This window comes from Cololabis saira, chromosome 21 (assembly GCF_033807715.1).
Source record: "Cololabis saira isolate AMF1-May2022 chromosome 21, fColSai1.1, whole genome shotgun sequence".
Classification (NCBI taxonomy): Eukaryota; Metazoa; Chordata; class Actinopteri; order Beloniformes; family Belonidae; genus Cololabis; species Cololabis saira.
In genome coordinates, this window is record NC_084607.1 from 35,395,853 (window position 1) to 35,467,941 (window position 72,089).

The 72,089-nt window shown below is 41.9% G+C and overlaps 2 protein-coding genes across 3 annotated transcripts; both read left to right on the forward strand.

The window, feature by feature from the left end:
* The first annotated feature begins 3,787 nt into the window (after nt 1-3,787).
* Nucleotides 3,788-10,998, forward strand: si:dkey-204f11.64 (uncharacterized protein LOC100537752 homolog). The gene is made up of 3 exons (XM_061712916.1): nt 3,788-3,905; nt 10,354-10,528; nt 10,620-10,998. The coding sequence occupies exons 1-2, from the start codon at nt 3,819-3,821 to the stop codon at nt 10,477-10,479; spliced, it is 213 nt and encodes a 70-aa protein (XP_061568900.1). The 5' UTR covers nt 3,788-3,818; the 3' UTR covers nt 10,480-10,528; nt 10,620-10,998.
* Nucleotides 10,999-17,722: 6,724 nt separating this feature from the next.
* Nucleotides 17,723-55,574, forward strand: carm1 (coactivator-associated arginine methyltransferase 1). 2 transcript variants are annotated; one of them, XM_061712879.1, is made up of 16 exons: nt 17,723-17,899; nt 22,399-22,524; nt 24,310-24,416; nt 27,224-27,328; nt 30,612-30,722; nt 30,845-31,022; nt 32,092-32,182; nt 33,287-33,368; nt 33,497-33,582; nt 35,966-36,055; nt 38,171-38,308; nt 39,905-39,994; nt 40,106-40,218; nt 50,272-50,349; nt 53,168-53,236; nt 55,340-55,574. In XM_061712879.1, exons 1-16 carry the CDS (start codon nt 17,758-17,760, stop codon nt 55,477-55,479), a joined length of 1,746 nt encoding a protein of 581 aa, XP_061568863.1. In that variant the 5' UTR covers nt 17,723-17,757; the 3' UTR covers nt 55,480-55,574. The 2 variants fall into 2 exon arrangements, with proteins under 2 accessions (XP_061568863.1, XP_061568864.1); XM_061712880.1 differs by lacking the exon at nt 53,168-53,236.
* The last annotated feature ends 16,515 nt before the right edge of the window (nt 55,575-72,089 follow it).

The window sequence follows — 72,089 nt, forward strand, 5'->3', positions numbered from 1 at the left end:
ATGTTACAATTCAACCATTTTTAATGTTTAACCATTAAAAATTGTTTTAACTTTAACCGTTGTTAATGTTTTTAATGTTTACGCATCATGGGTCTGCCCTCTTTTCCTGCAAACAATATGCATCGCACTACGTTTTTTTTGCATCTGGGAGTTTCTGTACAGTATTGGAGACGCTGAACATATCAGGATAGCAACTGCCTGTCGGTCGCTGTGTAAAGTTTGCCTTGCGCTAAAGCGCTTCATGCACAACTTTATTCGTTTTCCTGGCACAAACCTGCAATGGTCATTAAGACAGAGTTGCACCAACTGACAGGTCAGCATCGCTTAGGTTTCTCAAATATGCACAGAAATCTTTGTTGGTGAGATTACATTTAATGAGCATTAGTTATATTGCAGGCTTTCCAAACGTTATTAGATGCATCGATGGGACGCATGTGCCAATTACAGCACCATCCCAAAATGAGGCTGACTTTGTTAACAGGAAAGGTTTCCACAGCATCGATGTAGGTATATTGGAACAGTAAGCTGCTTTTATTTTTGAGGGCTCTCTTAATGATGTTTGAAAACGTATTTTTTCAATTGCCAGATGATGCGATGCTGCAAATCTAATATCCAACGTGGAGGTGAGATGGCCAGGCTCTGTGCATGATGCCAGGATGTAGGGAATCAAATTTGAGCTCCACATTTCTACAGAGTGCGTTATATTACTAATATTATATTGATCAGTTTTGCGAATATTCATGTGTCTAACTTTGTGTTATATGTGCAATTGCAGGAGAATTTGATGTCTATCTCCTGGGGGTTAGAGGATATCCGTGCCTCCCCACGCTCATTACCCCGTACCCCGATCCGGATGCTGGAGCGCAAACACGCTTCAACGTGGCTCACAGCAGAACCCGGGTCAAAATGATAGTCACTGAGTGCGTGATCAAATCTGTCTCAATCATTTCAATTAAAGAAATACACTTGACAGAGTTTTCACTTTTTTTTATTTTTTCAATTCATTTTCCCATTGTTTGCTTCATTCATTTAATACAGGGGTGTCCAAAGTCGGTCCTCGAGGGGCCGCAGTCTGCACGTTTACACGTAGCCGGGTATTTACAAAAACGGATATTTCCCCCTCTACGTTTTCAAAAAAATCTTCGTTTACACGAAGCGGCATGAAAACGCTGTTAAGGTGCTATGAGCAGCCAAACCTGCAGGGGGCAGTACGGAGCGCGTCGCCGCGTAGCCTACGCCGTAGGCTCTGCGTTGGTGTAACACGGAACCATAAATCAGCCTTGACTGCCAGTTACTTCCAAGACTGAACGAGAGTCTTTCGTTTGGAGTGACAGAGAAGTGGAGTTAGACCCCGTCCACACGTAGCCGGGTATCTGCTAAACCGAAGATATTAAGATATTAACGCGGCAGCTCCGTGGCCGGGACACGGGGGAACTCGGGCTCGTTAACTGCGGCTTACAGAGAAGGAGACGCGCCTGCCGGGGAAGCTGCGCGCCGCGGAGGCGCAGCTTCCCCGGCAGCCGCAGATGATCTACAGGTTTGGAATGCTTATGAATGTGGTCGAAAAAGCAGATCTTCGGTTATGTGTGGAAGGGTTTTTTTTTTAAACGATGTAATGTGGATACAAATTATTTTATAAACGGAGGGGGGAAATATTCGGTTTTAAAAATACCCAGCTACGTGTGGACGGGGTCTTACTTTTTAAGTGTGACTTTAGAATATAAAATACAAGAAAATATTGACGGTGGCCAAACAAATTGTAAACACAGGTTCGCAACAAATGATGCTGGTGACGTTTCTGTGACGTTCTGAGCCTAAATCTCCGTTTTCCTCCGTTTTCCTCTGTTTAGACGCAAACGTGAAAACAGAGTTTTTGAAAATCTCCACTTTGGCCGGCGTTTTCAGAAATGATGGTTTTTGGTGACTTTGACCTCCGTTTTCGTGTAAACGAACGGCCAAAACGCATGAAAACCCCTCAGTTTTTGCTCCGTGTAAACGGGGCCTTAAGTTGTTTCCTGCATCAACACACCTGATTCTAATTAACGGTCGTCACCACCTTGTCATCAAAGTCTGGATAGTTGATGTTGATGACCAAGCTCCTTGTATCACGGTTTGATAAAAAAGGGACACATCTAAAACATGCAGGACTGCGGCCCTCGAGGACCGACTTTGGACACCCCTAATATAAAATTCACATAATGGCCTAAACTTATGCATTGGCGCGATCAGTAATTCTCTGCCAAGCCATATCACGTGCTTTGGCAGATGTATTAGTGTTACTTTTTTTGTAATCACTGCCCTCTCCTCCAGGAGGACTTGCTGCTCCATTTTTCAACCCTCGATAGATGATGTCTTTATAGATTCACCGGGAACGCGCACAACTCTGGGTTACCCAACTCTGGGTTACTTGAGTTAATTCATAACCGGTGTGTTGGAACTAACTGAGCGGGTTTAGTCGTCATGGGTTCAAGTAACCTCAAGATGAGACTTTAACTCAGTGTTTGTTAAACCTCCTTCTTGGAATACCCCTCCCGATTGTTCACACCTGTGTCTCATTACTCCCTTGGGTATATCTGGTCTTGTCTTTCCCTTGCTCCTTGTGGTTCCGTCCTGTTTCCTTCCTCCATGTGTCCTGCCAAGTTTTCAGGTTTTGCTCTGGTGTTTTTAGTTAATCCTGCTCTGCAGCGTTTTTGGTTCTTGCCTTTTTATTTAAAAAATAAATCCTTCTTTTTGAACTCCTGCCTCTCGCTCTCCTGCATCTGGGTCCCCATCCAACCACTCCGTGACAGAACGGAACCCCCAGTATGGACCTAGCGGGACAAAGTTTTGCCTTCTGGGACATCGTGTACCGGGAGGGAGAACTCTCGATTCCTGGTTGGCGGCACCCGGATGAGCTGGAATCCCCGGAGGAGCTGGAATCCCCCTTCCGGGGAACACGCCTGGCTCGGGGTGGCCCCTGTAGCATTCAGGCTCTGAGAGCCAGCTAGCCGCTGTTCCGGCAGTGGTCTTGGGCACGTCGTCGGTGGTGGTCCAGGACACATCAGCCCCTGCTCCGGTGATGGCCCCCGCAGCCAGCGCCCCGGACCTTGGTTCCCCGGCAGCCAGCTCCACGGACCCGGGTTCCCCTGGAGACAGCACCGCGGACCCGGGTTCCCCCGCAGCCAGCGCCACGGACCCGGGTTCCCCCGGAGACAGCTCCTCCTATCCTGTGTTCCCCGCCAAGTCAAAGTTCCCCGCCAAGTCAAGGTTCCCCGCCAAGTCGTCCAAGTTCCCAGCCAAGTCGTCCAAGTTCCCCGCCAAGTCAAAGTCCAAGTCGTCCAAGTTCCCCGCCAAGTCAAGGTTCGAGCCCCACGCCAAGTCGTCCAAGCCCTACGCCAAGGCCCAAGCCTAGGCCTCGAGGGCGACCCCCCGAGCTGTCTCGCCGGTCTGCCCGGTCCCGAGGACGGCCCCGTGTGTTGGCCTGGGTAAATATCTGAAATGTAATATTAGAAGTATATCAACAGCATCTGGGAAGAAACTGCATAAAGAAAGGAGTGTGCAAGAAGAAATGTTGATCAACTCAGGACACACACAACAGTGTCCAACAGTGTCCAACAATCTCCAAAAGTGTCCAAAGAGTAAAGGGCCCACCCACCCGGAAGTCCCCCCCCCCCCCCCCGCGGTCGTTGTCAGCCTTTATTTTGTAGGAGGCCGCCGGAAGCGGCCTTAGCCTGGTCCTTCGGGACCAGCCTTTATTTTGTAGGAGCACCGGAAGCGGCTCCAGCTGGTCCTCCGGGACCAGCTGACATCCATCCATCCCCCGCCAGTCCTCGTCCATCATGTCCAGCAGCGGCTCCTCCAGCCTGGTCCTCGCCCAGAAGGCGGTCAAGCAGCTCCGCCTGGAGGCCAGCGTCCGCCGGATCAAGGTGAGACGTTTAAACTAAACTAAACTACACTAAAAAAGAGCCGTCTTCAACTTCAGCGCACTTTCAAGGCTGATTTATGGTTCCGCGTTGGACCAACGCAGAGCCTACGGCGTAGGGTACGCGGCGCCGCGCGCCGTACGGTGTACGTCGCCGTGTTGTCCACGCCGTGATTTAACGCGGAACCATAAATCATGGTACGTCCTCTGGAGCGGTCCTGCAGGAGCGCACCGTGGGCTCCGGCGTGACGCGTGATGCCATTCATTAAACTTTCTGACACTGAGCTCAGACTCACCATTATCTGATCTTTTTAAACTCTTTTCAACTTTTGAAACCTCTCAGATTTTTTTTTTTTTTTTTTTACAACGTTTGCCCTCTAAAAGGCAAAAAGACGCAGGGCGCTTCCGTCAAACAGACACGTTCATATTAAGCCTGATTTATGGTTCCGCGTCACACCATCGCAGAGCCTACGCAGAGCCTACGGCGTAGGTTACGCGGCGCGCGCCCCGTACGCTGTAGGCTACGCCGCACCCTTTAACGCAGAACCATAATTCCGACTTTATTGGGGAAGCCCGTCTCTGGTGTATGCTGGTGTTTATTAACAGCCACTGCTGGGCTGTTTCCAGGGAAAACTGCAGCACACACTGGAGTCTTTGTTGATGCAGTTGTTGTGTGACTGCTCTCATTGTCGGACAGATACTTATTTAGGAGCGGAAGTCAGTCTGCTTTCCAGCATGTGTCCCTGCAGGGAGACTCCCTACCAGAGAGAACCATCACAAGTTCAGTCTGGAAACAAACTGCTGCAACCACGACCAAGCAGGAAATCACTTCCCCCTGCTGAGAAAAAAAGAGGAGCGTTTTCAAGCTGTAAAACACCTGTGTGGTGATTAGGGCTGCCACCTTTCAGAAATAGAAATAAGGGACGCCCTGATTTCAGCAGCGCAGGAGTAAAAAAAAAAGCCCAAAAACTTCTAAACTGCATAAAAATGTGTTTATTTTATATGAAAAAACAAAATACTTTGATTTAAAGTTTAAAGTGCTTTAATAGCATTGAACTTGCATGACTGTATAGACAGAAAACCATACAACTGAAATAGCCTCCTATGCTATGTACGTCCACATCAGCCCAAATGTATAATATAGCCTACAGGTGAAGAATATGGTGTAAACGTTAATTTATTTCAATAATTCAACTCGAATATGGTGTAAAAGTTAATTTATTTCAATAATTCAACTAGAATATGGTGTAAAAGTTAATTTATTTCAATAATTCAACTTAAAAGGTGAAACTAATATATTACCTAGTCTTATCACTGTACATGCAAAGCAAGATATGTTAAACCTTTATTTGTGATAATTTTGATGATGGAATTGTTTATTGATTTCATAAAATATTCTCTAATTTATTTTTTATTTGGGGTTTTCATAAACTTTGAGCGATAATCACCAAAATCATCACAAATAAAGGCTTGAAATATCTCACTTTGAATGTAGTGGGAAATAATATATTTGTTTCCCCTTTAGTTAAATTTACTACGAACGACGTTTTGCAATATATTCAAATTTTCCGACCTTCACCTGTATATTATGACATCAATAAATAAGAGCATAATATATGTCTGTATTGGTTCAATACGGAACGCGACTTTTAATTCCCAACACCTACCTGGAGGTGAAGCCCGAGTCCTCCCCGCTGTCTGGCACACACACACACACACACACACACACATATATATATCTATATATATATATATATATAATAATAACATATAAAGATTTGGGCACAGTCGCAAAGATTTTGCTGGCCTTAATGTTTCCTGTGTTTTATTTTGTTCATTATTGATACATTTAGTGTTGATGTGTGTGTGACAGATGTGTGTATTTTAGAGTAGATGTGTGTGTGACAGACGTGTGTATGGGGCGTTAATGAAAATACAGGACAAATCGCATCCCGTATTAGTTCAATACGGGATGCAACATTTTTTTCTCAAATAAAGGACAATTCCGTATTTTACGGGACGGGTGGCGACCCTAGTGGTGATGGAGGAGCTCCCACCCTTTGAGATGATGATGGCTCATTAATCTGTCACACTCTATTAAGAAACCCCAAAGAAAAAAGACAAGCTTTGAATCTTCTTACTAAACTCTCAGATTTAAGAGGGAAACTTGAAATGCTGGTCCGTTCTGATAATAGCTTCAGGAGCACTCAAAGCTGATAGTGAGGGTTAATCAGGGGTTGACCCTTCCTGTTTTATTTTGAAGCCCGTGTCCCTTCCTGTTTTATTTTGAAGCCCGGGTCTTTGTGTTTCAGTTCTAGTTTGACCTTCCTGTTTCCCATCTGCCCTGATTGTCTGCACCTGTGTCTCGTCAAAGATACTCTCTATACAGAAGATAACCATGGATCTATAATATTAACTGGATGGGACATCAAAAATGGCCGCCCATTCATTTCAATGCATTCTGCTCAGCCAGCGCATACGCTGAAAAAATCTCTGACTTCCGGGTTTACTTCCGCATACACGGGCCCATAGAGCATGCGCAGTTGAGTCACCTCCCATGATGCTCTGGGGCCTCCCATCATGCCCCGGGGCAATGACGCGAATATTAATATAATATGTATTAATATAATATATGAATTCATGTATATTATTACATGTATAGTATTACATATATTATTAATGTATTAATATAATATAATTACATAATATATATTAATATAATACATCCGTGGAATGCACGGACACGGCTGTGACGTCAGCCGTGACGTCACGCCCAGAAAGAGACTTTTCTTTGACTTTTCTGGCCGTTATAAAACATTTTTGACGGATATAAAGTCCATGACTTAAAAATATAGAATACAAAGATTAGTAATTGACGGTGATTACAGCTGGAGGTTCCTGTGAACAGTTTTAGAGGCTTCTCTTTTACTATTGCGGTCTATGGGAAAAAAGCTTTCTGGGCCACATGGGATTTTTTGTTGCAGTACCGTGGCTGGACACTGGGAAAGATCGGCGTGGCTTCTGAGTGCGAGACTCGGGGGCTGAAGATAGCGCATTACCGTTTCTGCCAATGGTATGAAATGGTATCCACTTCCTGTCTCCTAAGTGGGCGTGGTCGCCCCTCTCCCCACATCGTTTTGGAAGTGTTGAGAACATACAACACTAGATACAGTACAACTTTAATATTTGGAAGTTTTGAGAACCTACAACACGAGATACAGTACAACTTTAATATTTGCGCCTTATTTTGCCGCTTATTTTTTTTCATCTGCTACCTTAATGTCTGATATCAACCCAGTACAAGATCATCAGTTCAGTCTAATATCCTTTTTTTTCCCTTCCAAAAAGACTTCAATAATAACAATAACAGTATTATTAAGCAAAGAAGCAAGTTTTATTTTAGTTTTAGAGTTTATCCGATGGGAAAACGACGTTGGCAGTTCTGCAGTGACCGACGACTCTATCTCTGAATCAGCACCAGAGAGGAGAGCTATGAGAGTGTGTTGCTCAGACAGAGACAGGTCTCAAACAAAGTTCATTTTCTCCGTATCTGTCGGTCTGAAAATTTCCATTTTGGTGTCAGAATGTCCATCAAGGTTTGTGGCTTTTGAAAAATGGGTCCCATATTTACTTAGGTTACTATGGGGCGAAGGAATTGGTAATAATCTGTGCTCACGTTCACTTTTCCCATAGGACTCAATAGACAGGAAACCGAACCGTAGTGGGGTGTCTCGTTTCAAATAAAACGTCTCTGCTCTCGTTAACCCTTGTGTATATCTGGTCTTGTCTTTCCTTTGCTCCCTGCTGGTCCGTACTGTTTCCTCCCTCCGTGTTTTCCCTTGTGTTTAGTAGTTTTGGATTCTGGTTTCGAGTTTTGCCATCCTGCAAAGCAGCGCTTTTTGTTTGTTTCAATGAATCCTGCTTTTTTGGAACTCCTGCCTCCTGCTCTCTCCTACATCTGGGTCTGACAACAATCGTTTCACAACAGTACAGACCAGCCTGGAGCAGGGGAAAGACAACACCACATATACACAAGGGATAACGAGACGATCAGGGCAGATGGGAAACAGGAAGGTCAAACCAGAACTGAAACACAAAGACATGCGGTGCGTCCGAAATGCCATACTAAACAGTATATACTCAAAAAGTCTACTTAAGTTTGGCACACTTTTGAGTAAATATTAGTAGTATGCATTAATTTTGACGTACTACTCAGAGCCACACGGCACTTCCTGCTGTTGGGAGGGGGAGTTGTTACCATGGTTACAACTCCCTTTATCCTGGCCCAAACAAGATGACATTATATAATATTATTATATACCAATATTTTAATATTATATAATAATATTATTATACTTAATATTATACTTATGACATATACGTATCTGCGCAGCACTTAGTGACCAAACACCTGCATTGCATTGTGGGAAGTTTCTGCTTAGCTAGTGTCCATCAATCCATACTAATTTCTCAGGAATGAGTATGGATAGTACATACTATTGTGTACGTACTAATGTTTTGGACGCACTTAAAAATCTCCCATACTGTTTTTGCATACTTCCTAGGGTGGAAAGTATGCAATTTCGGACTTAGCCATGGACCTAAAAATAAAACAGGAAATGTCAAACCCTGACAGGTTTATATCATTATTTACCATCCATGAAAGTTTTATAAACAGAATCCCCATCCTCCTTTGTTGTTTAAAAGCCAGAACAGGAAGTTAGGCCGTGACCTGCCGGACTCAGCCGCCTGTCTAGTTGTAGCATCGTGTTGAAAATTTGACAAAAATCCCTCTGAGAAAATACCAACATGCTCACTATCCAGACGGCGTCCAGAGGCGGAGCGAGTGAGCAGCCTTACTAAGCATTTACGGATCCATCAGGTGGAAAGCACACGTTCACCAGGTCAAAGGTCGTCCGTAGCAGACTTCTCTGAAGGAAGCCAGGAACCAGGTACACTGTAGAGCTCGTGTCCTGGTCTGGATGACCTGCTCCTGTCAGTTGTTGTTAATATTAAAAAAGAAAAAGTAATTAAAATAAGAATAACACTGATATTGGATAATAAAAAAATAAAAACATCTGCATGAAGTCATTCTTGAGTACTTGACTTCACTGGATCTGTTAAAACCCTTGTACTGTCTTCGGGTCAAAATGACCTAATTCTCCTGTCCTTCTTTCCTCCTGCTCCTTCCTTCCTTCCTTCCTTCCTTCCTTCCTTCTTTCCTTCCTTCCTTCCTTCCTTCCTTCCTTCCTTCCTTCTTTCCTTCCTTCCTTCCTTCCTTCCTTCCTTCCTTCCTTCCTTCCTTCCTTCCTTCCTTCCTTCCTTCCTTCCTTCCTTCCTCCTGCTCTCTCCTTCCTTCTTCCCTTCCTCTTTTCTCCCTTCTTTTCTCCCTTCCTTTCTTCTTTCTTCCTTCCTTCATTTCTTCCTTCTTTTTTCCCTTCCTTCCTTATTTCCTCCTGCTCTCTCCTTCCTCCTTCCCTTCCTCTTTTCCTCCTTCCTTGACCTGAAGACAGCACAAGGGTTAAAGTATTTTAACAGTGACTTAATGCAGCTGTGTGCAACCACTGGCCAGAACCTGTTACAGTGTTATTTTTTCAAGTGTGCTCTCTAAGATAAGATAAGATAAGATATCCTTTATTTTCTCCCTCAGTGGGGAAACTTATTTTTGTTGTCAGCACTTAGCACACACATGCAGGGGAGGTTGTAAAAAGACTGAAAAGTCAGAATAAAAAATATATAAAAAATACAAAAAAGACATATAAAATATGTATAATATTCTATATGTATATAGAATATATATATATATATATCTTATATATATATCTATAAGCTGATTTCAAAGCCCAGGGGTGGAATACCTTTTAAATATGACTTGATCTCATTCTTGAGCTTCATAAAATCTGACGTTTTAGCGCTATCACTCAACCACAGATCTGTCGGTGGCACTCACAGCTTTTAGCGCAGCAACAATGTGCTGCCACTCACTCGCTTTCTTTCTGTTAGTGATGCCACTACTGTGACCACCAAATAATGAGGTTTTCCTGCCTCCACCTATTCCACAACATCTCCATCTCAGTCTCTGTGAAATTTAGTGGCACGGTGGCTCGACACGTCTCATTCATCCTGACACAGCTGGAACAGACTGCAGGTGGCGCTGCACATGCTCAGCAGGCTCATTTATATGCAAATACAGTCATGAACTACTTTGCATTGCCCATTTATGGTAGAAAGTGGGCGTGTAGAGGGCGGGGTATGAGGCAAATTCACCTGCACAACGTTCCAACTGGACTGTATAAAGAGAACATTGCGTGCAGATGTGCGTGCACACGGTTTTATAAATCAGGATTTTTTTGTGCGCACGCCATTTTTGGCTTTTGTGCGCACGTACACTTTTAATATGAATCCTACGCACTCTTTTATAAATGAGGCCCCTGCTCTTTGGATGTTTGCAGGTGTCGCAGGCTGCTGCCGAACTGAAGAGCTTCTGTCTGCAGAACGCTCACAGAGACCCCCTCCTGACGGGGGTCCCCTCCAGCGATAACCCCTTCAGGCCTCCCAAGTCCTGTGTGCTGCTCTGAGGCGTCAGCGGTGCTGCCTGCCCTCGTCAAATGATCTTTTTCCTTCCAGGTGAGGCTTTTTATTCTGTTTTCTAACATTGAAACTGCTGAGCAGCTCCTCTGCTGTCCCTCACCGTACAACTGCTCTTCTATCATTGCAGGCCTGTGAAGGGCCCAACACTAAAGTGCCTGTGGATTCTCCCAACACACACCCATCTCCCGCTCATCGGCCCGACTTGCACTCTCACCGAGTCCCGCAGCTTCCCCATGAACGTCCTCCCCCCGGGTGCAGAGTCTGGCCAGCGTTTCAAGCTCCCGTCAGCAGCACCAGCCGTCTCATCAGCCGTCTCATCAGCCGTCTCATCAGCCGTCTCATCAGCCGTCTCACCAGCGCAGGGAGCTGAGCCCTCAGACACTCTGGACCTCACCTACATCTGAACTGCATCTGAGCTGCAGAGCAGCCACTCGCTTTCATCGTTCAAATCCCAACTTAAAACACACCGGTCCAAACTGGCTTTTTTTTTTATTGTGCACTTCGAGATTAATGTTGAATTATAATTTTGATAAAAAAGTCGAAAATTCTTGAATAAAGTCGAAAATTTGTGAATAAAGTCGATATTTCAAGAATAAAGTTAACATTCATTTCGACTTTTTTCTCAACATTCCGACTTTTTTTTCGACATTTTGACTTTTTTCTCGAAATTGTACTTCAACATTAATCTCGACATTTCGACTTGACATTTCGACTTTTTTCTCGAAGTGCATAATGAAAAAAAATCTTCCTCTAAAATATTATTTTTTATTTTTCTCCTGCCTGGCCCTAACACTCTTCCGTACTTTTCCCTTTGACCCTGCTATCTATCTGCTTAAATCATGTTTTTATTTTTATTTAACTCCTTTTCTTACTTTTGTACTTTCTTAATTTTTTCAGTAAGGTAACCGTGGGTGTAGAGAGGCCCGATAAATGAAATGTATTATTATTCTTCCATGCTGAAGCACTGCCGTTGAGTCACCGGCACAACTTGCAGCTACGATGAGAATAAAAGTCATGAAAGTCACATTCAGAGATGATCTCATCAGGTTTATTTTCATCCTTAAATGTTACCCAGAATGGAGCTTAAAACGACTGTGAGTGGATTCGTGATCTACAGCAGTAGTACTTCTTTGTCAGAACGGCATTTCTTTGCCATTTAAATACAGGACTGTCTCAGAAAAGTAGAATATTGTGATAAAGTTCTTTATTTTCTGTAATGCAATTAAAAAAAACAAAAATGTCATACATTCTGGATTCATTACAAATCAACTGAAATATTGCTTAAGATTAAGATTCCCAGAATATTCTAATTTTTTGAGATAGGATATCGGAGTTTTCTTAAGCTGTAAGCCATGATCAGCAATATTAAAATAATAAAAGGCTTGCAATATTTCAGTTGATTTGTAATGAATCCAGAATGTATGACATTTTTGTTTTTGTAATTGCATTACAGAAAATCACAAAATTCAAATTTTCTGAGACAGTCCTGTAACTGTAATGCCTGATTTATTTACCATTAAGATTGACCATGATTGTATTGTTGCCGGAGTTGTTCCAGTTCTGATACCAGCATTAAAAATACTCACTGATCCTGACAAAACTAAGGGATGAGTACTTGTGTTTGATAGCACATCATTTATACAAACAGACTCCACGTGTGTCGTGACTTCTTTAAAGGTCAGTACAGGAAGCTGCACAAAACTGCTCTGAAACTTCCTGTTTTGCTCCATCAGGTGGAAACACCTGACTGCTCATTATGCAAAGTCCTGGTTTCCAGAGGTGGCATTAATGCTGCTGAATACAAACAAAGATCAAAATAAAAAAATAGTGACTGTATGAAGTATTTGAGGAGCCACCAGCTGAAAGAGCAATGGGACTGAAGCCTGATTTAAGGTTCTGTGTTAAACCAACGCCTACGCCGTTGCCGTGACGGCATCGTGAACCCTTCGGACTCCATTTCACCGCGGTGCAATACCCCCCCAGAGCGCAAGGGGGTGGCGTTCTTTTCCTGAATGGTTTATCTTCGTTTTATTTTTTTTATTTATTTATTTTTTATTTGTGGACTCCCTCAATGAGTCGCTCCTCGACTTGGTCCATGTTGATAATGTTCTGTCCGTGTTTAAAAATGGCGGGGGATGGCGCAGTCTGGAACCAGAAATGCGTTGCTACCAAGCAAACCAATCACAGCCCTCTCGTCTGCGTTGGGTATGCGTCACCTCGACGTGTAGTTACAGTTTTTGGGAGGTGCAGGTCAGGCTATGGCGTACCCAGTACTGGAGTTGAAGGGGGATGGCATCCCCCCCCTGAAATAAAAACGGTCCAAATCATCCCCCCTGTAAAACTGCCATCCCTCCTTTCCATCCCTTATGTCATTTCATCAATGAATGTGGTTTTACTGCTATTTCAACATTTAGAGTCATCACCAGAAAAATAACACCAGAAAAATAACTTATTTGACAATTTTCACCTGTTTCAAGTAAATTTTCACTTGAATAAGTAGAAAAATCTGCCAGTGGGACAAGATTTATCTTCTCATTACAAGCAAAAAAATCTTGTTCCACTGGCAGATTTTTCTACTTATTTCAAGTGAAAATCTACTTGAAACAGGTGAAAATTGTTTTTTCCAGTGATGAGTCTTGTTTTAAGTGTAATGGGATTTATTTTTCTAAAATGAGACATTTTAACAGAAATAAGACAAATATTCTTGTTGAGTTTTTGCAGTGATCCATTTTACTTATCCTGTGAAGGACAGAGTCATATTGATAAGTTCAGAAAAGTGTTTTTTATTGTTGTGTTTTGATGTATTTGATGTAAGTCCAGTGGATATTTAAAGCTTACAGAAGGCTGCATTTAACTGCTGCTATGTCATTCCTGCAGTATTTCTGCAGCTGTTTTGGTCACTGCTATTATTTGTAATATATTATTTGTAATCAGCACAAATTATCTGTCCCCATATGATAAAATCCACCATCCCCCCTGATTTCTTTTTACAACTCGAGTACTGCCTACAGCGTTGATTTAACGCAGAACCATAATTCGGTCGAACAGGGACATGGGAGAACATCAAGCATCAACTGGTTTCAATAAACCTCTAACAACCGCGTCATATCTAGTTTTCCCCAACATCTGAAAATAGTGGTAATATCAGCAAATATAACAAAAATAAAATGTTTTGATTTTCCCATGATGCCATGCAATGAGACGTCTGTATTTGAAGGGGGGCCTAAAATGTGTCCACAGGTGATGTCAGGTTACCTATCAAAAGCTGCTAATACAGAAACATGCTGGTATAAATTCTCCAACATCGTAAAAGTCATACTCAACTGAGTCGATGTAAACTTCAGAGAGAAATTTAACATTTCACTAAAAATTTGAAATTAAAATAAACCTGGAATCCTATCAGACATAAAGCAGGAAACATTTATTCAGCTTTAAAAACAACAAGAGCGTTTGATCTTGTTTTCGATTGATTGTTAGTTATTTAAAATAACACCAAAGAATTTCTACTTAGGAAACTATCAGTTTCAACTTGATTTAGACAAAGAATATTAAACAGCAAATACAAGCGACTGAAATGAGTTTCCTCTGCCTGACCGTAGTCTGGAGACCTCTGAAAAGTAATAATGAAGGAGGGAATGACTGAAATGATAATAAAAAGTAAATCGTCAAAGCAGGACGAGTGGAATCCACATCAACTCTTCCTGAATAAGTTACACCTTGGGAGGAACCGCCTGTGGAAAGCAACACCAGAGAAGAATCCGGGGGAGGCCAATCAGAGCCTGGTACAACACGGAACAAAGGACCCTATAGTCGTAAAATGATCACTTTGAGAAGAACCAGACCGTCTCCGTCTCCAGCAACTCCAACACCCCAACGACTGGAATGTATGAATCAACTTTAGTTAAGAAACCTTCAATTTGATTTTCCTTTGGTTAAACTAAAGTTATATCACCATGGTTGAACTATTCTGTTGTTGTTCATGCGTTTTTAAATGATATCAGGTCCTTCATTAAGTCACAGGACCAATGTAACCAGATGCCTTATGTGTATTCATTAAGATATAGTATGCATCAAAACCGTAATAATACTATTTATATCCGTATATATCCATCCATCCATCCATCCAGTTTCTATACCCTCTTTATCCTTTGCGGGGTCCCGGGGGTCTGCTGGAGCCTATCCCAGGATTACACCCTGTACAGGTCACCAGTCCATCGCAGGGCCTATACGTATATAAATGGTCCAAATATAGAACTTAATCTATCATGTTGATAAGATGAAATCTATAATCCAATATCCAATTTAAAAATTAAATTACTTGCGTATAAAGCCCAAAACGGTTTAGCTCCGCATTATTTGCAAGACCGGATAGTGCCTTATGTTCCTGGCAGAGCTCTCCGTTCTCGGAGTGCAGGTTTACTCGTAGTTCCTAGAGTATCCAAATGTAGATTTGGAGGGCGAGCGTTCTGCTATCAGGCACCATTACTTTGGAACCAACTTCCAATCTGGGTTCAGGAGGCTGACACCGACTCCACCTTTAAAACTAAACTTAAAACCTTTCTGTTTGGTAAAGCCAGTGCTTAATTTGTCCATGAAGAGGTCCCGGAACATTGAGAGGGAGAGAAAAGGTCCTGTGGTGTTAAATGCATGTCAGCATGTCATTACTTGGATGTGGGGAAAAAGCAGAGGACACAAGAAATGATCCAGGCTGAGTTGGATTTGGGAAACCGCTTGGTGATGGAGACGGTGACGGGACACACAGCGCAGGAGATAGGGAGCGCAGAGAAAAAGTCCCTCTTCTCTTTTTTCCTGATTAAATGCATCCGAAATAGACAAACAGGCGATCTATGAGTAACTTCAATGAGAAATAAAACACCGAGAGAATATGGAGAAAAGGAGGTGCCGGATCCATTCAAATAGGTACCGGATGTTGTTCCGGCAGGATCCGGCACAAATTAAGCCCTGAGTAAAGCCTATAGTTAGTGTTTAGTAAACCTCTAGCTGGTGTTGGTAAATCTCTAGTTAGTGTAAACTCTAGTGTGTTAGAGTCAGTAGTCATAGTTGCAGCTATAGAACAAGACTATAATAGTTAGTTTCAAACATATCTTGGTGGTAGATATGCTGCTATAGGCCTATGCTGCAGGGGGGCACCGACATGATCCGCTGGGCGGTGCCTCTCACCCTTCTTATCCTCTCCTCTCCCCTTCCTCTCTTCTCCATTTCCATTTTTATTTATTATAAGTATCTCATAGCTATCGTTTTTGTCCATCGCTCCTGTAGTTTTTTGTGCTGGCCCCCTTTTTTCTCTTTTGTGCATGTTTGCAGCCCGGAGCTTCGGGAGCTGCGTGCTGGCCTGTGGTCCCGGCCCCCCTCCCACCGCCGGTCATCCCGTTGCTGCTTCCACCTGCCTCAAAGCAGGTATTTCGCCCGGACTACATTTAATACGGCACAACGCGCTGACGCCACGCACGTAAAGGTAGAAGAAAGAGGCGGTGGATATGTTTGGTATTTGTAAAATGCCGTGCTACAAAGTTTAGATTCTGGCCCTGCGATAGACTAGCGACCTGTCCAGGGTGTAACCCCTGCCTCTCGCCTGAAAATTGAGCTGGGATAGGCTCCAGCAGACCCCCCTGACCCTGCAAAGGATAAAGCAGGTATAAAAAATTGATGGATGGAAGTTTAAATTCTTCTTTTTGAATCAAGTTCAAGTTTTTCCATTTTTGGCCTGGTTGGCACTGTTGGTTTCGGGTCCACTCTTGTTTTACCAATGAGAATCTCCCAGCACCGTCGCCCATCAGCCACACCAGGCTAGACGATGGCCAAACCAGCCGAGACGAACCAAAGCAGGGGACCTGCTGGCAGACCGACCCCAACATCCCCGCGGAGCGTCCACGCTACACAATCATACAAACTAACTTGTGCACTGTGGGTGATTTTCTATTGCACGATTAAAAAACGAGAGCTAAGGTGTCTAGTAATGATCAGTGGTTCTCTGGGAGCAGCTCTGATTGTAAAGTCTGACCAGAGCAGAGATAAAAGCCCTTCGATATGGTTCCTTCAGACACCTGGATAGAGCCTGTCTGTCACTGACGGAGCTGCTCAAGGATGACGCTCCGTCATGCAGAGGGTGGGAGTCCTTCTCCAGCAAGTTTGATGGTCGGGCTACATCCTCCTTTCTCCCACCCCCTGTATTCAGGCCACCGGGGACGTCCCCACAACTGAGCTGCCCTTCCTGATCAACTTCTCTTGGGGGGGGGCGGGGGGGGGTTACCTACGGAAGAGTATTAGGGCCAGGCAGGAGAAAAAATATTTGAGGGTAAGATTTTTTTTTTTATTGTGCACTTTGAGAAAAAAGTTGAAATGTCGAGAATAATGTTGAAGTACAATTTTGAGAAAAAAGTCAAAATGTCGAGATTATATTGAAATACAATTTCAAGAATAAAGTCAAAATTTCGCCTTTTTTCTCAACATTTCATCTTTATTCACGAAATTTTGACTTTTTTCTCAACATTTCGACTTTTTTCTCGAAATTTTACTTCAACATTAATCTCGACATTTCGCCTTTTTTCTCGACATTTCGACTTTTTTCTCCAAATTGTACTTCATTATTCTCGACATTTCAACTTTTTTCTCAAAATTTTACTTCACTATTCTCGACATTTCGACTTTTTTCTCGACATTTCGACTTTTTTCTCGATATTGTACTTCAACATTAATCTCGATTCTGGACATTTCGACTTTTTTCTCTAAATTGTAGGCCTATTTCAACATTATTTTCAACATTTGGACTTTTTTCTCGATATTGTACTTCATTATTCTTGACATTTGGACTTTTTCTCGAAATTTTACTTCAACATTAATCTCGACATTTCGCCTTTTTTCTCCAAATTGTACTTCATTATTCTCGACATTTCAACTTTTTTCTCGAAATTGTACTTCATTATTTTCGACATTTCGACTTTTTTCTCGACATTTCGAGTTTTTTCTCGAAGTGCATAATGAAAAAAAAAATCTTCCCACTCTAAAATATTATTTTTATCTTTCTCCTGCCTGGCCCTGATATTCTTCCGTAGTTACCACATCAGGGGAGTTTCTATGAAGTCATACATTTTTTTAACTGCAGTTTCTCTTGTGTTGCCGGTGTTTGTGCGGTCCCCGCGCCGACCGGAGCGGGGCGCTGCCGCTCCTCCCGCCCCGCTCTCCGCTCCCCCTGAGCGGCTTGGACGTGAGGCGCCATCGAGCCTCTCTCCACCCACAGATCCAACATGGCGGTCTCTGTGTTCCCCGGCGTGCGGCTGCTCTCCATCGGAGACGCCAACGGAGACATACAGCGACACTCAGAGCAGCAGACGCTGCGGCTAGAGGTCAAAACCTCGCAGGACGCCGCACTTATCAATCTCTCCAATGGTGAGTGGACCGTCCGCGGCCGGCGCGGCTTGGCCGGCCCGGCCTGCATGGAGCCCCGCTCCGCGGAGCTGCACGCAGGCCGGGCCGGCCAAGCCGCGCCGCTGCAGCCAACGCGGGTTAAACAATGCCACCGGCCCGGTGCGGACCCGTGCACGCACCGGGCCTCGGTAACCTGTGTTTGATCACGCAAACATGCCCCCCGGCCCCCGCGGATAAACACATTCTGCCTCGTCAGACGAGTCTCCGGGCAGAGCTGGAGAGTTTAGCTTGAATCAGCCGCTCACACTTGTTTGGGACTCGACCGGGGCACGTCCCTCTCAAGGCTGATTTATGCTTCCGCGTCGCACCGACGCAGAGCCTACAGTGTAGGGATCGCGGCGACGCGCACTCCTACGCCGTAGGCTACGCCGTCGTTTTGACGCGGGACCATAAATCAGGCTTGACCCGCGGAGGCGCGCTGCGGTCCGGTGTCCTGCCATTTTTTGCTACTTTGCCAAAAAATGCTACCTAATGGTTTTCTACTTTTTGTAGAGCTACAATTTTAATGTGTTTTACCCCTTAATCCACTTCCTTTTCCCCCTCAAGTGGTCCTTGTCGCTTGCCAGGCCGTCATTGTAAATAAGAATGTGTTCTTAATGACCTGCCTGCTTAAATAAAGGCCAATGACTGAATGAATATCAAATAAAGCCATAGAATTGGTGTTGTTTTTTCTCTTTATCGTATGTGTACAAAGTGTAATGCACCCAAGTCATGGGTAAGTGTATTTTGAAGGATCAAATACTCAACATCCCATATTATCCATTTTACAACGTGCAAGAAATGATGCAAACTTTAAAAAATCGACTTTGCGCATGCGCAGAACTACAAAGTAGCATTTCTCGGCAGGTAGCAGAAATTGGCAGAACACCGGCCCGAAGGAACCAGCCCGCTCCCGCTGTGTGGACGCCCGAGCTGCCGGTCAAAATACACCCGGATAAAACTTTCTAATGTTGCCGTTTTTGAGTTAAAAGGCTTATTTTAAGATGAGTGCGATGACGTAGGGAAGCGGGCCCTCATTAATTATGCATTCATCTTTGTTCTCATTGGAACAATGAGCGCACCCCCCTCCTGCGCGGAGGAGCACGAAAAGCCTCGCCACGGCTAGACGTCCCGCCGAGCAGAACCCTCCGCGCAGCTGGAGTCCTCAACTGTGATGCTGAACTTAAAGAAAATCACTTAATTAATCCCCAAAGCGCTTCCAGCAAGGCCCCAAACACCACGGACAGCAGCCACCTGGTGCATCTTTAAAGAGACCAAGTCCAGTTATCAACATCAACCATCTTTATTTTTCAGTATCTCCTAAAACCCAGACAGAAAATCTAGTAACCTGATCCGTCATAAGACAAAACAGAGTCCAGATGAGGCCAAACATCTGTATGGGACAGTCTTCTTAAAGAGTGTTAAATCTGTGCTTGGTTCTGAGGGCGCTCACATAAATAAAAGACTTAATAGTTATTTTCTTCTGAGATTCAGGGTTCCTACGGGTGCTTGAAATCCTTGAAAGTGCTTGAATTTCAGTGTTGTGTTTTCAAGGCCTGAAAAGTGCTTGAAATTATAACTGTGTCTTTCACAACATTGGGATCAGACTGTATAGTTTAGTTATTACAAGGAGAAATAAAGGCTGTAAGATAATAATAATAATAATAATAATAATAATACCTTTTATTTATAAAGCGCTTTACATGCAATTTAAAAACAGGAAACAAACAATTAGTACAATATTAAGATAAGACACAATTGAGAGATAATAAAAACAGACAAATAATAGTCAGTTAAACGCAAGTCTAAAAAGATGAAACATAACGATGTTTACAGCACGTTACAAGGTACATAATTGTGATAAAAAGCAGACAAGATAATTAAAAGTATATATATTCCTGTAGATATTTTACTCCAGCGATAAGGTGCTTGAAGATTTTGAAAATGACTCTTGAAAGTGCTTGAAAAGTGCTTGAATTTGACCTTGAAAAATGTGTAGGAACCCTGGAGATTGTGGGGTTTTATGGTGTCTACATGTTATTTAGAGGTTGACCAATATGTTGTTTTTATGGCTGATGCTGGTCGAGATAAATAAGAAATGGACAACTGATTCACCAGTCCACCTCTAATTTTATCATATCAGTTTGTACGTTAAAGAGACTAAATACTGGAGGGATTTGACTTTTTCACAGTTCTGTCTTTTTGCCAGAGGCATCAGTTTCTTGCCTGGTTATTTCCCTCTAATTATGACACACAAGTCAGTCTTTTCAGGGTGGGAAAAGTACAAGTTTGACATTTGGAGAAGTAAAAAAATATATATATTATGAAATTCTGAGCTTAAAAGAAGTGAACTTACCAAACCTAACTAGCTGCTCATCTCTTTGGGAAATTAGAGTAAATGATTATATCTTATTGGTCTGAACGGAGACTTTATTAAAGCGTGACGCTTATAGAAAGGCCTTGACCGAATGACCGCTGCGTAAAATGTAAATAAGAGCAGAGTTTAATGACCGGGAAGTCTCATAAAATCCATATTTTATTCCCAGCAGAACACGATGTAGAGGTTTTGAAATGAGACCTTTTTTTCCCCTTTTCTTTGACCGTAATTGTCAGCGTTTCTTTTCTGCAGCGAGTGCATCCTGACGATGCAGTCCCCAGTAAACACGTCCTCATTGTGGACGTTGTCTCTGTGAGTCCAGGTACCCAAAGATAGAAGCATTTACAGCCTGCGTAGGCTAAAAATAAGCCGTAGGGGGAAACTGAATAAATTATTTGGGACAACAACCTCAACACTCAGACCTGCAAGTTAACTTTGTCTTTTGTCCGTAGCACCGGTTCTCCTGGGGTTGTGGGGCTTTGTAGCACATTTAAAAAAGGCCGAGAGAATAAGAGTTTAAAGTGTGTGTGTTGGATTACAGGACTGTCTCAGAAAATTAGAATATTGTGATTTTCTGTAATGTAATTACAAAAACAAAAATGTCATACATTCTGGATTCATTACAAATCAACTGAAATACTGCAAGCCTTTTATTATTTTAATATTGCTGATCATGGCTTACAGCTTAAGAAAACTCAAATATCCTATCTCAAAAAAATTGAATATTCTGCGAATCTTAATCTTAAACTGTAAGCCATGATCAGCAATATTAAAATAATAAAAGGCTTGCAATATTTCAGTTGATTTGTAATGAATCCAGAATGTATGACATTTTAGTTTTTTTTCAATTGCATTACAGAAAATAAAGAACTTTATCACAATATTCTAATTTTCTGAGACAGTCCTGTATGTTCACAGCTCCATTCTCCATAAGTGTATTATAGTAAATAAAACAAATGCTTTGAAGCGTCTCCAGTTGCAGGAGGATCTGAACAGGATAAAGATCCAGATACTGTCTTGTTTTCCTTTATTCCCTAGAGAGTTTTTTTTTTTTTTTTTTTTTTTTTTTTTTTCCTCTCCTCCTCCTCCTCTCCAGTCTGTTTTTATCAAGTTCCTGAAAATACAACTTCATTTTTGACAGATAAAGGGGCTGGAGCCAGCAGCCTGCTTCCTCCGCTGTCTTTCATTGATTTTGTTATTGGAAGTGTTTGGTTGTAGTTGTTAGAAAGAGAAGCAGAACGAGCCAGGATGTAAAGGACGACCTGGACACCTCCACGCTGAGTCACATAGCTTCATCTGCTACGGGCCAAAGCTGCCAGCGGCTTGTTTTCAGCGTTTTACAAAACCAGATCGTCCTCCTGCATCCTATAAATGTTCATCTCAGAAAGATTTGGCCGTTGTTTTATGGCAGGTGATCATTCTTATCCTTTAATGTCTTTCGGACACAGTATTACTGTCAGTAGAAAATACTGCCACTTTCACTCATCTGTGTAATTTCTGACTAGTTTTTTTGCAGCTGTCTTTCCTTCTGGTCTGTACTTGTGAATAACTGACTCAAATACTGAAGGAATCAGCCCGGTTTAAGAGAAACGTACAGGACTGTCTCAGAAAATTAGAATATTGTGATAAAGTTCTTTATGTTCTGTAATGCAATTTAAAAAAAAAAAAAAAAAAAAAAAAGTCATACATTCTGGATTCATTACAAATCAACTGAAATATTGCAAGCCTTTTATTATTTTAATATTGCTGATTATGGCTTACAGTTTAAGATTAAGATTCCAAGAATATTCTAATTTTTTGAGATAGGATATTTGAGTTTTCTTAAACTGTAAACCATGATCAGCAATATTAAAATAATAAAGGCTTGCAATATTTCAGTTGATTTGTAATGAATCCAGAATGTATGACGTTTTTGTTTTTGTAATTGCATTACAGAAAATCACAATATTCTAATTTTCTGAGACAGTCCTGTATAACCTTTTTAATTTTGATTTACAAATGCTGTTCCATACAAAAGTGGGCAAATCAGGGCGTTTTTTTTAATCTTGGTTTTGAGAACCACTTGTGTGTCCTAACTGTTTCTGTTCCCTCTCTTTCCGTCCAGGAGAGGAAACGAGTGTGTTCAAGTGTTCGGTTTCCCGGGAGACGGAGTGCAGCCGCGTGGGGAAGCAGTCGTTCATCATCACGTTGGGCTGCAACAGCGTCCTCCTGCAGTTCTCGTCACCCGCAGGTACTCTCTCAAACCCGGCTCTGTTACAGACACACACCTCCTGGACCGGGGAGGAATAATCCTGCAGGAAAAGTGGTGGTGGGGAAAGTGACAGCAGTGGTTGAACTCCTCAGAACCAACTGGTTTGCTGCATTAATTTGCCATAAAATGTGACCCGATGTTCATCAAAGTTGCATGTTTGTGTTTTTATTAAACGCCACAGCAGTGGGGTCAACAGTGAGTGTCTCCCTGTAGTTACCAGCGGGTTGCAGCTCCTTCAGCAGCTCCATCTCCCAGTATCTCTGGATCAGAGCTGCTCAGTGGTCAGGAGGAAACCTAGAACGGCTGAACCCCAGACACGTCTGCAGATGTCTGGCGTGAGACTCTCTGGAGCTCATTTCACCACATCTATGGGTTTCAGGTCTGGGCCTGAACTGACCCGTCCAGGAGGTGGATTTCATCTCTCTGAAGTCATTTTGTGGTCGGCTTGGGCGGTATTACGGTAATACCGTATACTGTCGGTGTCTAAAAATAGCAGCGGTATCATTTTCAATACCGTCATGAAAAAATGCAATGGACTTATATAAGAGATAACAATTAAATATCAAATAAAAGTCATTTAATGGCTAAAATTGATTCTATGTCCAGTAGCACTTATGTGTTACCCCCACCAAGAAACATGTCTCTGGGAATAAACCTCCTGCAGAAACGAGCCGCTGCAGCGGCAGGATCAGTCGGAGGAGCGAGCCGGCGCTGAAATAACGGCGCCGGCTCGCTCAAATTGATTTGTGCGCGACTGTTGTATTTCCACTTTTTTATAAGCTGCATTTGTTGTTAATAAAAGTTGTTAACATTAAGCATGTTATGTTATTGTTCAGTAATAGTGTTTGGTATTCAGTTTCTGAACGGTGAAGGCTCAAGCCAACAGTTTGGTAAAACCACTTGAGGCTTACGTCATCATTTTTAATTAGTCACGGTAAAGCCGTATACCAGGGTAAAATGTGGAGGAAGTTTGACGGTATAGAAATTTGCCTAGTGGAAAGACACCCTGACGTGGTCCTGGCGGAGGTTTTGGTTGAACCGTGGGCAGCTAATCATGCTGCTCCCACCGCCGTGCGTCAGCACAGGGATGACGTTTTGGTGTGGACGAGCTGCGGCTCGTTTCTCCTTTTCTACTGCCGAGTGTTGTTCATGAACGATTAAGCTTTTGTTTGTCGTCAGACCTCCAAACCGTCTTCCCAGTGGTGATGTGGATTACAGAGATGCTCTTTTTGGAAATTTGCAAAGAGCACAGTCCCTGTTTTTAGCTGTTCTCCGTGGGTTTTTCTGAGGGGACTTGGTGTCTCTCTGCAGCCTTTTTTAGATCAGCTTCTCTCGATCGATCGATCGTCTCCACAAACCTCCTTCCAGGGAGACATGCTTCACATCAGATGTTTCTGGTGAACAGCAAACGTCATGTGCTTAAGTAGCTCTGAACCGCAGCTCTAAACCGCCTTCATTAACTGGACTTCAGCTCTGCAGACGATTGACTCCAATTAGCTGCTGTTGTAGAAATAATGAGGTTATGGGTTCGATTTCTTTTCCCTTTTTCCACAAATGAAATGTAATCATTGTTTTCTCAGCAGAAGTGCGTTATATTTGTCTATAATTGCTACTTAGATGAAAATTAGGTCACATTTCATGACAAATTAAAGGAGAAAATCAGTTAATTTCAATAAAGTGGAGCCATGTAGGAATCTAAAAGTCCCCATTGAATGTTCAGCAGAAACAACTAAAAGCTGGATGTTGTTTGTCCTTTCTTTTCAGACTTCCAGTCATTTTATAATCTTCTGAAAAACTGTCGTGGACACCTTGGCGAGCACTCGGCGTTCAGCGAAAGAACAGAGGAGTCCTCTGCTGTACAGTATTTCCAGGTGAGAAACACGAGCCGCTCATCAGTATAATATCATCAGTGTCTGTCCGGAGCCGTCAGCAGGAGCAGAGGACGAGCTTCAGGTTCATCCGTCTACAGGGCCTCGGTCACTGCCCTTACGGGTCAGAACAGAACCTCTTCAGGACTCTAATACAGATGCACCGGTCAGGATTTGGAGGGCCGATCACCGATCTCCAAAATCAGTACCTGCCGATCACCGATCACAGCGTGAAATCCATAAATTCGTCAATAGTGTTGTCTCATGTACAGCAGTGGTCCCCAACCTTTTCTGCACCGCGGACCCGTTTAATGTCTGACAATATTTTCACGGCCCGATCTAAAGGTGTAGCTGATAAACACTAAATAAAATGACAAGATCTGCACTAAAAACTGGTATTTTCGCTATAGTAATAATAATAATAATGAATGATAAATAATAAAACATCATTTTCGATAAAATAAAATAATGGAAATTGTAAATTACCTTTTAATATGAGTATTTCTATAAATGTGTTTTTATGTTTGTTTTCTCATTAACGTTATTTAAAGCCGGATTTTATTTTATTTGTTATATATTAAGGAGACCGATATTTAGTGCTTTTATTTTGAAGGCGTCTCACCGAGACCTTGTAAACATCCAGCGCTTCGGACTTTAACAGTAAAAGTTTAACGGCAGTAGAAAGTGTGTCTGCAGGACTAAACTAGGGTCGGGAATGTTAAAGTGGAGCCTAACTGACACAAAAAGCACCTGCTGATGAGGATTTGTGCAAATTTTATGCCGTATTTATGTCCGGGTTGAGTTTGGTCGCTCATGTATTGTGTTAACAGCAGCTTTAGGAGGAGAAGGATGTTATTCTCATTCTGAGTAATGCCACTTTATCAAGCCTTTTCTATTATTCCACACTACAAAATAAGTACTAAAAAAGTGAACCTATTGGTCAGAACAGAGAGATGGAAATATGCGCTGGTATCGGATCGGTACTAGGGCTGTGGTATCGGTGTTGGATCACAGCATCCCTATGTTTAATACTGAATCCAGTTCTGCTCAGAGCTGAGAAAACCTGAGGATTTGTAGTCATCATGAACACGTCCATCTGTGCTCAGCAGAAGGCGTGGAGAGCCGCTCTGTCTGCATAATGAAGGGGGAATTTGCACCAGACCATCAGATAATTCTGTTTTAGAGCTGTGTTTGCATAAAACAGGCGTTTTCGTCGCTCTCTATCACATGTTGCATAGAGAGCATCCTGTTTTCCTTCTGTGACTGAATGAAAAGCCGAGCGTCCTTTCAGTGCTCTGCATTCACTTCATTCAGACGGACCTCTGAAAGTCAGTGTGTTTACATGGGAAGTTTAATTTCTCTTTAATTCAGAATTAAAATTAAATCTGATTTAAAATGAGTAAAAATTACCACGTAAACACCTAATTCCGAATGGAAATGGCCATTCCGAATTAAACTTAATTCCGAAGTAAGTGGCTGGTTTATTCAGATTTTAAATCCAAATAAAATAATTCTGGATCATGTAAACACTCATTCCTCTTTAAATTAATTCCGGTCTTTCTTTCTGCTCGTTCCCTCGCCCGTCTGTCTCCATGACGCTTATATTCCACGCTGGGCTGGTTTTCCTAACAAAGTTTAAAGATGCAGCAGCAGTAAACGCTGGTCAAGAGCAGAGACCATTTATTTAATAAATAGAAATCATTAAAAGAACAGATGGAAACAGGAAACATCAAAATTGTGAGCTTTTCAAAGTTGTAGCGGCTAAGTTAGTTTTTCTTCCGGTAGTTTAACTTCCGGCCCCCCCCCCTATCCAATCAGAACCTTCCCAACCCCCAGACCTGGAGAGGAATTGGAGAAAGCTGATCAAACGTTACTACGTTTACATGCAGTCAAAATTTGGGTTATTGCTAATATTCCGGTTACTGAAACATTCAGAATATTCCGTTTACATGGTAATTAATCATTCAGGATATCTGGATCAAACCAGCGACGCACGGAGAACATCATGACACAATTCCCGTCATTTCCGCTTCTTCTTCCTGTATCCAAATTCAAAACAAATGCTGCTTCAACTTTTCTCTCACCTTCTTGTAAATCTTCTATCCCGGTACTTTCTACCGTCTACAAATGCAGAAATGTTCATATCCTTCATTACATTTATGAAGTGATTAGTCTCCTCCTGGTCTTGGTTTCTCCGTGTTTATAAGAACTTCCTGGACTCAAAAGACCAGGATTCCTTATGAAGGGAGCATGTGCAGAAAACAAATTCCTGTTCCGTTTGATGGGGATATTCTGTTTGGTGTTTACATGACCCAATATTCGGGTTTTAAAAGGAGTAACCCAGGGCTCATATTGGGGTTTTTAAAAACCTGAATATGAGCAAATTCTGGTTATTCAAAGGGGTTATTGGTGTTTACATGGCCGTGCAAATTCTGGTTATTGAAAATATTCGGGTTTTTAAAGGGTTATTGATTCATGGAAACGCAGTCCGTGTTTTCCATGTAAACCTCAATTCAGAATGACTATTTCCATGTAAACTCGAAGGAAAATAGTTTAATTCTGAATTATTTAATTCTGAATAATTAACTCTGAATTAAAAAACATCATGTAACCGTGGCCAATGTAGGTAGAACTCCAAAAGGGTGAAGAGAGTTTGATCAGAGCTGCTGTGTTTCTGCCACGTGTGTGTTAATGTGGTGCAGCAGATGGGCTGCGTTGGACACGTCGTGCGTGTGACACTGTTTGACCAGGTCACAGATTTTACCGCGGCCAGACTGTCTTTACCGCCTGCTCGTCTTGTGTGTCAACAGTTTTACGGCTACCTCTCCCAGCAACAGAACATGATGCAGGACTATGTTCGGACAGGGACCTACCAGCGGGCCATTCTCCAGAACCACGCCGACTTCAAGGACAAGGTAACCTCGCAGCACAAACGCTTCATGGGAAAAGGCAGAACCGGCCCGAGGCATAAGAGAACTGAGCGGCTGCTTAGGGGCCCGTGACCACTAGGGGGCCCCCAAGAGTTAAAAAAAAATCAAATTGAAAAATACAATTATTTTTACATAAATACACATATTGACGAAGTACTGTTTATCTACGTTGAGTGATTTTAATTGCAGGACTGTCTCAGAAAATTTGAATATTGTGATAAAGTTCTTTATTTTCTGTAATGCAATTTAAAAAAAAAAAAAAAAAGTGTAGGCCTACTAAAAGAAACTAAATAATCAAATAGATCATTTATAAACCATTTACTGTAAACACGTTATCTACTTTATTTTTGGTTTTAAATAAACTGCAACAGCAACAACAATTTGAAGTGGAATGTCTCAGAAAATTAGAATATTGTGATAAAGTCCTTTATTTTCTGTAATACAAAAAAGTCATACATTCTGGATTCATTACAAATCAACTTAAATATTGCAAGCCTTTTATTATTTTAATATTGCTGATCATGGTTTACAGTTTAAGATTAAGATTCACAGAATATTCTAATTTTTTGAGATAGGATATTTGAGTTTTCTTAAGCTGTAAACCATGATCAGCAATATTAAAATAATAAAAGGCTTGCAATATTTCAGTTGATTTGTAATGAATCCAGAATGTATGACATTTTTGTATTACAGAAAATAAAGGACTTTATCACAATATTCTAATTTTCTGAGACATTCCACTTCAAATTGTTGTTGCTGTTGCAGTTTATTTAAAACCAAAAATAAAGTAGATAACGTGTTTACAGTAAATGGTTTATAAATGATCTATTTGATTATTTAGTTTCTTTTAGTAGGCCTACACTGTAGATCAGGGGTTCTTAACCTTTCTGACCTTGGGGCCCAATTTTTTCAGTACAGAGTGGCCCGGGGCCCATTAAATATAAACACTGTATAGCAGGGGTATTCAACTAAAACTTTAAGAGGTCCATTTAGAGAAAATTTACTCAAGCGAAGGTCCAGAACATCATTTTATATATATATATATGTATATATATATATATATATGTGTGTGTGTATATATTCAAGTAGCCTCATAGTTGTATCAACATCTGCATCTGACTGTTATATTAAAAAAAGTACATATTTGCCCATTAACATGTTTAACTTGAATTAAACATATTTTTTTCTCTTAAAAATAAAGTAGATTTTATTTTATTTTTCAAATGCTATCTTATTTTATTTCTCTACCAGCAGTTTGAATTTCCCCTTTTCTTTGTTAATTGTCTCAACACATTTTTATACTAAATTAATATAAACACATCTTAACAATTTAACAGTTTTGCAGTTTTTCTTTCTTCCCCTCTTATAATCTTATGCCCCCACTTTCTGTCGTTCAGTGAGAGAACTGAGCTCTGATTTCTCCTGTCAGGACTTTAAATCTGGGCTGGATGGTGTCAGGTTCTCATGCATGTGAAGGTGTTCATTGTTGAGCCTGAAACGATATTTAGTTTTAATTATGTTCATTGTGGAGGAAGCTGCTTCACAGCTGTATCTGGACCCAAACATGTGCAGGATGTTTTAAGATGGTCAGCTTATTTTCTGTGACTTCAGTTCAGACTTGAGTGGATATGTTTGATGAAAAACTTTGTGTTTTGTTTCAGTGGCGTTTCACTTTCGCACTTTGAACGCCACGGTCTCTGAACGTATGAGACACTGGTTTTGTCCCAGTGTGAAGACTGAACAGGATGAATGTGTCCATTCCGGGTTGCATATTTAAAAATACAGCGAGGACAAAACTTAGTTTGATTTTACTTTAAGTTATTTACATTAATAAGTTGTCAGGACTCAGTGTGTCGGGTTCATCCGAGCCTGATCAGCTGCGACGGGCACAGCCCGCACCGCAGCTCTCTGGTCGCGCTGCAGCAGTTACTTTCCGATGCTTTTTCGAAAGCCCGAACAGTCCAGTCCAGCAGACACGACAGCCCACGCATCTACATCTACAATCCTTCAGCAGTAACGACGGAGCCCACCGCCCGAGCGGCAGCCTCAGCCGACCTCCCCGGCCGCGGGGACGCGCCGGGATAAATGATCACGCCGCGCTCGCTCGCTCTGGGCGCAGACCCAAGTAATCGATCCCTGATCCTAGCGGATCTAAACCTACTCTGTGCAAAATGAAGGATTTTCTCTGTAAAGACACACCATTTCTCTTACTATTACACGTACAGCTAGCTGAGTGTCTTCTCCTCATTTGGTTGGGAGTTGTTATGCAGTCCCGCGGCCCTCGCGGCCCACACGTACAAAACAGAATTTTTTTTGGCGGCCCACTAGATGGCGCTCGCGGCCCAAGTGTTGGCCGCGGCCCTATGGTTAAGAATCACTGCTGTAGATGACACTCAGTATCACACTTAGTAGTATATCACTTTAAATATTAAGTGTAAATCAACCCCAGGCTGCTCTTGTAGCTGAATTTGCTCCATTTCAGATTAAAAACCATAGATGGTAAAAACATGCCAGGCTGACATTACAGGACTGTCTTAGAAAATTAGAATATTGTGATTTTCTGTAATGCAATAACAAAAATGTCATACATTCTGGATTCATTACAAATCAACTGAAATATTGCAAGCCTTTTATTATTTTAATTTTGCTGATCATGGCTTACAGTTTAAGAAAACTCAAATATCCTATCTCAAAAAATGTGAATATTCTGGGAATCTTAATCTTAAACTGTAAACCATAATCAATATTAAAATAATAAAAGGCTTGCAATATTTCAGTTGATTTGTAATGAATCCAGATTGTATGACTTTTTTTTTTTTAATTGCATTACAGAAAATAAAGAACTTTATCACAATATTCAAATTTTCTGAGACAGTCTTGTATTTAACTGTATTGTATTGCATTTTTGAATAATGTACCTGGCCTAATTGGTTTGTTGATGTGCTTGAGCTTTTTCTTTTGAATTTAATTTATGAAACACATTTCACCAATAAAAATGTGGATTTCAAATCTTCTCTTCTTAGTGTTTTCAATTGATTAGTCATGCACTGCAATTTTGCAATGTCCTAGAATTAAAATTCTTTATTTGGGGACCGTTAGCAGATATGAGATTAAAATGCGATTAATTAGATTAATTAATTATAAATCCTCTAATTAATTAGCAATTATTTTTTTAATGGCCTGACAGCACTAAAAGAAATCTTTGAGTTTTTCCTCCTCCTCTTCTGAGGAGATGTGATCCGTCTCTGAAGTGTGGCTGCCCCTGCAGGTGGTGCTGGACGTGGGCTGTGGCTCGGGGATCCTCTCTTTCTTTGCTGCTCAGGCCGGAGCCAGGAAGGTCTACGCCGTGGAAGCCAGCACGATGGCCCAGCACGCCGAGGTACGAACCCCACACCAGATCAGATCTGCCGCGCGGCTCCTTCTCTTCCCGCCGTAACGGGAACCGCCCGGCCGTGTAGCAGTGTTTCCATGCCAACGTGGAGCTGTCCTCTCCCTGGACAGGTGCTGGTGAACAGCAACCGTCTGGGGGAGCGCGTGGTGGTGATCCCGGGGAAGGTGGAGGAGGTGACGCTGCCCGAGCAGGTCGACATCATCATCTCAGAGCCCATGGGCTACATGCTGTTCAACGAGCGCATGCTGGAGAGCTACCTGCACGCCAAGAAGTTCCTCAAGCCCAACGGTGAGGAGCTGCCAGGAGACGGCTGACACGGTCTCCACACACGGAACGTCTCAACTAGTGATGCACCGGAATTAACATTTGTGGCCGAAGCCGAAAATAATAATAAACACTTGGCCGAATGAAAAATAATAATAATAAAAAATCGCATAACCTTCCCATACAAGTAGTCTACCTAATTAGTTATATTATTGTATCATATCTCAATTTCGCTTATGCACTCTTCAGTGTTTTTATTTGTTTTATAGCTTTTATGTTAAATTATTATTATTATCATCATTTTTATTATTAGGCCTGTGTTGAAAAAAAAATCGAATTCTCATATTAATTCCTAAAAATCGATTTGTATGTCTAAAGATCGATTTTATTTTATTTATTTATTTATTTATTTATTTATTTATTTATTTTTATTTATTTATTTATTTTTTTAATTATTTTTTTCTTTCCATAATTTGCCCGGTGAACTTTAATCCCAGTAGTCACGTCAATTAATTCACACATGTGCGTGGTGTGAAAGAGTAGCGGTAGCGCTGGTTTTTAAAACTCCTGAACTAAATGAACTTTTCTTTCGATGTGAAATTTGTAAAATAACTAGTGGACTAATAATTTCACTGTCATATAATTCAGGCAAGAGCTCAAAAAACATTTTTAATAACACTAACCCAAATCAATATCGGATCGAATCAAATCCTGATAATCGATTCTGAATCATAAGAATCGGAATCAAATCGATTCTTGACATTTGAATCAATACCCAGCCCTAATTATTATTATTATGACATGCTGACATGTTTGCTGCATTAACACCGCACGGCCCTCACTCCACGCTGTTGGCTGTTTGATTGCGTCATCTAACACGCCGTTATTAATTGTTCGTTTTTTCCCCCCCACTTATTCCACCGAACACCGAATGTGTTTTTTTTTTTTTTTTACTATTTTCGGCCGAACAATTTCCGTTAGCGAACATTGGGTGCATCACTAGTCTGAACATGCTCTCACTGCGTCTTGTGAAACTGGCCTCAGTGAATTGACATGTTTGTTTGCTGGCTTGTGTCCTGTGTGCTTGTTCCAGGTAAAATGTTTCCCACTATTGGAGACGTCCACCTCGCCCCCTTCACAGATGAGCAGCTCTACATGGAGCAGTTCACCAAAGCCAACTTCTGGTAAGGACGAACAGAGAGCTTGAGGCCTGAGGTCTCTAGCTTTACTAAAAACTCTTCAGACGTAAATATTACATCTAGAAATAAAAAAAACAAAACAAATAGCGATGAGAACAGTGTAGGACGCTCTGTGACATCACCACTTCTTAATGCGATTCTATTGACCGATGTCATTAAAAGAAACTCCTTTAAGTTGTAAGTTCTGATCCACAGCATGAGACGGACACGTGATGATGCAACCAACTAATAAAAGATAATTTCATTAGTGGGCAGTTGGCAACTCATTTCCTCCTGATGCTTGTGGAGGACGTTGGTGATTGGCTGCAGGCCTAGACATCACCTGCAGGTTTCTGGGGAGCAGTTTCTGTTGACGCAGCAGCTCTTCCAGCTCTGCCTGTCACGGTCCGGTAGTGGAAGTGATTTTCCTGGTTCCTGGTTTTTACCTTCCGCTTCAAGCGCCTACGCTTTCTTTTTTGTTTGTTTATCTCGGTCTCGGAAAAGTCAGCTGGAGCCGTGAGCAGCTATGAAGAGACAGAACTCCTGGTAGATCTGCTCGTTCCTTATCACCGTCTAGATCCCTTTTTAATTCTCTCCTCAGCACCAGGTTTATGAACATCTGACCCTCAGAGTTGGATCATGAAACAGACTTTTGCTGCCGTTACCTGTCGAATAAAATGAGCGAAAAGAAGCCACGAGTCTATGATTTCCTCCTCCTGACTCAGACGTCTGACTCCAACCCCCCGACCAATCAGTGGTCTGTATTGTGATGATGTCAGATACAGCCGACTCAGCAGCTTAGAACCTCGGCAGAATAGTTACAGAAAAGTATCTACTCGGTACGTTAGACCCCTAGTGGAGAAGCGCAAAGTCGAGTCGAGCTGAGTAGGTTCGACTCGTTGTGCGTTTAACAGGCCACGTTGTGTTTAAAGTAGGAGTGCTGGCATCCTTGGATTAGCCGGATGTCGCCCCTTGATGTGGGTGTCTTCACATCTGCTCTTTCAGGCATCAGAAGAACCTGAACGACCACGTTCAACCACACAACTGATGTGTAGCTATTGAAGTGAGAGTCCAGTGTAAAATCCTCCTCTTCTCCCTTTCTGCTCTCAGGTATCAGCCCTCCTTCCACGGCGTTGACCTCTCGGCCCTGCGGGGTGCAGCGGTGGACGAGTATTTCCGCCAGCCAATCGTGGTACGAAACCCAGCACACACTCGCACTTGATCAGATGTTTGGTGCAGCGCAGCTTTTGTCTTCAAACCGAAGCCGAGTGTTGTGTTAAAGTGACGTGAACCTGGATGTGCTGCTGTTTTCACCCGCAGGACACGTTTGACATCCGTATTCTGATGGCCAAGTCCGTCAAACACACCGTCAACTTCTTAGAGACTAAAGAGGAGGATCTCTACAGGTATGTCAGAACTTTTAGTCCCTTGTTTTTGTGGTAAAACTTGATAAAAATCATGTATTGTACTCAGTACTGGAGTTGAGGGGGGATGAAATAAAAACGGTCCAAATCATCCCCCCTGTAAAACTGCCATCCCTCCTTTCCATCCCTTATGTCATTTCATCAATGAATGTGGTTTTACTGCTATTTCAACATTTAGAGTCATCACCAGAAAAATAACACCAGAAAAATAACTTATTTGACAATTTTCACCTGTTTCAAGTACATTTTCACTTGAAATAAGTAGGAAAATCTGCCAGTGGGACAAGATTTATCTTCTTATTACAAGCAAAAAATCTTGTTCCACTGGCAGATTTTTTTTACTTATTTTAAGTGAAAATCTACTTGAAACAGGTGAAAATTGTTGTTTTTTCCAGTGATGAGTCTTGTTTTAAGTGTAGTGATATTTTTTTTACTAAAATGAGACATTTTAACTAAAAATAAGACAAATATTCTTGTTAAGATTGTGAGTTTTTGCAGTGATCCATGTTACTTATCCTGTGAAGGACAGAGTCATATTGATAAGTTCAGAAAAGTGTTTTTTATTGTTGTGTTTTGATGTATTTGATGTAAGCCCAGTGGATATTTAAAGCTTACAGAAGGCTGCATTTAACTGCTGCTATGTCATTCCTGCAGTATTTCTGCAGCTGTTTTGGTCACTGCTATTATTTGTAATATATTATATTATTTGTAATCAGCACAAATTATCTGTCCCCATATGATCAAATCCACCATCCCCCCTGATTTATTTTTATTTTTTTTACAACTCGAGTACTGATTGTACTGAGTCTGATTATCAAGCACATACAACCACAGAAGAACAAGATGTTTTTTTTTCTTCCAACTTTGCATTATTTATAAAAATGAAGCCAAATAAATGTGTGAATACTAAGTAGAGCCTATGCAGGTGCTGCTAGGCATCAGTCCCTGATGAGCTGATGTTGGACCTATACTAGAGCCTCTTTTATGGTATTTTGCTCATTTGGAGCGTTCAAGTGTGTGCCAACACAATGCCAATGAGGAAAGACGTAAGCAATAACGTTAGAGAAGCAGCTATTGCTGCACATCAATCTGGAAAGGATTACAACACCATTGCTCCAAGAGTTCAACTTTCTCCCGGGACAGACGGACTATTCACGGATGGAACACATGAAGACGGCTGTGGGTCTTCTTGGGAGTGGATGTCCCGGTGGATTTACCCCAAGACCGGATAGTGGTGCTCCATCTAGGAGCCTACGGTCCTCACTGAGCATGGAAGATGTCAAAGTTCATGACATCACCATCAGAAGAAGAATGAACCAGGACTTTTAACAGTTAAGATGAAAGCAGGACTGATGTTGGGAAACTAGCAGACTCCTGGTGGATGAGACCAAGGTGGAGATGTTTGTTACCCAGATGAGAAGTAGGAGGTTGGAGTGAAGCTGCTGTGACGTATTTGATTGTGTGATCTAAACAGAGAAGACAACAACACTAAATATGTAGAACCTGGAGGAGATGATAGATGTGCTGCTGGGTCTGTGGCTTGTGTTTGATATTAAGTTAAAAAAAGAGTGAGAAGCTTCAAGCGGCGACGGTTTATTTATTTATTTTTGTCTCGGTGCTGCTGAAAAGTCAGCTGGAGCCGTCAGCAGCTATGAAGAGACAGAGCTCCTGGTAGATCTGGTCGTTCCTTATCTCCGTCTAGATCTTTTTAATTCTCTCCTCAGCACCAGGTTTATGAACATCTGACCCTCAGAGTTGGATCAAACAGACTTCTGCTGCCGTTGCTGGTTGAATAAAATGAACAAGAACCGTCAGAGTCTCTTTCTCTGATTTCCTCCTCCTGACTCAGACGTCTGACTCCAACCCCCCGACCAATCGGTGGCCTGTAGTGTGATGATGTCAGATACAGCCGACTCAGCAGCTCAGAACCTCGGCAGAATAGATACAGAAAAAGTATCTACTCGGTACGTTAGACCCCTGGTGGAAAAGAACCAAACCGAGTGGAGGAGAGTCGGGCCGAGTAGGAACTAGTGGAAAAGCGCCATTAGTCATACAGCAAATAACTGAACTTAGTCCGGTTAAGGTGGATCTACAGGCTGTTGAATCCAGGGGGGGCTTGACCACAGGTTTTTTTTCTTTTCCTGCTTGGCTTCATTTAAATAAAAGGGCCAGAAGACACGCCGATACGTTGTTCCCCTGGGGTTGTATTTACTTCACTACTGTTCTCCAAGACAAGAGGAGTTTTATTGTGCTCATACTAAAAAAAAACCCAATCAACACACGGGGTGGGAGGAGGGGAGACTAACTTTTGCATAATTGTGAATATTTCCTTCTAAACGAGTGTCTCTTTTCTTTTGGTCTCCAGGATAGAGATTCCCTTCAAGTTCCACATGATGCACTCTGGCCTGGTGCACGGCCTGGCCTTCTGGTTCGACGTGGCGTTCATGGGATCAGTGTGAGTGATCTGAGAGTCGTGGTGGACTGGAACCCCCACCTGAGAGCTGTCAGTTTATAGTTTATAGTTTAATTTGGATCCCCATTAGCTGCAGCAAAACTGCATCTATTCTTCCTGGGGTCCGACACATAATACACAATACAAGACAAAAATTAAAAGCAAACCTAAAGAGGTAGTAGAAGAAAAAGAAAAGAAACATAGAAAAGAAAAAAAGGAAATTCTACTACAAAATATATTCTAGATTTCTGTCAAATAAGACCAGTGCTCCTTTTGACACTCACATTAAGGTTACAGTCATTCTGAAACATTTAGATGTAATGCATTACAATATAAAATCATACCTTCTTTAAATAGCATCACCCAATTCAAACAATGTATAGTCATCTACAATGCGTTTAAGTTATAATCACTTATCGTAACTTGAACCCATGACCATTTTTAGTAAACCAATAGCCATTTAATAATAATAAATACGTTTTACATGTATTTATTTAAGAGATGTTTCTTTACTAATAATTGTAATTATTTTATGCTAATAGTTTGCTCAAAGTGTTTGGGAAGTTAGTTCCATTCATACATATCTCTGTACATCACTGTTCTCTTACTATAGTTTGTTTTTGGCAGTGAGAAATGACCTCTGGCAGCGTCTCATGCTGTAGCAGCGATTTTTTGAACTGTAAAATAGTTTTCTGTGTAGAACTTGCAGGGTTTTGGATATGGATACATTTCTAATAAATATTAATAACAAATAAAGTAATCTTTCCCTTACCATTAACCCGCTGAGATTTCTATGCATTTTAAATGAAATCACAACCAAGGACAATGCGAGCTGCTCTATTTTACACTATTTGAAGTTTAATGATCATATCTGCTAGGGATGTCCCGATCAGGTTTTTTTGCCCCCGAGTCCGAGTCCGAGTCCTTTGATTTTGAGGACTTGCCGATACCGAGTCCCGATCCGATACTTTTATAAAACAATAAAAAATGAAGAAGAGAAAAGAAAATTATGCAGGATGACCCTTTTATTATATGTTAACATGTGTACTGTAAACTGAGCACATAGGAGGTAGGCAGCTTGAACATTCTTAAGTCAGCATAAAAAAATCCTCGTTCACTCTGAAGTAATTCCACACAACAGACATGATAGCATAGGGCTGCTTCTATGGGCTGCTTCAGCTTCAAAACAAACAGGCGTGCTCTGCGCGCATGCGGTGTGGCTGCCGCTCCGAGCCCACTACTCCACGTGTGCGTTGATTTATGGTCCCGCGTCACACCAACGCAGAGCCTTCAACGTAGGATCTGGCGTAGGGGGCGCGTCGCCGCGAACCCTACGCTGTAGACTCTGCGTCGGTGCGACGCGGGACCATAAATCAACGCACACGTGGATGTCTGCGCCGCAGCTCCGCTTCCTCCAGGCTCCCGGCACCGGAGCTCGGCGTGTCCCTCCGCGGTACTCCCGGGGACTCTAGTCCCTAGTCCCGCAGCCCCAGTGAGTATTTTCACCGGACATTTTGACCAGAGAGATTATAAAATACCGGACTTCGGCATATTTTACCGGACAACGGATCCCTGATATATATATCCGATTCCTGATCGGCTCATAACGCCCGAGTCCGGATCGAGTCTGCAATCACGTGATCGGCCCCGATTTCCGATCACGTGATCGGATCGGGACAACTCTAATATCTGCTGTGGCGTTTGACCAGACCACTGGGCAGGAGTCAAGATTTGACAAGATCAAAGCTTGTATTATTAATTTAGTTGATTTTGGTGACAAATATGCCCTTAATCTTCTAATGACAGAGATGCCACTTCCCATTTTATTAACGATTTTATTTATATGTGTTTTCCATGAAAGTTTGTCATCTATGACAACTCCCAGCAATTTGGTATCTTGCACTTGGTTGATATATATGTCATTAATTTTTAGATTTAACTGGGGGTTTTTACTAATGTTGTGATGTGAGCCAATTACCATACAGTTGGTTTTAGATACATTTAAAACAAGTTTGTTGTTTACCCAGTCCACACAACTGCTTTTAAAACTGAAGTTAACTCATCTGTAGTGAGTGCAGAGGTATATAAGGTTCAGTCATGTCCCCCTGTCCCCTGTAGGATGACAATATGGCTGTCCACGGCCCCCACGGAGCCCCTCACCCACTGGTACCAGGTGCGCTGCCTGCTGCAGTCGCCGCTCTTCACCAAGGCCGGGGACACGCTGTCAGGCACCGCCGTGCTCGTGGCCAACAAGAGGTACGACAGCAGATCTGCTCACGTTCAAGTAACAGCCCAGATATTAAGGACAGGCAGCCCAATCAGATCAAAGACGGCTTTCAGAGAGAAAACCAAGCAGCTAATGTAGAAACTAGGGATGCAACGGTTCTCAGTATAAAACCCAAATGCTCGGTTCGCCCTCCACGGTTCAATACGCCCTTGTGTGCTGCAGATTTTTGGTTTTGCCTTTAATTTTGCATTAATGCTTTACAATAGTGGTGTCCAACCTTTTCTGTCCAGGACCGGTTCAATGTCTGACAATATTTTCACGGCCCAATCTAAAGGTGTAGCTGATAAAATGACAAGATCGGCATTAAAAACTGTGGTATTTTCTCTATAGTAGTAATAATAATAATAATAATAATAATAATAATAATAATAATAATGAATAATAAAACATAATTTTCGAAAAAATAAAATAAAATAATGGAAATTGTAAATTACCTTTTAATATGAGCATTTCTATAAATGTGTTTTTATGTTTTTCTCTAAAGTTATTTAAAGCCAGGCTTTTATTTTATTTGTTATATATTAAGGAGACCGATATTTAGTGCTTTTATTTTGAAGGCGTCTCACCGAGACCTTGTAAACATCCGGCGCTTCAGACTTTAACGGTAAAGTTTAACGGCAGTAGAAAGTGTGTCTGAAAGACTAAACTAGTGTCAGGAATGCTAAAGTGGAGCCTAACTGACACAAAAAGAACCTGCTGATCAGGATTTGTTTTCTTTGCAAATCTTATGCCGTATTTATGTCCAGCTTGAGTTTGGTTGCCATGGTTACTCATGTATTGCGGTTAACGGTAGCCGAGCAGCAATTTAAATGAAACTTATATGAATGTAGAAAGACTAACTCTATTTTATTTTATTGGATTCCTTTATAGCTCTTATGGTGTGTTTGCAGTGTATTTACATCCAAGGAATAAAAACATTGTGAACCATCAGTTTGAGAGTTCAACCATCATCAGTCGGGGATTCTACAGAAATTATTTTTTCTCTCTGAAAATATTCGAAATGTCGAGAAAAAAGTCGAAAAGTTAATGTTGAATTAACTAATTATTAATTATTATTAATTATTGATAAATAATTATTAATGTTGAAGTACAATTTCGAGAAAAAAAGTCAAAATGTCGAGAATATTGTTGAAGTATACTTCGAGAAAAAAGTCGAAATGCCAAGAAAAAAGTAAATGTCAACTTTTTTCTCAATTGTATTTCAACATTAATCTTGACATTACGACTTTTTTTTCGAAGTGCACAATAAAAAAAATCTTCCACTCTCAAATTTTTCTTCTCTTGCATGGCCCTAATACTCTTCCATACTGTACTAACTGCACTGAGTTGTCAATATTAAGAGGCTGTTGACTTAAAAGAATTATAATAATTTACATTGTGACAAGCAAAATAAACAGATAATTTTGGGGAAAAAAATCTCTCTTTATGCAGATAACCCAAACCGAACCGAAGCGTGGGCTACATGAACCGTTGCATCCCTAGTAGAAATGTGTTTCAGGGATGTAATCTGTTGTCAGGATGATTGATGTGAGTGAGATGTGTAACGATGCTGTCCTCCTCCACAGACAAAGCTATGACATCAGTATTGTAGCCCAGGTGGACCAGACAGGATCAAAGTCCAGCAACCTCCTGGACTTGAAGAATCCCTTTTTCAGGTGAGTTACTCCCTGAACGGAAGAGACTCTGCTCCGCTCACCGCTCCCATGCCGCGTGGTAGGAGCAGCGCTCGTGTTCTCCGCCTTACGTCTGTGTGCATGTGTTTGCAGGTACACAGGCACCACCCCCAACCCCCCTCCCGGCTCACACTACACCTCCCCATCCGAGAACATGTGGAACACGGGGGCGGCCTACAACATGAATCAGGGGATGGCTGTATCAGGTGAACACACAGAAACACCGCTGGGGCTGTTGTTAGGGGGAAGTCGGCTTTAACCCACCAAGCAGAAAAGCTTCCTCCAACTGGGAGTGTAGCACCCTATAATGTAATAATTTCCTGAAAATGTAATAACATTTGCACTTAAAGGGAAAGTTCGGTTTTTTACAACCTGGACCTTATTTCTGGCATTTTTTATGGTCGTATACTCACCCAGGCAAGTTTGGTGTCATTTGGAGTCCTTCGGAAGATATTAAGGGGTTTTTTGCGAGCCGCTTCTCCATATAACGGTAGTGAACGGGGCACAGCGGGACACAATCAATCAATCAATCAATCAATCTTTTTATTTAGACTCAGGTCCATTAAAAAAGACAAACAAACATACAACAATATTTAAAAAAGACAGTCATACCAGTGTTTCCACATAGCAGACTGGTATCTTACAGCACTGAGGACTGGGTTGGTTAACATCATAATAATGGCATTACAAGAGCTATTAAGTCGACATATGAATTTGAACATCAATCGCCTCAAAAGTGCATGAAAAGTGATAACTTGTACTTTACAAAAGAGTTCACTTGCAGTAGACCATCTTGGTTTCCCAAGCAAAATACGCAGACAATCGTTGTACGCAACCTGTACGCAACACAGACGATGCAGCGTCTAAATAACACATTATTGCAGCGAAACTCGTTCATTTCTTTTATGAATCACTAGATCTGCTTCCTCTCATTCCTACTCATGACGTCATCTCTGTGCGCGCACTCTGTCCTCCGTTCAGTGAGCTCTTCAGCCGTATACTCTGGCTCAAAACGGTAAGGACGTCCATCATATTCAAAGTCGTCGTCCACAACCTCAGAATTTGATATATTGAAATATTCAGACATGTTTCAAATAACTAACAGTAAACTAACAGTAGTGAACTCCAGCTGTACACAGAGCTGCGTCGTGGATGCGCGCACAGAGATGACGTCATGAGTTCAGAGGTCTTGTTTACAAACTGATTTATTTGTTACACACACAGCCCCGGACGTAGACAACAGGTCCTGGAAGCAGATCTAGTGATTCATAAAAGAAATGAACGAGTTTCGCGGCAATCATGTGTTATTTAGACGCTGCATCGTCTGTGTCCCGCTGTGCCCCGTTCACTACCGTTATATGGAGAAGCGGCTCGCAAAAAAACCCCTAATATCTTCCGAAGGACTCCAAATGACACCAAACTTGCCTGGGTGAGTATACGACCATAAAAAATGCCAGAAATAAGGTCCAGGTTGTAAAAAACCGAACTTTCCCTTTAACTCATTCGAAAATGTAATAAAATCCAATAATGTAATAACTTCACCAATAATGTAATAAAATATCGATAATGTAATACCTTATTACATTATTTGGAATGTATTACACTTTTTTACTTTTTTTTTTTCCAAAACTGATAATGTAATACTTGACAAATAATGTAATATATATGTTCATTTTCAGTCCAGAATTTTACATTTTGTGTTTTAAGCATCTAAGAATGTTATATACACTGGATTTGAAACACCAGAATGACTATTGGGTTAAATCGCAGACTTTGAGTTCCATGTAATAAATTCCCAATAATGTAATAAGATATTACATTATCGGTAAAAATTTTATTACAATATCAGTCAGGATATTTTATTACATTATTGGTGAAGTTATTACATTATTGGGTTTTATTACATTTTCAGGCGTTATTACATTTTCAGGAAATTATTACATTATAGGGTGCTACAGGGAGCCTGGCGTTATCGCTCAATTCACTTTCCAAACACTTTCCAGAAGTTCGGAGAGACTTCAGGCAAACCCACACTAGTGGCACTTTTATACTAGTACCTACTCAGCCCGACTCGGCTCATCTTGCCCTTGTTTACTTTCGATACCCAGATCAGAAGTAGGAGGTTGGAGTGAAGCTGCTGTGACGTATTTGATTGTGTATCTAAATGAAGAAGCTTCAAGAGACAACGCTTTTTAATTTTTTTTAGTTTGTCTCTGCCCTGCTGAAAAGTCAGCTGGAGCCGTGAGCAGCTATGAAGAGACAGATCGCCTGGTGGATCTGGTCGTTCCTTATCTCCGTCTAGATCCCTTTTTAATTCTCTCCTCAGCACCAGGTTTATGAACATCTGCACCTCAAAGTTGGATCATCAAACAGACTTTTGCTGCCGTTGTTGGTGGAATAAAATGAACAAGAATCCGTCAGAGTCTCTTTCTCCGATTTCCTCCTCCTGACTCAGACGTCTGACTCCAACCCGCCGACCAATCGGTGTCCTGTAGTGTGATGATGTCAGATACAGCCGACTCAGCAGCTTAGAACCTCTGCAGAATAGTTGCAGAAAAAGTATCTACTCGGCACGTTAGACCCCTAGTGGAAAAGCGCAAAGGCGAGTTGAGTCGGGCTGAGTAGGTTCTAGTGGAAAAGCGCCATAGGAAGCGTCCTGGCACAACAGCACAGCGAGGAGGCAAACGGAGAGGAAAAGGCTTTTCTTTACTCAGATTTATTCAGCTCTCCAGCAGGTCGCTTTATGCAAATATTTCATTTTAAAGTTCACTCCTTCATGTGTGCTCAGAACATGCACATGCATGTTAAACTCTGCAGCAACTCCCACGTTTTAGCGGGATAAAGGGAGGCCAAGAGTGCTGTCGTTTGCAAATCTCACAATAGAACTGAAAGCATTTATGTTTAAACCTGGCAAATGTTCCACCTCCAGTAAAAATTCTCATAATTTGATTGCAGCAGCACATCTGAAAGAGTTGGTCCGTAAAGTGGGAACATGTCTCACTTCTCTGTCCACTGTCCTGAAACCGGACCGTATGGATGTGCTGATCAGTTCAGCTCCCGGGTCCAAGTCCAGGACAGTTGGTTTTGAGTACCTGACGATACCGAGTCCTGATCTAATACTTGTGAAATACTTAAAAAGATAAATACAGGACTGTCTCAGAAAATTTGAATATTGTGTTAAGTTCTTTATTTTCTTTAATGCAATTAAAAAAACTAAAATGTCATACATTTTGGATTCATTACAAATAGGAGTATTCATTGATCTCAAAAAAGCATTTGACACAATTAACCATAACATACTGTTCAATAAACTGGAAAAATATGGGATAAGGGGACTGGTATTAGACTGGGTAAAAAGTTATTTGAAAGGACGGCAACAGTTTGTAAGGTTGGGTAATCACTGCTCTGGATTTCTGGACATTGTTTGTGGTGTCCCACAGGGGTCAGTATTGGGCCCCAAATTGTTTATCCTGTATATTAATGACATTTGTAAAGTATCTAGGTGGTTAAAATTGGTCAATTTCGCAGATGACACCAATATTTTTTATTCGGGTGAAAACATTAAACAAGTGGAAACAGTTATAAACAAGGAAATGAAAAAACTAAAAATATGGTTTGACTGGAATAAATTATCATTAAATGTAAGTAAGACCAAGTTTATGTTATTTGGCAAATGCACAGTAAACACAAAGGTGCAAATAGAAATAGATGGGATTGAAATTGAAAGGGTGCACGAAAACAAATTTCTTGGGGTTACAGTAGATGACAGACTGAGTTGGAAACCACACATCAAACATGTACAGTCCAAAGTTTCAAAAAGCATTGCAGTCATACACAAAGCAAAACAACTACTGGATCACAATTCACTTCGCACACTTTACTGTTCACTGGTCTTGCCATATTTACATTACTGTGCTGAGATTTGGGGAAATAATTACAAAACTTCATTACAGTCACTTACCATCCTACAGAAAAGAGCAATAAGGACTATTCATAAGGTCAAATACTTGGAACACACAAATCCACTTTTTATACAATCAAAATTACTGAAATTCACTGACATCATATCTTACCAAACAGCAATCATCATGTATAAAGCAAAAAACAGACAATTACCAGAAAATATCCAAAATGTATTTAGGAATCGGGAGGGAGGGTATCAGTTAAGAGGGAAACATAACTTCAAAATCTTAAACATACGAACAACCTTGAAAGGTTTCTGTATATCTATTACCGGTGTCAAGCTATGGAACAACCTAAGTGAGGAACTCAAACAAAGTCCAAACATCCAACAGTTCAAGAAAATGTACAAAAATATGTTGTTTAAAGGGTACGAAGGATAAAGTTCATGTATGATTATTGTTTATTATCATTCATTTGATATGGCATGTTGATGAGAGGCAGAGAAGCCTGTGTGTGTGTGTATGTATGTGTGGGTATATATATGTGTATATGTATATGTGTGCATGTATGTGTAGGTATGTTTAGGTATGTGTGTATGTGTATATATGGATACAGTATCTAGACTATGTATGTGTATATGTATGTGTGTATGTATATACAGTGTATATGTGTATGTATATATATATATAATATATATATATTTTTTTATTTTAGACAAAGGGGTGAGAGCTAATAAGCTATGCTTCTTCTCACTCCTTTTCGAATATGTCATTTATTTTAGGTTTTTCTATGCTTTATTATTTTGCTTCCTGGCATATTCGGAATAAACAGTACAAACAAAAAACAAATCAACTGAAATATTGCAAGCCTTTTATTATTTTAATATTGCTGATTATGGTTTACAGCTTAAGATTCCTAGAATATTCTTATTTTTTGAGATAGGATATTTGAGTTTTCTTAAGCTGTAAGCATGATCAGCAATATTAAAATAATAAAAGGCTTGCAATATTTCAGTTGATTTGTATTGAATCCAGAATGTATGACATTTTTGTTTTTGTAATTGCATTACAGAAAATCACAATATTCAAATTTTCTGAGACAGTCCAGTAAATAAAAAAGGGAGCTCTTATGTCAATCACAGAAAATTCCCAAATTCCAAACAGTAGGAGTGGTTTTAGCGCTGTAGACCGGTGCTAAAAGGAGCCGCTTCAAGTTCCCTCCGTGTTCCTCAGCTGCTACTGCTGCTGCTTTTGGTTGACGGTTACGCCCACTCCCCGCCTGACATGAACTGTTATTAACGGGGAAAACGGAGGACACACATAAATGAATAATGTCATTTAGTGAAATAAAAACGGAAAAAAATCTGACGTGATGCGATCGGGACCTCACGACCGGACCATATGTAAAAGGCTTTCAGCACCCGTTTTAGGCTGCTTTCAGACCTGTGGCCTGTTTGTTTTGTTCTGATTCAGGGGCTAAATCGATACAGTTGTTTCATTTGTGGCGTTTGTGTTCACAAGGCAACCGTCTGTAGCGGTTCAAAGCTGTTAACAAATGCCATGAACCAACTGTTCTCTGATTGGTCAGAAATGAACGCGGAAGGAGTTTCCTCTTCCGTACCCCAGGAAAAACAACAATGGTTATAAACCCTTTCACATCGAGGGCGCAAAGCGCAGACCGCCGCCGGCGATCACATTCATGGAGTATGTGCTACCGCGGCGCAAAAGTGGACCGCTCTGCCGCACGAGAGGACGCCTGCCGCGGTGGCTGCGCCGCGCCTGCCTGCCTGAATTGAAAATTTTTTTAATTTCACCGTGCCGCGCTGTGACGACATCTCTGCACGTCCAATAGGAGAGAAGGGAGAAGGTTGTGTCCAATAGGAGAGAAGGTGGTGGAGACTCTGCGCCGACTCTGCTCCCTACCCGGCGGTGGGCGCGGTGCAAACCGCGCTCTATGTGAAAGCAGCTTATGAGTGAGTTGTGTGGGTTGCTGTGTGGATTCTGTTCTCACTGCAAACGAACCGCTCCAGGTCTGGAATGGAAGCGAGCCGAGAACCAAACCCTAACCTTTCCTAGGATCTCGACTCGCTTGTTTTGTCCCGCATCCGAGCCGTTGCTGTGTTCCCATGTACCAAACCAACCGATCTTTTTTTTTTTTTAAATTGTTTCTTTATTTGGAAAGGACAATAAATAAAACGATACAGCAACACTCAATCATATGAAAATGAATGTCCTTCCGGTTTTGCTAGTTTAAGTCACAAAAATTAACGTTTACATGAACTATGAACAGAAAGGAGGTCACCTGCCGCTGCTGTGTTGAACCAAACATAAAACCCAGTCGAGGTCAAAACAATGAATTACATATTACCAGTGAAATCAAACAAAATCTGCTCTCATGGGGGTGATAAATACAATCCAGTTATTCCAAATCTTATAGAACATGTCCCGTTGTGCTTTTAGTTGGAAGGTCAGCTTTTCCATCCTGAAAATCTCTAAGGTGATACCGATCCAGTCTTCTAGAGTAGGTGGGGTCGGAGTTAACCATCTCCTGGTTATTGCTTTCTTACTCGCCACCAAGAGCAATTGCAGCAATTTTATCTCTCGCCTACATTCCAAAACAGTAACATGACCTAGATATAACACGTCAAAACTCAGAGGAAACTGAATGTTAAAAACTGTGCTTACTGAAGCCTGAATACCCCTCCAGAACACCTTCAGCTTGGGGCAGTCCCAAAAAATGTGATAGTGGTTAGCCATAGTCGAGCCACATTGTCTCCAACATGGCAAATTTGCCCCTTTGTATTTCTCCTGGTACGGTGTCTTGAAATATCTAATGATATTCTTCCAACAGTGCTCTCTCCAGTCCATGGAGCTAGATGTTGTCCATTGGAAGGACCAGATATTGCTCCAAGTCTCCTCAGAAATGTCAATCCTTGCTTCCCTTTCCCATTTAGCTTTGATGTAAAGAGTGTCGCTATTATTGGCATGGGATATAGCTGTGTACAGCTTGGAGATGGAGTTGGCTGGAGTCATTGTCATGGCATTTTTCAAAATGTGGTAAAATTCTAATTCGACATCTGAGAGACCTGTCATTTTACATTCACGATCAATATAAGATCGTAGTTGCAGATATCTATGGAAATCATTTCGTTGTAAGCCATGTTTATCCTGTAAAACCTCAAAGCTGAATACAGTGTTCTTATGAGTGAGTGAAAGAAATGTTGTAAAACCATACATTGTCCACGATTTGAAGCTAGAATCATGCCTGTTGGGGGAAAAATCAGAATCAAACGCAAACCATCTGAACATTCTCAACATTCTATGTATATTGCTCATATTAATCACCTTCTGCCAGACTTGAAACGTGTGGTTCAGCCATGGGTTCCCCAGCTTTTGTAACTGACACATTATACCCTCATCCGCCAACACAGCTTGAATGGGGAATGGATCTACTAGATTGGACTCCAGCTCCTTCCACTTAGCCGCATATGTTCCATTACTCCAATATAGTAGAGGAGCTATTTGAGCAGCATAATAATAATTCTTTAGACAAGGGAGACCCATCCCCCCAGAATCCTTGTGAAGTTGAAGGGTGGCATATTTAATTCTCGGTTTCCGGCCCTGCCAAACAAATCTGGAGATCCATTTATCCCATTCCCTAAACTGAGTTTCACTCACCTCTACAGGCAAGTTCCTAAACAAGTAAAGTAGTCGGGGGAGTACACTCATTTTTACTGCGCTTATTCTTGAGCTAAGGCTCAGAAAGGGCACCAGATTCCATCTATGCAGATCTGCTTTTATTTTCGAGGATATTGGTACATAGTTTGCCCGGAAGAGTCCTGAAAGATCCTTAGTTAAGTGTACACCTAGATATTTAATGATCTCATTTTTCCAATTTACCTTAAATTTCCTACGTAAAGTCGCAGGGACTATATAGTTTAATGTCATCACCTGAGTTTTTGAAATATTAACTTTGTAGCCAGATAATTTACCAAAATCAGACAACGTGGACATTAATTCATTAAATGAACCTTCTGGCTCCCCCAGGCAGACCAGCACGTCATCTGCAAACATTGCCACCTTGTGTTCAACTCCTGACATTACAATACCCTTGATATTTACATTTTGTCTTATTGACTGGCCTAATACTTCTATGAACAGATCAAAAAGGAGCGGCGAAATTGCACAACCCTGTCTACACCCCCGATACAAGTTGAAAGACCCAGATAGATCTCCATTGACTTTGATACGGGCTGAGGGTTTATCATATAGCGCCTGAATCACTCTGATAAACTTATCATGGAAACCAAACTTTCTCATGGTTTTGTACAAGAAAGCCCAAATTACGGAGTCAAAAGCTTTCTGCGCATCCAAACTCCCTATAATAGCTTGAATTTTGTCCTCTTGTATTTTTCCTAGGATATGTAATATTCTTCTGATGTTGTCTGATGTTTGTCTATGATGAATAAAGCCAGTCTGATCTAGATTGACTAGTTCAGGCAGCAGCGTCTCCAATCTACGAGCAAAAATAGAGGTGAATAATTTATAATCCAGATTGAGGACACTAATTGGGCGATAATTTCCGCATTCCTGTCTATCCTTCCCCTCTTTCGGGATAACAGAAATGGTTGCCTCCCTCCAGGAGGGCGGGATTATTCCCTCCTGCAGGACAAAATTAAATGTCTTTTGAAGCAATGGGACTAATTCTGTCCTTAGGTTACGATACCAATGAGAATTGTACCCATCTGGCCCGACTGCTTTTCCTGATTTTAGCCTGTTGATGGCTGTATTAATTTCCTCTGCTGAGATTGGTTTTATTAAATCCTCATTTTGGGGGTCCAGGAGTGAGGGTAAATCTAAAGAGTTAAGAAAAACATCGATGGTGTTCTCCTCAGACACGTTAGGCTGTGAGTATAAATCCCTGTAAAAAGCCTCAAAACATTCCTGAATCTTCTCAATTTTTGTTTCCAACATCATAGTTTTAGGGTTCTTAATCTTATATATTGCGCTTTCCTCCTGTTGTTTGCGCAATTTATAGGCCAGGTATTTCGCCGATTTTCCTCCTATCTCATAATATCTCTGTCTTAAAAAGATTAAATTCTTTTGGGCCTCTTGCGTGTAAATGTCGTCGATTTCACCCTGTAATTTCCTAATTTCCTGTTTTATAGTGGGGTTCGGATTGTTGATATCTTCCCGCTGTTTCAGCTTCAGATTTACCTGTAAGTCTTTTAGTTTTTGTCCTTTAATTCTCTTCAGGTAAGAGGAAGTAGAGATCAGTTTACCTCTCATTACCGCTTTGAGCGTGTCCCATAGGATGGCTGGTGACACGTCCCCTGTGTCGTTAATTTCTAGAAATTCTTTAATGTTTTCCTTAATTTTGGATACTATGGTCGGGTCATTAAGTATGTGCGAATTAAGTTTCCACAATGTGTTGCGTGATTTCCTAGCCACATGTATTGATATAGAGACGGGACTGTGATCAGATAAATCCCTCGTTAGTACCTCACATCCTTTTATCTTAAATCTGTCCACATTAAACATAAAAAAATAGTCCAGCCTTGCATAGACTTTAAATGAGCCTGAGTAGTGTGTATAACCAACCGATCTTTAAGGCTGAGTTATGGTTCTGCGTCAAAACGACGCCGTGCCTACAGCGTAGGGTACGCGTCGACGCGTACCCTACGCCGTAGCCCACACCGTCACTGGCAACGCATTTTCCGGTTTCCGGTTAGAAGCAGTCGTGAACTTTCAGCGCTCTTTTCTTCGTGTGTGTGATTTCTTTTTTTTGTTTTTTTGCACAATAGTTGTCCTTATCTCTTTGATTCACTGTGACCGGAAAAAGTCGGATAAACCATGCAGGAAAAGATCGCTGACTAGCGGTCGCGGGGGGAACTGCACCGTGGCGAAATGGAGTGACAGGAAGTCTGAAGGTTCACAACGGCGTCACGGTGACAGCGTAGGCACGGCGTTGGTTTGACACATAACTATAATTCAGCCTTTAGGGGGAAACGCTCCCTGTTCCGGAACAACTGCTCCAAACCGGACAGGTGTGAAAGCACCCTTAAATATCCCCTCCAGCTCGTCTGTCTGTTCATGAACTACTGACATGGCTGTGACGATTCACATAGCATCTTCAAAGCAGCCAGAGTTAGTGCAGTATAGTTTTGTTGTTTTTAATGTCAGACCTTTTCCACAGGAGCTGATCATGTGATCAGTATGGTGGGGCTCGGGTCAGAGCAACCCTCTCCTCTCAGTGCAGGGTTTGAGACGTCTGCTGTCGATCAGTGTCACACAGTGTTAGGAAAACTTCAGACTGAAATCAGCTGTTTTTATTTGCTTGTTTTTCTTGTTTTTCAGGGATGCCTGCAGCTTATGACCTCAGCACCGTCATCGGCAGCGGCACGCCAGTGTCACACAACAACCTCATCCCCCTCGGTACGAGTCACCTTCACAGTTCATCAACACAATGACGTAGCTTTTTCAGTGTTTATGCCAGTGTTTCTGCCAGTTCTGCCAGCTTTACAGAACTGTGAGACCGAATATATTACAGCAACCATCTGCCCGAACTGGCTGTTGGTGTGAAATCAGGAACTAAATCGTTAGCCCAGGCGACTTACTAAGAGAGAAACACAACCTTTATTGACATACTTACATGAGTGAGGAGAACACAGTGCATCCAGCCCTAGGTATGAACTGCTGTGTGTCCTGAGTACTAACCAATAGCTGGTTCCAGCAGAACCAGTGAGGAGATCCTGATAACTGTAGGCACTGCATCCCAGGCTACTCCACGACCACCAGTAAACCTGCAGACTGAGAGACCAGAGCTCTGTGGGGATGATATAACATCTTTGAGATAAGAAGGAGCAGGCCTGTTAAGAGCTCCAGTTCAACAGGAAGCTAAGATTAGAGAAATCTGATCTCTCCTGCTAATCCTCATCAGAAATCTCAGCAAGGCCTTTTAGGATCAGCCGGAGGTTGTTCAGAGTTAATTTAGGTCGATAAGGAATTGCAATAGTCCAGTTCAAGTAACAAATGCAGGGACTAGGTTTTTTTTTTTTTTCCTCAAACACATCGTTCCTTATTTTTACAATAAAGAAACAGTTATCGAAACATGTTTAATGAGTGATTTAAAGGTCAAATTCTCTTTTAAAATGATTCCAAGATTCCTCACATTATGTAACAGGAATGCCATCCAGTGTTAATAAATGACTAAGCAGTGTATTTGTGAAGTACTCTGGTCCAAAGACAACCACCTGAGTCTGATCTGAGTTAGGAGCGTGAATCAGCAGCTATCCAGGCCTGTGTCACAGAGATTTGTGTGTACTTCAACTGACTGCTTTTCAACTGGATCTTAGGTCCAGTATACAGGTTATGATTTGCATAATGACTGAAGTTTTTACTGTTGTTTTACGAAAGTAATGTCCCAAGTACACAACCCTGAGAAACACCAGGACCACCTCTGGTTGATAAAATCATTTCCATTACGCTTTTCTTTCTTGATAGTTGGGTTTTGCGCTAATCTGGTAATGGTAAACGCAACGACCATTATAGACACCAGTCCACCATCTGAGGTCTAACTAGACCAGTATAGACACCAGTCCACCATCTGAGGTCTAGAGAGACCAGTATAGACACCAGTCAACCATCTGAAGCCTAACGAGACCATTATAGATACCAGTCCACCATCTGACCGCTCCCCCGCCTGACCGGGCCGTTACCCTGCCCCTCTCACTCCCACGCTGCAAGTTCCGGTGTTGTGCATTCAGAGATGCTCTTCGCCACCAGCAGAGGATGCTGCACCATGTACAAAAGAGAAAAAAAAAGAAAGGGGAGCTAGCACAAGAAACTACATGAGCGATGGACAAAAATGATAGCTATGAGATACAACGGTGCAGGTGGTGTCAGCCACCTTAACCCAGATTGGAAGTTGGTTCCATAGTAATGGTGCCTGATAGCAGAACGCCCGCCCTCCAAATCTACATTTAGATACTCTAGGAACTACGAGTAAACCTGCACTCTGAGAACGGAGAGCTCTGCCAGGAACATAAGGCACTATCAGGTCTTGCAAATAATGCGGAGCTAAGCCGTTTTGGGCTTTATACGCAAGTAATAAAATTCTAAATGGGATTCTCAATTTTACGGGTAGCCAATGGAGCGACGCTAACACTGGAGAGACGTGGACTCTCCTGCTGATTCCTGTCAGCACTCGGGCTGCTGCATTTTGGATCAGCTGGAGCCTATTCAGCAAATTACTTGGACATCCTGCTAACAACACATTACAGTAATCTAGTCTAGAAGATACAAACGCATGAACTAGTTTTTCTGCATCACTCTGCGAGAGGATTTTCCTAATCTTTTCAATATTATGGAGATGGAAAAATGCTATTTTACAAACCTGATTTAACATATGGTTTAAACGACAAATCCTTATCGAAAACAACACCAAGGTTTCTCACAGTTGCACTGGAAGCCATCGCAACACCATCTAATCCCTTCCTAAGATGCTCTGGACCAAGAATGATAACCTCTGTTTTATCTGAATTTAGAAGCAAGAAATTTCTGGACATCCAGTCCTTGATGTCCCTAAGACATGCCTGAAGTTTAACTAACGGTTCTGTTTCATCCGGCTTCATAGACAAATAGAGCTGCGTATCATCAGCATAGCAATGAAAGTGTATGCCGTGATTCTGGATTATACTTCCCAATGGCTGCATGTATAAACGGAACAAGATTGGCCCTAGCACTGAACCCTGCGGAACACCATAACAGACCCTTGACTGTTCTGAAGAAACTTCATGTACATGAACAAACTGGAACCTGTCAGATAGATATGATTTAAACCAACATAGAGCTGTCCCTTTAATCCCAACAACATACTCCATGATCTACAGTGTCAAAAGCAGCACTGAGGTCCAGTAGAACCAGTATGGACACCAATGCCTTATCTGAGGCCATAAGAAGGTCATTCGTGACTCGAACCAGTACAGTCTCTGTGCTATGAGTATATAGGCACCAGTCCACCATCTGAGGTCTAACGAGACCAATATAGACACCAGTCCACCATCTGAGGTCTAACGAGACCAGTATAGACACCAGTCCACGATCTGAGGCCACAAGGAGATCATTGGGTTGATATTCCATATAAATCCAATGGAACCACTCTAGAACCTCCCTGGTACCTTGTTACGACCACCAGTGAGCTGAAATCAGTTGGAGACTGTTGTTGACTGCTGTCTCCTCTGATTGGTCACAGTGAACACGGGGATCGTAAACCACACCCACTCCAGGATGGGCTCCATCATGAGCACAGGAATCGTCCAGGGTAAGTCCACTGCAGTCGAGCCAGTTGACCCGTTTCCAATGCTATCAGTCCACTGAATAGGAATTTATCATGTGTAATCAGAGCCTTGAATGGTGTGACTAGATGGGATACTGTCTACCCGGTAGATTTTTGTCATTATTCTTTGGGTTGAAAATGGCTTTCTCAAGCAAGAAGGTCCTGGGTTCGATTCCCACCGGGGACGCTGTGGGCGCTGAAGTGAGTGTTAGTTCCCCCATGACTTCAGCACCCTGGGTGGGGTTGGAGAAAGGATCTTTCTGTGTGGAGTTTGCATGTTCTCCCCGTGTTTTTGTATTCCCTCACAAAAACATGCACACAGTCCTGGGCTATAATTTGGGGTTAAGGTTTAGGTCTACTGAGCTTTGGTTTTGTTTTCAATAGCAGTAGCTGGATTAAAATACATAAAGAAAGCCATTATGAACCCAAAGAATAATGACAAAAATCTACCGGGTAGACAGTATCCCATCTACTCACACCATTCAAGGATAAATTCCTATTCAGTGGACTGATAGCATTTGAAGCCGCTGGCCAGTTTCAGGTGAAAGCACAGGCGTTCCTGTAGTTCCTCGTTGGTCGGCCTTCCTGCTGCTCAGTTAAACCTCCGATGACCCAAAATGCAGCAGCACGTCTGGTCTTCGTGCTGCTAATTGCTCTGCACTGGCTTCCAGTTGCAGCATCAAGTTCAAAGCTCTGCTTCTGGCTACCAAACAATCACCCAAACGACTCCTGCCTACCTTCACTCCTTCATCCAGAGATACACTCCCTCTACCATCCCAGAGCTACACTCCCTCTACCATCACTCCTTCATCCCGAGCTACCCTCCCTCTCCACAGCTCCTCTCAGCCAGTGAAAGACGCCTGGTGCTTCCACCACAACGTGGTGTGAAATCAGTATCAGACTCTTCTCCTCCGTCGTTTCCCGATGGTGGAACGACCTACCAAACGGTCAGATCTGCAGGGTCTGGACCTACTTTTAAGAGAAAGCCAAAGACTCAGTTCAATTCAATTCAATTTGATTTGTATAGCGTCTAATACAACAGATGTTGTCTCTTGACGCTTTCCAGAGATCCAGAACATGAACATAAACCCCCGAGCAATTATTACATAAACAATGGCAGGTAAAGAGAAAAGAGAAAAGCCTTAAGCCAAACAGTGGCAAGAAAAACTGCCCTTAAGGAGGGAAGAAACCTGGACCAGGACCTGGATCATAAGGGGGGACCCTCCTGCCGAGGTCCAGACTGGGGGGTCGGGGAAGTCAGCAGCACACAGCAGGCAGGTGGAAGCAGCAGCGGGATGCCCAGAGGGGGGTGGGGGACCACAGGCAGGTGGAAGCAGCAACAGGATGACCAGAGGGGGGTGGGGGACCGCAGGCAGGTGGAAGGAGCAACAGGATGCCCAGAGGGGGGTGGGGGACTGCAGGCATGTGGAAGCAGCAACAGGATACCCAGAGGGGGGTGGGGGACCGCAGGCATGTGGAAGCAGCAGCAGGATGACCAGAGGGGGGTGGGGGACCGCAGGCAGGTGGAAGCAGCAACAGGATGACCAGATGGGGGTGGGGGACCGCAGGCAGGTGGAAGCAGCAACAGGATGACCAGAGGGGGGTTTGGGACCGCAGGCAGGTGGAAGCAGCAACAGGATGACCAGAGGGGGGTGGGGGACCGCAGGCAGGTGGAAGCAGCAACAGGATGACCAGAGGGGGGTGGGGGACCGCAGGCAGGTGGAAGCAGCAGTGGGATTCAGCTCTTTAAGGAGCACTTCTTCATCTAGTAAACTTCTTAGATTTGTCGTTAGCATGACTCAGCACTGAGAAAGCTGCACTTATGACAAGATGATATTATGGTGGTGTATCTTAAGACTTAGATTTGCTGTATAAAGGGACTGTTGTGTTGGGTGGGAAAACCCCTCACAGCAGTCTGACCAGCACTGATCCAGCTGGACCCTCATATGTGATTTCATGCTTGTGTTCTCTCAGATGTAAGTCGCTTTGGATAAAAGCGTCTGCTAAATGACAGTAGTAGTAGTAGTATTATTATTAGTAGAAGTAGTAAGTATTCCTTGTAACAACTTTGGTTCTCTCTCCCTGCAGGAGCCACCACCGGACAGTCGGGCCCCAGCAGCAGTGGTACTTACTACCCCGTCACGAACCAGTTCACCATGGGGGGCGCCGCCATCTCCATGGCTTCACCCATGGTCGTCCCCGGCAACACCATGCACTACGGCAGTTAAGATCAAGACCTCTCAAAGAGCTGTTTGCCCTCCCGCGCCCCGCATGATGAACTCCCCCCTCCTTTCCCCTTCCAAAAAAAAAAAAGAGAAGAAAATAGAAAAAACCCTGATGGACCCACCAACTGCAACCAAAACCAGTATACCAAAACTGATGCCATACTGGCGCTCCTCTCCCTCGTTCATCAACCTTTTTCTACTTCAGCCCATCACGACGTCAACGGTCGAACGCTCTCGTATCCGTCCAGGTCCTTGTCTCGCTGATGGGTCCCTCCCCAGGTTTACACGATCCTTCCTCAACCTTTTTTTTTTATTATTATTTTTGCCCCCGACCCTCCGAGTGTTTGTCCTTACCTGAGGATCAGCGCGTTGCTCGATACCAGCATCATTCCGTTCCCACGACAACCCCCACATTTCCGTACCCCACCCAAGACCTTCATCTGTACAGGAAATCCTCCTCATCTCCAGGCTGCTGCTTCCCCGTTTACATTGCTGATCCAGGTTTTTGACAACAGACTGATTCTTCAGACAAAAACTGCTCCTTCAGTTTTCCTGCTTAGTCCCAGTCGGCCTCGGAAATCTCCCGACAAGTTCACACGAGCAATCGAGTTTTGGGAGAAAAAGACGCGCCGGTCACCTTCCATGCTGAGCCACGAGATAAATTGGAGCCGGAAGCGTCAGGAACCCCCGCCCAGTCTGAGCCAGACACACCGACAGGACCTGACCGCTCTTTAGGAATCCACATCTGCTGCTGCTGCTGCATAATAAACCAGAAGTTAGTCTGACTTTTTAAAGTTCCCTCAAAGTATTTTATCCTGGTGGTCACACTGGCCACTAAATTGAGTTGTTTGCAAAAATTCACCAACTCCGTTTTACGTATTTTATGAATTTGGCCACCTGGATCTAAATTGCTCCACCATGTTCACCGGTAATCACATGGTTATCAGATTTGGGGTGTATACCCTTCACAAACTCACAGATGACTTATTTTGACTTTACAATCTAAACTTTGAGGTGAAATGTTGTATTTAGGTGCAGTTCTTGACTTGCAGCAGCAGGGGGCAGCGTCTCCTTTTTAACGGCTCTGAAAGGAGCTTTGTATAAGAAATGTTTTCCTGCCCCGTGGCAGTTTGACGGGTCTTTAAATCCATAATGTTGATGGTAAATGAGTGCTCTTCTGATTGTTTTGCAGTTAACGTCCACAGCATGTTCTGATTCTCTCACTTTTTCCATTCTGGCCTCAGCTTGAGTCTGCTGCATGATGCGTTTTTTTGTGATCAGTTCTTGAGAGGAAAGTGATCCTAATTGTTATAAATCGCTTCCTCTCAAGATGGGCTTGTAAAATCCGTTTCAGGGATCTTTTTCTGAGCTTCAATTGTGCAACATTTAAAGTGTTCCTGGCATTGCTTGTACTCGTGTTTTCCTGTGTAAATTCTGTTTGTGTCATTGAGAAAGTGGCGACGTCCGTCACTCAGCTGCTGTTTCTGCGGATTGAAAACTGCTCGTCCTGAAGAAGACGCTGACGTCAGGTTGCTCGTGCTCAGCATGGAAGGTGACGCTCCGCCGGGGGCCGTCGCTGAAAGGAAAACCAACTCTGCTGTCCCAGTTGTCTTTGCGGGTTCTCGGCTGGGAGGACTTTGCCGTTTGGGAGGACTCGGCACTGCTTGAGAAGGGAGACTGGGAACGGGTGGGAACCAGTAGGAACCAGAGCAGCAGCAGGCAGCCCTCTGGCCGCCTGGGAGAGGAAGCCCAGCTGCTTTTTAAACCCTCCTTCTTTCCCGGAGTTCTTCCTGGAGACTGTTGTTTGATGTGAAGACGGAGCAGCTTCCTCCTTCACTTTACACAACCCAACGCCAACATATCATTTCTCCCGACACGGCTGCCGCCTGCATCCTGTTTTATCAGTAAAGGAAGGAAAGACTGACACTTTTATGCATCACTTTCAGTGTCACAACTGATGGAATTTGACTCTGCAAGCTTTAAGAGCTGAGGAAAACTGTTTGTAGGAACTTTTTGTTGTCTTGTTTTTGTTTTGTTTTTTCTTTTACACACACACACACATACACACGCACACACACACACACACACACACATTTTAAAGAGCAAATTAAATGTGGTGGAGGTGTTCCAACAGCCATCCTGGAATCACATGTAGTGCTTTAGTTTGTTCTTTGTGCAGCAGACTGGCCACGGCAGATGTTTCCCACGTAGCTCGCCGGGGGTCTTGTCTCCGTTGCCATGGCGTCGTGCTCTGTGTAGTCAATAGTGGCAACCGTGGACCAGTGTACCAGACTGTCCTGTGTGTGTTCAGCCTAATAAGGCCCTGTCCCAATCCCCCCCTAGTCCTACTTTTCATCCCTACCCCTAAATTTTGTGCGTTCCCGTGAGGGTAGTGGTGTCCCAATTCCTCTTTTCACCTAGGGGGAGTGGAGAAAACGAGGGTAGTGGCTATGAATCTGTCCCTACGGATCGAAGGATTTCCGATCCTCACTAGCTGAACTAGGGCCAGAAAAAATTCCCAGAATGCTTTTCGTCATTTGCGGACTGAATCAAAAAAAACAAAACATGGTGGACATTTCTTATTTTTTAGTGAATAAAATCAATATTTTGAGTTAGTTTCTGCATAAAAATGCGTTTTGATTACATTTCTAGCCAGAAATATATATTTTACTTTCATAATATTCACTCGGTGAATGTACATAATCACTCGTTTGCCCGTTGTTGTGAAGTCTTTTCAGACCTCGCCAGAATAAAGGCTGATTTATGGTTCCGCGTTACACCAACGCAGAGCCTACGCCGTAGGTTACGTGGTGACGCATGCCGTACGCCGTACCCTATGCCCTATGCCGTAGGATCTGCGTCGATTTAACGCAGAACCATAAATCAGCTCACGAGCCGGCAAGCAGTTTTGATTCCGAAATTTTCTGAGCAAATTTCTTAACAGGCGTAGCTGCAACTGTTAGATTTCATCTATTAAACCAACATTTATATTCCTAAAGGATTTATTTCAGCCAGCTGTAATTCTCCAGAGCTGTAGGTTTCTCCCCGGGACGACGGTGCAGGTTGACCCGGCCGTGAGCTGCTGCTGCTCCGAGCCGGCGGCTCTTATCTCCTAAAACATCAGATCAAATTTCTTAACAGTTTATTTGGATAAACTGAGCCCAGGTTGGGGATCTTAACGGTTACTTTTACGCCTGAAAAAATATTAAAACTTAATAAAGAGGCATATTAACAGCGCTACAGCTGAAATTAAAACAGCTTTTATCTCTGGGCTTCCTGATATGGTGTGACGTATGTGCAAACGTAACTACGCAGTCGCTTACGTACCCGAACGTAAACCACGCAGTAACGTAGCAAGCAACATTTAGGGGTAGAGCTGAAAAGTAGGAGTAGTGGGAGTATTGGGACAGGGCCCTGGGAAGATTACAAGGGCCCTAAAATCTGTGGCTTCTTTTTTAGGGGTAGTGGTAGAAAGTAGGGGGTGTATTGGGATTGGCCCTAACACCTCTCACACTGTCCAACCTCAGCTGTTCTGCATAAACTGCAGCATCAAACAAACAAAAGAATCCACTGAACATTTCCCACTCCAGAATTACGATGTCTTGGCAAATATAATAGCCTTTGTTTTCCCTTGAAGGCTGGGTGTCAACAAAAAACATGATTTAAATGTGCTCCCATCACGTAAAGAGAATCCCCTGTGTAAGTGACGGGGCTCTTAAGACTCCAAACAAACAAAGTCCAAGATCCAGACATAAAACTTTCCTCGTGGACGTGCCTGTCCCCGTGCTTTGGAGGCGTGGCCTGAAGGACGGAGGTTGTACTTAAATGACCCTTACTGGGTTTTGCAGCATCCTCTACCCAACCTGTAACATTTACACTAAATCTAGCTTGTTTAGTAACAAGTACGCTGAGATAACGTATTCATTTCTCTGTTGAATATGAACCCAGGATACTACGGAAGAGTAGTGGGGCCAGGCAGGAGAGAAATAAAAATATTTGAGGGGAAGATTTTTTTTTCCATTGTGCACTTTGAGAAAAAAAGTTGAAATGTTGAGAAAAAAGGTTAAATTTTGACTTTATTCACGAAATTTTACTTTATTCTTGAAATTGTATTTCAACATTAATCTCTACATTTGGACTTTTTTCTTGAAGTGCACAATAAAAAAAAATCTTCCCCTCTCATATTTTTTCTACTCCACGCCCTAATACTCTTCCGTAGGATACACACATTTCTCAATGCCATTTCATTTGTCCATTTTTTTGGACTGCAGGCCTGGAACACTTTTCCCAAAAGGTTGGAACTGTCGATTTAGAGCTGCTAAGGTGTTAAAAACAGACTGTACAGATGAAAGATTTGGCTGAAAAGCAGAATTCATGAAAGGTTGAGTTTGTCATTGTTCAAATTAGGCCTTGTGATATCTCTGGACTGCACCTGGGATGGACCATCACCATGGAAACGGGGATTGTACTAACTGAAGGGTGCTGCAAGGCTCTGTATGAGGGCTGGTGTTTTTAGTTCTACCTGCTCCCTCTTAGCATCTGTGTTATTACAAATGTCAATACATGCAGGTGACACTGATCCTGGGGGGGGGGGGGTTACACTGAAAAGAGGAATCCAGTCCAAAGTCTTGCGTGACTGACTAATTTTTTAATAAAAATAAAAATCTGGACAGATTAAAGATGGAAGGGGATCCTGGTACTGGCCTTACACGAGAAGGAATGGAAACAAATGCTGAAGCCAAAGTTTTACATTACAAACTTTGGGATATGTTAGAGGTCTGAAATGAAAGAGGAAAAAGGATTTAGACACGTGAACTGAATAGTTTTGGTTCATATATAGTCTGGAAAGAAACGACTCGTAAATTTGAAAATTACTTTCTTAAAATTGTAAAGATTTCTTTCTAATTTTGGGTTGTTTCAACTTTGTCTCATGTGGTTGGGGGTCAGAGTTCATGATACACATACTGTGTGTGTGTGTGTGTGTGTGTGTGTGTGTGTGTGTGTGTGTGTGTGTGTGTGTGTGTGTGTGTGTGTGTGTGTGTGTGTGTGTGTGTGTGTGTGTGTATATACGTATATGTAGACATATATACATACAGTTGTGTGAAAAGGTGTTTGCACCCTTATTTTTTTGAACGTTTGTCGCACTTAAATGTTTCAGATCAAACAAATTTAAATATTAGACAAAGATAACAAGTAAACACAAAATGCAGTTTTTAAATGAAGGTTTTTATTATTAAGGGGAAAGGAAAATCCAAACCTACATGAGAAATGTGAAAAAGTGATGCCCCCTAAACCTAATAACTGGTTGTTCCCTCAGCAGCAACAACTGCAATCCAGCGTTTGCCATAACTGGCAATGAGTCTTTTCCAGCTGTGGAGGAATTCTGGCCCAGTCATCTCTGCAGAATTGTTGTAATTCAGCCACATTGGAGGGTTCTGGAGCATGAACCTCCTTTTTAAGGTCATGCCGCAGCATCTCAATGGGATTCAGGTTGGGACTTTGACTAGGCCACTCCAAAGTCTTCATTTAGTTTTCTTAAGCCATTCAGAGGTGACTTGCTGGTGTGTTTTGGATCATTGTCCTGCTGCAGAACCCAAGTGGCTTCAGCTTGAGGTCACGAACAGATGGCCGGACTTTCCACTTCAGGATGTTTTGGTAGACAGCAGAATTCATGGTTCCATTTACCACAGCAAGTCTTCCAGGTCCTGAAGCAGCAGAACAGCCCAGACCATCACACTACCACCACCGTGTTTTACTGTTGCTAGGATGTTCCTGTTCTGAAATACCGTGTTACTTTTACACCAGATGTAATGGGACATACACCTTCCAAAAAGTTAAACTTTTGTCTCATCAGTCCACAGAGTATTTCCCCAAAAGTATCGGATCATCAAGATGTTTTCTGGCAAAACTGAGACGAGCCTTTATGTTCTTTTTGCTCAGCAGTGGTTTTGGTCTTGGAACATTTCTGCCCCGTCTCTTTCTTAAGGTGGAGTTGTGAACACTGACCATAACTGAGGCAGGTGATCCTGCAGGTCTCTGGATGTTGTTCTGGGTCTTTACTGACCTTAACTGAGGCAGGTGATCCTGCAGGTCTCTGGATGTTGTTCTGGGTCTTTTCTGACCTTAACTGAGGCAGGTGATCCTGCAGGTCTCTGGATGTTGTTCTGGGTCTTTTCTGACCTTAACTGAGGCAGGTGATCCTGCAGGTCTCTGGATGTTGTTCTGGGTCTTTACTGAGGCAGGTGATCCTGCAGGTCTCTGGATGTTGTTCTGGGTCTTTAATGACCTTAACTGAGGCAGGTGATCCTGCAGGTCTCTGGATGTTGTTCTGGGTCTTTACTGACCTTAACTGAGGCAGGTGATCCTGCAGGTCTCTGGATGTTGTTCTGGGTCTTTACTGACCTTAACTGAGGCAGGTGATCCTGCAGGTCTCTGGATGTTGTTCTGGGTCTTTTCTGACCTTAACTGAGGCAGGTGATCCTGCAGGTCTCTGGATGTTGTTCTGGGTCTTTACTGAGGCAGGTGATCCTGCAGGTCTCTGGATGTTGTTCTGGGTCTTTAATGACCTTAACTGAGGCAGGTGATCCTGCAGGTCTCTGGATGTTGTTCTGGGTCTTTACTGACCTTAACTGAGGCAGGTGATCCTGCAGGTCTCTGGATGTTGTTCTAGGTCTTTTGTGACTCTTGGATGAGCCGTCGCTGCTCTCGGGGTCATTTTGGTCGGTTCCTCCTGGGAAGGTTCACCACTCTTCCATGTTTTCTCCATTTGTGGATAACAGCTCTCACTGTGGTTCGCTGGAGTCCCAAAGCTTTGGAAATGGATTTATAATCTTTTCCAGACTGATAGATTTTGAGGATCTTTTGGTCTCCTTCACTTTGTCAGGCAGGTCCTATTTAAGTGATTTCTTGATTGAGAACCAGTGTGGCAGTAATCAGGCCTGGGTGTGGCTGGAGAAACTGAACTCAGCTTTCCAAAGATGTGATGAACCACAGTTAATTTATGTTTTAACAGGGGAGGGGAAGGCTTGGATTTCTCTTTCCCCTTAATAATAAAAACTGCATTTTTAAACTTCATTTAAAAACTGCATTTTATGTTTACTTGTGTTATCTTTGTCTAATATTTACATTTGTTTGATGATCTGAAACATTTAAGTGTAACAAACATGCAAAAAACTAAGAAATCAGGAAGGGGGCAAACACTTTTTCACACAACTGTACATACACTTATCAGTGTTGTAGCTGAGCCAGAAATGCTAACACAGCCTGGATCCAGACCCTGGTGGTCTGTAGAGGAACTGCAGGTCTGGATCCAGGTCCTAGGGGTCAGGAGAGCAACTACAACTGAAAACCAGATGGATGCAACTTAGGACCAAAATATCTAAGTCATGTACATAAACAGTACACACTACTAGTACATAATACTGTGACTGACACAGCGGTGAGAGTATGTACACATACCCTCACTACTTTATCAGGTATACCAGGAGTACCTGTGTTTAAAAAGCTGCGACCCAACACATCCATGGAGGTAGGTTGCTTCAATCCAAAAATATATTTTCAATTAAATTTTTTTTTTACTTCAATCAAAAAAATGTATTTCAATCAAAGAAAAAAAGTGTTTGAATGCAAAAAAATATTTGAGACTCAAAAAAATGCATTTGAACACTGTTTTTCTTTGATTGGAAATGTTTTCTTTGATAGAAGTGAAGTTTTTTTTGTTTGAAGCAACTTTTTTGATTGAAGTAGTTTTGTGTTTGGGCCATATTACGGGTAGGACATTTGTGTCTTTATCATTTAATCAAAAAAGAAGTTGCTTCAGAAAAAAACCTAAAATATTTTCAATAAAAAAATCTTTTTCAGTCAAAGAAAAAAGGTGTTTGAATGCAAAAAAATATTTGAGACCTCAAAAATTGCATTTGAACACTTTTTTGTTTGGATTGAAAATATTTTTTGGGATTTGAAGTGGTTTTTTTTTTATTGAATAATTAAACAAATCTACCTCCATACACATCATCGCCAGTATCATCTGCAGCTCATTAACGCCGCTGCAGTGCCGTGTTGGAACCAGCAGAGGGCGGCAGAGCTCCATTAACGCCGCTGCAGTGCCGTGTTGGAACCAGCAGAGGGTGCACAAACACAAGAGCTCAGCCTTTTTCTTTTTTATTTATTGAATACAATTTTTTAAACAAGAAAAACACACTATACAAACTGCTAGTAGAGGAAATATAATATAAGAAAAAAGAACAATTGGGAGGTTTCATGAACAAGAGACATATAAACAAAAATTAAGATAGACAAGTAAAGTTAAAACAAAGGAACAGTAAGGCATTTTAAAGCAAATAGCATCGACAATTCAGAAAGAGACTTAAAATAAAAGATACTTTGATATATCGGTTAATAATTTTAATAATAAAAATAATTTTTTCAGAATTATTTGACTTAATATTTTTTAAAGAAACAAAAAAACTTTTGAAATCATTTATAAAACTTTGGAAAGAGGGCTTCATTTTTCTCTTCACTTACAACAATGTATATGATATTTAGCCAGTAAGAGAATGACATTAACCAAGAAGGACACTGGTTTGTCAATTGTATCTATCTAAGAAATAATGTTACAAGAGCTCAGCCTGCAGCTCGGTTACAGTCTGGCTGGAGCAGAGCTGATTTTCACGCCATCGAGGGCCTCCCGAGTGCTAAGACAAGAGTTCTGAGAGAATGTAGTAGAATAGACATTAAAATGTGGTCTGATCTCCACCTGAGTCATAATAACAAACACAGCGTTGCTATCAAGAGTAGCTGATCTGCAGAATTCTGGGAACTGATGCAATCATCTGTGTTTCCACATCCACCGGTCCACAGTTCAGCTGTGTAGAAGTTGTTTGGTGCTGCTGATTCTCCTCCTAGACGAGGATGTCCACGCGAGGCGGCTCCAGGGACAACAGAGATGTGGAAGGAGCAACAAGGACACACCAACATCAAACAACCCCCGTGACGGGGGCAGAGGGAACATCTACCTACGGGCCTGAATCACCACAAACAGCTGCTGGATGCAGCAGAGCCATGGTCCTAAAGTAGTACTGGGGGCAGTACTGGAGTTGAGGGGGGGTGAGGGGGGATGGGATCCCCTCCTGAAATAAAAACGGTCCAAATCATCCCCCCTGTAAAACTGCCATCCCTCCTTTCCATCCCTTATGTCATTTCATCAATGAATGTGGTTTTGCTGCTATTTCAACATTTAGAGTCATCACCAGAAAAATAACACCAGAAAAATAACTTATTTGACAATTTTCACCTGTTTCAAGTAATTTTTCACTTGAAATAAGTAGAAAAATCTGCCAGTGGGACAAGATTTATCTTCTTATTACAAGCAAAAAAATCTTGTTCCACTGGCAGATTTTTCTACTTATTTCTAGTGAAAATCTACTTGAAACAGGTGAAAATTGTTGTTTTTTCCAGTGATGAGTCTTGTTTTAAGTGTAGTGAGATTTTTTTTACTAAAATGAGACATTTTAACTAGAAATAAGACAAATATTCTTGTTAAGATTGTGAGTTTTTGCAGTGATCCATGTTACTTATCCTGTGAAGGACAGAGTCATATTGATAAGTTCAGAAAAGTGTTTTTTATTGTTGTGTTTTGATGTATTTGATGTAAGCCCAGTGGATATTTAAAGCTTACAGAAGGCTGCATTTAACTGCTGCTATGTCATTCCTGCAGTATTTCTGCAGGTGTTTTGGTCACTGCTATTATTTGTAATATATTATATTATTTGTAATCAGCACAAATTATCTGTCCCCATATGATCAAATCCACCATCCCCCCTGATGTTTTTTTTACAACTCGAGTACTGGGGGTAGGGAGTAAATCTCTCAGAGAATGAATTCAATACACGTGTTAAATAACAACTCGGATGTAAGTGGGACTTGTATGAAGATCATTTTATGGCAGATTCATACAGCAAACCAGTTAATACCCAAAGGTTCACATCATTTCTATTTCCACAGCAATTAATCTGATAAACGGGTGTTTCTGTTGCAACAACATAATCTGTCATAGAGGATTTATGAAGCATTTAATCAACTAACGATGTGGTTCCGTGTCTGATGTTCATGCTGCAGATGTTTCACTGAGAATCAGGAAGTGTTGTCATCGCTCATGTGTCGTCAGGTTAGATGTGCTGGTGGCCCTGCAAAGGTCACGAGGAGGTCAGTGTGGTTGTTCATTTCAGATCAGATCCCAGACTGAACACTGTGTCCCCAAATACAATCAAGACCCAAACCGTGTTTGTTCTGAGCCCCGAGGCTTTATCTTGACTGGTGACCCCCTCCCGTAAAGACCAGAACTGAATCACCACCACGTTATATATCTGATTTGATGGATTTAAATGCAATACACTTGTCTGCTTTATTGAGAGAGCACAGAGGAAAAGCTCCTCCTACTTTACCAGGGCGAAGCTGCTCTCAGGTTGGATGTTCAGCCTCACACAGCTCCTACTCTCACTTAGGGAGCGTCAACAAGCTTCCAATGAAGGACACAAACCTTCTAGATGGCACTTTTTTCATTTCATTTAAGGATTTCAGTCATCGGGGCAGTCCCAATCCCCCCTAGTCCTACTTTTCATCCCTACCCTTAAATTTTGCGCGTTCCCGTGAGGGTAGTGGTGTCCCAATTCCTCTTTGCATCTAGGGCTAGTGGACATAACGAGGGCTAGTGTGTATGAATCTAGCCCTTCACAGCGAGGGATTTCAGATTCTGACTCACCGACCGAGGGCCAGAGAAAATTTCCCAGAATGCTTTACGTCATCATTTGCCGACTGAATCAAACAAAAAAAACATGGCGGACATTTCTAATTTTTAGTGAATAAAATCAATATTTTGAGTTAGTTTCTGCATAAAAATGCGTTTTGATTACATTTCTAGCGAGAAATATATATTTTACTTTCATAATTTTCACTCAGTGAATTTACATAATCACTCGCTTGCTCGTTGTTGCGTTGTATCTTCAGATCTCGCCAGAATAAAGGCTGATTTATGGTGCCGCGTTACACCAATGCAGAACCTACGGCGTAGGCAGGGCCGGTTCTAGAAAATGATGATTAGGGCTGCATCTCAGATCAGAGATCAGATCAGAGCACATGCCTGGCACGTTATTCAACACTAAATTATGCATTTTCCCATAATTTCAAGCGGAATAATAATAGCAAAACAAGAATATTTAAAGTGTATTTCAAGTGCATTTTTGCAGCAATATCACTGCAGAACAAAGAAAATGCTACATTTAGTCTGGACTACCTCACCCATCAGACAATCTAGCAACAGAAAATAAAACATAGCAACAAAAATCAATTTAACCATAAATATACAGGACTGTCTCAGAAAATTTGAATATTGTGATAAAGTCCTTTATTTTCTGTAATGCAAAAATGTCATACATTCTGGATTCATTAAAAATCAACTGAAATATTGCAAGCCTTTTATTATTTTAATATTGCTGATCATGGCTTACAGCTTAAGAAAACTCAAATATCCTATCTCAAAAAATTAGAATATTCTGGGAATCTTAATCTTAAACTGTAAGACATAATCAGCAATATTTTTTTTAATTGCATTACAGAAAATAAAGAACTTTATCACAATATTCAAATTTTCTGAGACAGTCCTGTAAACTTGCTTGCGTCATTGTGCTTGAACCACTTCCGAATATGCATCGTTACTTTGTGTTAACGGAGCAGCAGAGAGCAGCATCTTGCAGGTGCAGGAAACTGCTGGAAGCAGATGAGTGACGGACACTGGCTGGTTTATGGTTCCGCGTGGCCCCAACGCAGAGCTTACGGCGTAGGGTACAGGGTGACGCCAGTGGTGGACAGTAACGGAGTAAATTTACTTGAGTACTGTACTTAAGTACATATCCAGAGGATTTGTACTTTACTTGAGTATTAGATTTCTTTGGTACTTATTACTCTTACTTGAATACATTTCCAAGACAAATATTTTTACTTTTACTCGAGTAAATTTCTAGGAAGGCTGAAAAGAACTCGTTACTTTCAGGTCTGCTCTTTTTTCTTCTTCCCTAAAATCCTATTGGACACAAGCTGTTTTTGTCAAAGGAGGAGACCTATCACAGTGCACGCTCTCCACTGGGATGTACGTAAAGCGGAAATACGTCAAGCCTCCTCAGAACGATACCGCCAAAGTAGCCTGCGTTTGTCAAGACAGAGCCGCAACAACGGCTACGCCTGCGTCAGGAGAAGAAAGACAATCCGCTGAGTCGTCTGAGTCTGATAATGAGCCGGACTCGGAGCAGGGACTTTCACAAAATCCTTGGCCGTATCTTAACTCAATGTTTGAGTTCGACCGAGTAAAAAACGAGGGCACAGACAAACCACAGACATTTATTTTCAAATGTTTATTGTGTCTGCCGAAGCAGAACTACCTCTCTGCTTTCAACAACTCAACATCGAATTCTCAGAAACAAGAGTTAAAAGATCCTTAAATTAATTTAGAAAAAATATAGTAATTTACTAATGAGAAATTTACTCTTACTCTTACTTTTACTTAAAGTAAATTTAAAAGCATTTACTTTTGGATACTTAAGTACCTTTAAAAGCAAGTACTTTTCTACTCTTACTCGAGTAATATTTTGACTGAGCTACTTTTACTTGTAACGGAGTAAATTTTGACCAGTAGTATTTGTACTCTTACTCAAGTACTGGGGTCGAGTACTCTGTCCACCTCTGGGTGACGCGAACGTATGGTGCGCGTCGCCGCGTATCCTGCGCCGTAGGCTACGCCGTCGATTTAACACGGAACCATAAATCAGGTTGACGCGCGCGCATTTGTCAGTTTTCTTTTCGTCTTTTCAACTGAGCATGCAAACACATAAACTGAGGGTGCAATGCTTTTGCACCCTTGTAGACCCGGGCCTGGGCGTAGGGTGCGCGGCGACGCGCGCCGTACGCCGTAATTTTCATTGCAGTTTTGAGCTAAAACGTGATCAATTTAGAGTAGGCTACTTACCAAAACCCTCATTAACATTAAGGCATTTGCAAATAAATTAATCTATTTCAACGAGATATTTGCAAAACATTTTTCTGAACTGACAAGGAATTAAATAATAATAATAATAATAATAATAATAATAATAATAATAATAATAATAATAATAATAATAATAATAATAATAATAAGCTTTATTATAAAAAAATAATCCTTAGTAAAGTAAGGAAATTCATTAACAAAAAAGTAAAAACTAATGGCATTTACTGAATTATGATTTTTCTTAAGTTTATGAATTTCTTTCTCCCGCCAGGTCTGCTCTACCTAGAAACAGGAGTGTAAAGGCCCCGGTAGGTTTGTGATTGGCCAGCACAGAGCATGCTCTCATTACCCGTTTTACCTAATAGTATAGTAATACTATATATAGTAATAATTACCGTAAGTGTTGCAATATAGGGGCATTTGAGAAGTGATTCTGACTTAAAAAGAATGTGAGAGGAGTGAAAAGTGGGGGGGCCAATGGCCCCCTGGCCCCCTCACTTCCAGCGCCATTGGCTAGAATGCATCGTAGTTTCGTTCAGCAGTGCATCTCTGAGGTTATGTTTGAATGACAGTAAAAATAATAATCTGAATCTGAATGCTAATCTGAAATAGCAAACTTTGATGTGTACAAGCTTCCAACCAGTTCACATCAGCCATTTTTAACGTTGAGCTTCTCCTTTCTTTTTTTTTTTAACCTTGTCTGTATATAAAATATATATCATATATTTTTTTAATATATCATATATATTTATTTTAATATATGTACATGTATATATATATATATATATATATATATATATATATATATATATATATATATATATATATATATATATATATATATATATATATATACCCTTTTTTTATGTGAAGGGGAGGGGGGGGTGAGGGGTGACATCTGCTGTTAGTCCAAGACGCGAAAAACACAGGAAAACGCACAACGAGCCCTGGAGATCTGTAAGAGAAAAAACAAACAGCTTTTCCTTTCAAAGTTACCTCACCGACCTGCTCCACCGCTACACTCCCTCCCGCAGCCTCCGCTCCTCTGACGCCAACCTCCTGTCCCTTCCAGTCAGAACCAAGCACCGGACCTGGGGCGACAGGGCCTTCTCCATCGCTGCACCCACCCTCTGGAACTCCCTCCCCAAAAACATCCGTGACTGTACTGACCTCCCAGCATTCAAATCCCATCTCAAAACTCACCTTTACAGAACTGCTTTTAATGTGTGATTAATGTCCTGTCTCATGTTGTGTCCTTTTGTACTGTCCTGTGTAATTGTAAATTGTATTATGTGTTTTGTTTCAATGTAAAGCGTCTTTGAGTGCCCAGAAAAGCGCTATATAAATAAAATGTATTATTATTATTATTATTAAATGTTGATGTGAAAATAGACAGACTCAGTTCGTAGTCCGGTGAAGGCTCGGGGTCAAGGGTCACGGTGTCCAGGAGTTATTGAACAGTACCGCAAAGACAGAGCCGGCCCAAGGCAGAAGAGAACTGAGCGGCTGCTTAGGGCCCCGTGACCACTAGGGGGCACCCAAGAGTTAAAGAAAAAATAAAAATAAAAAATAATTTTTTTTTTCATGTGTGAGTGATGATTCATGCATTATCAAATTGTACAAAAACACAATAATTAATATTATTACGTAAACAATGTTATGTTAACAGACTAAATAAACGACTGCCTCTCGGCTCAGACTCCACTGGTCATGTGTTCATTCAACCCTGCATTGTTGCACACGGCACTTTGCATCTGAGGAGTAGGTTGAAGGCCCACCATGTCGGCAAAAATTAGTTATCCGTCCGGAGCAGAGAAAAGAAACAGGATGGAAGATGAAGAGGAGAAAAAACATGGCAAAATAATTGAATAATTGAAGTTTGTTAATCTGTTGTTCTGCTTCCATGGTTTTAATCACCGTGGATTACAATCTACCTACAACAAAAAGTTCTTACATCTAGTTTTAAAAGTGTATTTGTAATGACAGGGAAGAACATGAAATAGGTTTATAGAGGGTGTGCATTGACGTCACGTTCCCCACTGGACCACGCCCCCTAGTTGCCAAAAACAGCTGCAACTAGTGGAGAAGACGGGATAACAGCTGATTATCAGCTTAAATTAAAGGCAGTTGGACTTGACAGTGACCCGTACAGTTACCAAGAACCAGTGGTCCATGGACATTAATATTTGGTACAGTTACCCCAAGAACCAGTGGTCCATGGACATTAATATTTGGTACAGTTACCCCAAGAACCAGTGGTCCATGGACATTAATATTTGGTACAGTTACCAAGAACCAGTGGTCCATGGACATTAATATTTGGTACAGTTACCAAGAACCAGTGGTCCATGGACATTAATATTTGGTACAGTTACCAAGAACCAGTGGTCCATGGACATTAATATTTGGTACAGTTACCAAGAACCAGTGGTCCATGGACATTAATATTTGGTACAGTTACCAAGAACCAGTGGTCTATGGACATTAATATTTGGTACAGTTACCAAGAACCAGTGGTCCATGGACATTAATATTTGGTACAGTTACCAAGAACCAGTGGTCAATGGACATTAATATTTGGTACAGTTACCCCAAGAACCAGTGGTCCATGGACATTAATATTTGGTACAGTTACCAAGAACCAGTGGTCCATGGACATTAATATTTGGTACAGTTACCAAGAACCAGTGGTCCATGGACATTAATATTTGGTACAATTACCAAGAACCAGTGGTCCATGGACATTAATATTTGGTACAGTTACCAAGAACCAGTGGTCCATGGACATTAATATTTGGTACAGTTACCAAGAACCAGTGGTCCATGGACATTAATATTTGGTACAGTTACCAAGAACCAGTGGTCCATGGACATTAATATTTGGTACAGTTACCAAGAACCAGTGGTCCATGGACATTAATATTTGGCCACGAATCCAGTTTCCTGATATTTATATGGACTTAATTTCTACGCCGGGGAAATACACGAAGCAAACCTTGAAGGCTTACAAAAGTCTTGACGCTTGGTCCGACTTCAAGGCAGGATTTGTTGGTGAAATTAAAGTGATGAGGACACAGAACTTTATGATTTGACCGTTTAACGTTAGTTACCCAAAAATCCAACATTACCTGATACAAAATGGGAACCACAAATCCACGTTTCGGTGCCTGGAATCCAGTTGTTTCTGTGAATTGCAGTGATCCATTTGTCTCTCTAAAGCTTATTTTTCGCTATAGTGTGTGAATGATCAATAATTAGCATTATTGGCAGTAATAGAGGGCCCCAAAATCAGATTTTGCTTAGACCCACATGGAGGCTTGGACCGGCCCTGTGCAAAGACAGCGGTTTGGAGACGGTCCCTAAGACGGCGGTTTGTAGACGGTCACTCACAGCCTGTCCTAACTGCACGCGAGCGTCCGACTATCGCGTCGCACTGCGTGGCATCGGACGCTCTCTGTCCACACTGAACGCATTATGGGCCCCCACGTTATTTTGATTTGACAGCTGAAACTCGCTTTTTAAAAGGCTGATTTATGGTTCCGCGTTACACCAACGCAGACCCTACGCCATCTATTTT

Coding starts and splice junctions, on each gene's coding strand:
- si:dkey-204f11.64 (XM_061712916.1), top strand. CDS start 3,819: ATGTCCAGCAGCGGCTCCTCCAGCCTGGTCCTCGCCCAGAAGGCGGTC. Junction 3,906..10,353: donor CCAGCGTCCGCCGGATCAAG/GTGAGACGTTTA, acceptor GGATGTTTGCAG/GTGTCGCAGGCTGCTGCCGA.
- carm1 (XM_061712879.1), top strand. CDS start 17,758: ATGGCGGTCTCTGTGTTCCCCGGCGTGCGGCTGCTCTCCATCGGAGAC. Junction 40,219..50,271: donor TCAGGGGATGGCTGTATCAG/GTGAACACACAG, acceptor CTTGTTTTTCAG/GGATGCCTGCAGCTTATGAC. Junction 53,237..55,339: donor GAGCACAGGAATCGTCCAGG/GTAAGTCCACTG, acceptor CTCTCCCTGCAG/GAGCCACCACCGGACAGTCG.